At 46.5% G+C, this 72,089-nt stretch overlaps 1 protein-coding gene and 1 long non-coding RNA gene across 4 annotated transcripts; both read left to right on the forward strand.

The window, feature by feature from the left end:
• Positions 1 to 9,758: 9,758 nt before the first annotated feature.
• Positions 9,759 to 12,041, forward strand: LOC123130291 (uncharacterized). The gene is made up of 3 exons (XM_044550222.1): positions 9,759 to 10,342; positions 10,431 to 10,695; positions 11,318 to 12,041. Exons 1-2 carry the CDS (start codon positions 9,953 to 9,955, stop codon positions 10,674 to 10,676), a joined length of 636 nt encoding a protein of 211 aa, XP_044406157.1. The 5' UTR covers positions 9,759 to 9,952; the 3' UTR covers positions 10,677 to 10,695; positions 11,318 to 12,041.
• A 6,970-nt stretch (positions 12,042 to 19,011) lies between these two features.
• On the forward strand, positions 19,012 to 34,609 carry LOC123132043 (uncharacterized). 3 transcript variants are annotated; one of them, XR_006464464.1, is made up of 5 exons: positions 19,012 to 20,182; positions 20,263 to 20,359; positions 32,491 to 32,570; positions 33,329 to 33,412; positions 34,279 to 34,609. It is a non-coding gene; the product is annotated as an uncharacterized lncRNA (long non-coding RNA). The 3 variants fall into 3 exon arrangements; XR_006464462.1 differs by having other exon boundaries at positions 34,291 to 34,609; XR_006464463.1 differs by having other exon boundaries at positions 32,491 to 33,412.
• Positions 34,610 to 72,089: the final 37,480 nt, after the last annotated feature.

A 72,089-nucleotide genomic window follows, 5' to 3' on the forward strand; every position in this document is an offset into this window, starting at 1 on the left:
CGAATTCAAACATAAATTGAGTTTATTTGTCCGAAAACATACGTACATTCACTGTGCACTATATTTCCTTTTATATAAATATTTAAATTTAGAATTATTCGAATTCAAACAAATTTTTTGTTGATTTGTCCAAAAGAATTTACGTATATTCATTCTACATTTTATTTCCTTTATCCAGATTTTATAATTTTAAAAAATCAAATTCAACCAAAATTTTCGTTGGTTTGTCCAAAAGAATTTGCATTCATTCATTCTGCACTATTTTTTGCGGGAATATATATTTAAAGTTAGGTACTATGTGCAGAAAAAGATCTATCTTTGCGTAAAAAAATTAAACATAGCTCACTGCCATTGGAATACATAAATTTTATACTATACAATACATAACACTTTTATCATTTTTATCTCTATTTATCACTGATAAACTAAAATCAAATCTATCTTACATAGAAAAAACAATATACAAGATAAAATTTGTTTGTGTTACTAAGTGTCGGTGTGGCCTGATGGTTGGCACTTGTACACGATGCCATAGTATCAAACTGGGGCTTTCCCTTTTCAGCAAACCCTTTTGTTGTTTTAATTTCTATTTTTTTATGCAGTACATGTTAAATAGCTTTAACTGTGCATTTTAGCGTCAACTGTTAGATTTTCTTTTTTGAGGAAGCGTCAACTGTTAGTTGGTCTAGTGGCTCTCTACGCTAGGCGGATCGTGCTAGCTCATCGGTTTGAATCCCATCATGCGCTGCAGCTTCTTTCATTTTATTTGAGGATTGTTTGTGTAAAAATAAATAGAATGTATGGGTCATTTCTTAAAAAAAAAACAGCCTCAGCCACTGATGGTGGCCCTGCCGAGTTAGATGACCAGAAACACGTATTTTACAAGTTTATGCACTAAACTGAATATTGCGTGCAAGTTCTGTGACTTCTAGTGTATTTACCTCCACTATTTACAGGAGTATGATGCACCGTAAAAAGTCTCTATAGCAACCAAATCAACCAATTTTCATTTGATGCTCCTCTCACCTATCAGTCAGTCCGGAGTAAAGATGGACCGTACGTTCAAAGGAGAGACACCAGCCAACCACTGGTCTCTTTCGCCTCGCTACTGCCAGTTATTGACGTTTCGCAATTCAGGAAACGGGCACACATGCATGCTTCTATGTGCCGATGTGCTCGCTCTTTCATGCAGCAAGGTTCCTTTTTCTTCATCTTCTTTTACTTTATTGGCTTTTCGTTCCGCCTGGTGAACTTTAGCTAGACATATAGTACATTTATCATGCAAACTACACCCTCTCTTAGGGATAGCAAGACACGCGGGTCCCTACACTGACAATTTGATAAACACAATACAAGTTATTTATCAGAGAAATATAAAATTAGAATTAAAAAAACTAGCAAGATAACCCAAAGCATTTGCAAAGCACGGTTTTGCTTTTACATTTACTATAACGTTTACTTGATTTTTTTTTACAGAAAACAGTATTAAATTACCCGCAAAAAAACCAATATTAAATTATTCAGAAAACAACACGATTTTATATTTGTGAAATAATTGAAAAGGTTATTTATCTTTCTGGGAGACATGGTCTTCGTTATTTATGTCTAATTTAAGACATGGTCTGCCTTGACGTACTTTCTGATGAAGAGCTTCCATTGTACTTGTATGTAATCACTTAGGATTTCACTACCTTGCTTGCTTAATTAATCGGGTGGGTTAATTGCTGGACGTGGAATCTCTCTAGGCCGGGTCGCAGCTGGGATGGAGCAGCGCTATAGCTATAGCTAGGACGTGCGAGGAAAGATAGATAGCTACGTGATGCGTGCGCGTGCTGGAGGGTGAGATTCTTTCACGCTTCCGGAAATGGGGCTGGAGCGCTCCACATGGAAGAAAAGGCAGAAGAAAAGCTACGTGATGCGTGTGCGTCCCAGCCCATCAGCGTGGAACTGCCATGCGTCCCCGCAATCTTTACCATGTTTCACGACTCAGAAAACGGGCACATGCATGGCTCCCTGTGCCGCTGTGTTCGCCCGTGCAGCATACGCATATCTTTTTTTTTTTGCGAAGTACAGCAGCATACACATATCATCCCAAGCTTTTTTGTGTTTACCTTCTTACTTTGCACCGACTGTACAGCCTTGTATATAATGAGTGTTGTTGCAATTTTGCAAATCACTAGGCACGGACGGGTCCAGTCAGTAATTTTTTGACAGTGGTGATTTGACAGGCCCGTCGGTTATTTTTGTGTGGCTTTGTGGACGAGACACACAGAGCGCTAGCGACTTTGGCCGGCCCAGTTAGCCGTGTGTCCGCTCTGGGTGCTGTACCGTTTTATGGTTTAAAGATTTTTTTTGGTTTGGTTTTCAGTTGATTTTTACCCTCTTTTTTATTTTACATTTTATTTTCAACTGATTCTAATCTTAATATGGAAAACACAAATATATATTTATTTTAAAAAGTGTATATTCTTATAAATTGAGAATATTCTTATTAAAAATATTAGGAATTTTTTAAACTTTTTTGAATATTTTTTAGAAAATTATATTAATAATGTCTATATAAATTATGTTGATTCTCAAAAAAAGTGTGAAAATACTTTTTAGAAAATATTAAACTTTTTCTATAGCAATAACATTTAGTATATTTGTAGCAACATTTTAGAAAATTTTGAACATTTCAAAAATAATAATAGTAAACCTAAAAAGGAAAAAAGGAAAGAAAAAAAAGGAAAAAAGTACATCAGCCAACACGCTTGTGTGGCATTTTTGTCAAGTGAACTCTTATGCCCTGGTCCCACATGTTAAAAATGTCATTAAGAGGGGCAAAGCCACTGACCAGTGGTATTTGCTAGGTTATTACCCATAAACATGGTATGTTTTTTGGCAAAAATATATCAGAAACCGGTGTTTCCTGCCAACCTAAGCAATGTGGTGGTTCTGCACAATTAACTTTATTGCGCCTTGCTACCTCTATTAACCTAGCCAATCACTTGCACTTCGTTTACATGGTGTCTCTGGCTATAGTCGTCTCCTATTATGGAAGATGAGACTTGTGCATAGCAACAATTAATGTCATGCATATAACATGCCATTAAAACGCAATGCGCCATGTTAATTACATGTGACATAGGTGAATTTACGAATAGGGTGGTGCAACAATATATCAAATCTATCATTGCAATCATTTTGTTCTATTTGAAATATGAGAAATTTTTAGTTGAAGATTCTGAATGTTCTCACTCAAACCGTTTTTTCTTGAAGGAGTTAGGAAAAGACATTATTGAATATATAAACCTAATTATCACTTCTTTGAGTATTCATGATCTTATATATATAGTGTTAATATTCATCACTCAGGATGCGGAATAAGTTATTCTTCACCCGAGGTAATCTTACGATCATTTCATAATTAAATTACGTTTCGAATTCAAATAGTTACATTCCTATTGATTCACTACGTAAAATTTGACATAAGAAAACGTGAGATACTACCGATTATGCTAACGTGAGATACTACCGATTATGCTATTATAATCGAATACCCTACCAATTATGCTATAATAACCAGTGACGCCCTCGATTCAATCGTACACTAATCATACATGCAAGTGTGTACGATCAAGATCAAGGACTCACGAGAAGATATCACAACACAATTCTAGACACAATTTAAAATAATACAAGCTTTATATTACAAGCCATGGGCCTTGAGGGCTTGAATACATAAGCTCGAATACACAAGAGTCAGCGGAAACAACAATATCTGAGTACAGACATGAGTTAGGCAAGTTTGCCTTAAGAAGGCTAGCACAAAAGCATCTACGATTGAAAAGGCAAGGCCTCCTGCCTGGGAGCCTCCTAACTACTCCTAGTCGTCGGTGGTCTTCACGTAGTAGTAGGCATCCTCCGGGTAGTAGTAGACATCAGTGGCGTCGTCTGGCTCCTGGGCTCCGTCATCTGGTGGCAACAATCGGGTATGGGGAAAAAGAAGTAGCAAAGCAACCGTGAGTACTCATCCAAAGTACTCGCAAGACTTACATCAGATCTAAACTAAGTATGCATCTGTATCAAAGGAATGGGTGGTATCTATGGACTAAACTGCAGAATGCTAGAAGGGAAGGGGAAAGCCTAGCCTATCGAAGACTAGCATCTTCTGGAAACCACCATCTTGCAGCAACAGGAGGGAGTAGAGAAGCATAAAGTAAGGCAGTAGAAGTGTTATCAACCTCGGCCAGAGATCCTTTCTCGACTCCCTGCGAGAAAGCAATCCCAGAGCCATACTATCCAGTTATCATCACAATCCAATTCTCATCACCAACCAGTTCTCATCACAAGTATCTAGTTCTAGTTGTATCGATCGGGATACAACTCCAAGTGTCCATTACCATAGGACAGGCTATCGATAGATGTTTTCTTCCCTGCAGGGGTGCACCAACTTACCCACCACGCGCGATTAACTCCGGCCGGACACACTTTCCTGGGTCATGCCCGGCCTCGGAAGATCAACACGTCGCAGCCCTACCTAGGCACAACAGAGAGGTCAGCACGCCGGTCTAAATCCTATGGCGCAGGGGTCTGGGCCCATCGCCCTTTGCACACCTGCATGTTGCAAACGCGGCCGGAAGCAGAACTAGCCCCCTTAATACAAGAGCAGGCTTACGGTCCAATCCGGCGCACGCCGCTCAGTCGCTGACGTCACGAAGGCTTCGGCTGATACCACGACGTCGAGTGCCCATAACTGTCCCCGCGTAGATGGTTAGTGCGTATAGGATAGAGGCCCCTCAGATCAAATATCCAAATCATAGTGGATTAGGAACGCGCGGTAACGAGCAGAGACTCACGATCGATGTGACCCCGTCGCCCTGTCTCGAGTACTTGCGCAAGGGCTAAGAATGCCCGGCCACGCCTCGTAAGTATCTCGCGGGCACCTTCCAGGTCAACCCGACTCCACATAACTCACAATTAAGCTCGCGCGGGTACCACTCAGGGTCAACCCGTCTTTAGTCACATGGTTCAGTGCAAAGTCATAGTAACCATAGTAACTGTGTGTCTAACACCAACGGGAAAACCCGAGGAATCACCCCCGGTGAATTCCACTCGATGTTGTCATCAAGGTGAATGTAAGAGGATCCACCCTCGAGGTTCACGTTTGATGGGTTGCACGACAGAGCCATAACGGAAGTGGTTTAGGAGGAAATCACCCTCGATGACCTCGACCATAAAGCTACACTACGGAGATCTCATCAGGAGTGATGTAAGAGGTTCCACCCTCGACACTCGATGGTAACTCTGCAGAGTCGTACAACTAAGGGGGGGGGGTGATGTGCGGTGTCGGGCCCTGGGCATCGATCACGTTGATCGAGTCATCGAACATAAAGCGGGGCAACTGAGACAAGGTGGGGGTCACTGATGAATCACTAACCAACCTATACTAAGCAGTTTATGATAAGCAGGTAAGGTATGAAAGCAGGTAACTACAACAGGCTATGCATCAGAGTAGGATCATACAGAAAATAGTAGCAGTTCTAATGCAAGCATGAGAGGGAAAGAAATGGGCGATATCAGAATGCTCAAGGGGGTTTGCTTGCCTGGTTGCTCAGACAAGAAGAAAGGATCGTCGTCGATGTAGTTGAACACAACGGCTTCAGCGGCAGTCTCGGGGTCTACCGGAGAGAAGAGGGGGGGGGGGAGAAATAGTAAATACATAGCAAGCAAGAGCATAACAGGACAACAGGCAGAGCTAGACGTGTTCTAACGCGGTGCTACACGTTACCGGCGAAGGGGGATAACATCCGGGAATGTTTCCCCAGGTTTAGCATTTTCGGACAGATGAAACAGAGGGGAAAAGTTGCATGTCCAGGTAGTTAGGGGCATGTGGTAGACAAACAGATTGCATATTCGGATTCGTCTCGTCATTCTGAGCAATTTTCATGTAGAAAACATTTTCATCCGAGTTACGGTTTATTTTCTATTGATTTTCAAAGTTTTAAACAATATTCTGAAATTAATTCTAATTCAAAAACAATGCTTAATTACTAGATGCACCCAACACAGTGTACACGAAGTGTACACAGTGACTGATAGGTGGGTCCAGGGGTTCCCTGTTGACCAGTCAACGTTTGACTGGTCAATAGGGGGTGGGGCCCCCTGTCATAGGCTCAATTAACTAATTGCAGATTAAATAATTAGTTAATTAAGTTAATTAACTTTTTAAATTAATTAATTAATTAACTATTTAATTTATTAATTATTTTACTTTTTCTTTTTACAGGAAAGGGGCGTGGGGCCCGCTGTCAAGGGCCCATAGGCCATAGTGGGCACAAGCGCTCGGGCGCTCGCCCAGCAGGGTTGTCGAGGCCATGGCCTCGGCCGATGGCGGCCCGCGGGGCGAGGTCGTCGGCGATGGGGGAAGTCGCCGGACGGAGCCACCGGGGGGAAGGGGAGCGGCGACGGCGGCAGCGTAGGGCGGCGTGCGGTGGGGAACGGGGTGAGCGGCCGCGTGCAGAGCCACGGGCGCGGGGCAGCAGTGGCGGGGGCAGTCGACACGGCGGCGGCGTCAGTGGGGCGGAGGCGAGGCCAGCGGCGGGCGCAACCGCAGCGGCGAGCAGGGCGAGCGGGCTGCTACGACGCGGGCGGCAGCAGCAAGCGGAGCAGGCAGGGCGCGAGCTGGGGGGCAGCCAGGAGCAGCAACAACAGCAGTACGCGGGCGTGCGCGGACGTTGAGCTCCATCGGTCATGGTGGACGGAGCTCACGGGGCGACCAATACGGGCATGGATCGAAGGGAGAAAGAAGGGGAATCGGAGGAGGGGCTCACATCGAGCCTGCAGGTGAGCAAAGCGGGCTTGGGGAGGCTCCGGTGAGGCCGAATCGAAGACGGTGAGCGGCGGGGCGGAAGTTGAAGATGACCTCGATCCGATAGATGTAGGGGCTCCCGGCTTGATCTGGTGGCTGTGGTCGAGGCAGTGGTCGACGATGGAGCGGATGGACGCGCTCAACGGGCGAGGGGACGACGATGGCCGCGAGCTTCACGGCGACGCAGCCATCGGCTTTTTGGGCAACCGCTAAACCAAGGAGAGGGGCAAGATGAGGAGGACGAATGAGAGGGCTAGGGTTTTCCAGGGTGTCGAGGGGTACTTGTAGGACGCCGGGGATGCGGTGGATGGCTGGCACATCGGCAGGGGAGCAGCCATGGCCGCGGGATGGCCTCCACGCCCTCCCCTGTCACCTGTAGTGCAAGCAGGGAGAGGAGATGAAGTGGGTTGGGCCACTTCTACCACTAAATGGGCCAAGTGCACAAAAGCACATCTGCCTCTTCCCTTGTTTATTTTTTATACAACCTTTTTTTTTGTGTTTTGCAATTTATATTGCTGCTAAATGAATTGTGTTCATCCTGAAACTTGGCATGTAAATCCAGTGCATTAGCATAGGTCCACACACAAAGTTTCATATGGTTTGGGAAAATGTAAGACTAATAATGGTAATTTAAAATACCAAATTAAATGTTGCTGGCCCGCTAAAATATTGCTAGGGCCAAAATTAAAATCCAATTTTGAGTTGATTCCTACATGAAAAAAATACTTGAGGATTAATTGCAACATCTCGAACAGTTTTGTTTGCAAGACAGAAGAAGTAAATATTTGACTTGTATTTCAAATGGAATTTGGCTTTGATTTTCATCAAGTGGCAATTTAGTTAGAAAAACATGACGACGTGGCATTATTAAAGAGGAGATCACTGTAACATGATTTTCCGGTCGTCACATAACCAGACCTTCTTCTCTACGCTCGTGCAAACATGTTATGCACGTAACGTAATGGGAATGAGGCAGTATAACTCCATGGCGTCGCGGTGCACGACTATCGCTAATGAAAACGTGACGACGGAGAAGAATCGACGTGTGCCGTCAAAGTTTGCACGACCATACACAGAAGATTCTCAAAAAACTAGAAAGCGATTAAGTGCACAGAGGAAACCCCCCATTTCACACAAAAAAATACCCATCTCAACTCCTTTCCAGCAAAAAAAACATTTTTGATCTTTCTCATTCTAAGTCAGCTTCCTCCTGCAGCGGGCCAGCCCATGGCCCATACTAATGGCGTTGTGGCGAGCGCAGCTGCTGGATGAAATATGGGATGTGGGCTGCAATAGCTCCACGGTAGCAGCTGAATGGCAAAAATACCAACCCGTTAGTAAAAAAAAAAGCGCCCACGAACTAATAAAGGTTCGAACCTCTCCCAAACAGTTCTCCATCTACCGTGAAGGAACCTTTTGCTTCTGGAGCCGGTGGTCCTGTCCTGTGGACTGCCACAATGACAGCCTAGTGCCTGCATGGTCCCTCCTATTGCATGTGGTATGGTCCAACCCTTGGCTATAAGAGGAAAAGAACATAAAATGAATAAAATCAGTAAAAAGCAAATGGGGTAAGAGCAGGGACCAGATCCCAACACCAACGAACGCACGTAATTGCATCTATCCCAGAGAAGCTTCATAGGTTTGCTTTTCTATATATATATATATATATATATATATATATATATATATATATATATATATATATATATATATATATATAGTGTTACTATTCATCACCCAGGTTGCAGAATAAGTTATTCTTCACCCGAGGTAATCTTACGATCATTTCATAATTAAATCACGTTTCGAATTCAAATAGTTACATTCCTATTAATTAATTACGTAAAATTTGACATAAAAATTAAAAATATAGGTCATAAGACAAGAAAATTTGCAGTTTATGTGTATTTTAGACTATGTTTTTATGTTTGTAATTTTACATAACATAAAATATTTTTTACGGTGATTATATATATATATATATATATATATATATATATATATATATATATATATATATATATATATATATATAGGTTTCCCCCCTTTCTCATCTCCTCTCCCTCACCGCTCTACCTTGAGAGTCTCTTGTGGGATTGGCCCGGCCCAATCCCCTTTCTTAGCCGGCAGAGATGGTTGTCGGAGTAGAGGTGGGAGAAGCGCAGTATATAGTACGAGTAGCTTGTGTCTTGCCGATTAGGCGACTTGTGTGGTGTGGAGTGAACTTCACACGGCCGCTTATGAGAAGCTTCCAATGGATAGATTCCACCCCCAAGCTTGTCTATCATGGTGGAAGCCGACATCCGACGACGGATCTAGTAACAAACCCTTTAATAAGCTTCGAGGACATCAAATCTCGGCCGCCAAGGTGGAGAAGGAGGAGATGACGGTGAGTTCCTTCTTTTTTTCGTTTGGTTGCCGCGTTGGAGACTACCCCTCCATAAACTAATATAAAAGCATTTAGATCACTATTTTAGTTATCTAAACGCTCTTATATTAGTTTACAGAGGGAGTAGTTTCTAGTTCTTGATCTGGAGCACTTGGTGCTCATCTTTAGTGGCTTCTTACAACGGCTTAGGCTGCTCCGCTGCCGATTGTTCTGACCGAAGGGCGGCCCTTTTCCTCCCTTCAATGGTGTCGAAAGGGAGGCAGGTCTGGTTTCGTCCCAACGTTCGTTTCTTCTCCTTCCCGTCAACAACAAAGCAACAACGAGATCCCCTTACAAGTTGTTTGTCCCCGGTGAGGGGTGGTGTTTGCATGCTGATGAAGCTTGAAGATGGTGGATAGTGGTTCATTGCAATCTTCATCTTGCGTCAAGGGTCTTTTCTTTAAAGGTTTTGGACTGAGTTGTAATTTTGCATTCCATTGGGGTCCTTTCTCAGCTTTTCGGCAATGCAAATCTTAACGAAGCTGTTCGAGGTCCTTCTGGACCGTTTAAAAAAACAGTATTCAGCATTTTTCACACGCACGGTTGCCAGAGCGAGAGCTCCACAGCCTGGAGTTCACCATAAAACGCTCCCCCGAGGCCACAGACCGAAGCACAACCCAGCTACAAGTCACAGCGAGTCACCGACAACTCCACTCCACTCCACATCCAAAATGTCCGCCATGACTTTCTATATCTTTGCTTCCTTGATGGGCCTGTGGACAGGGACGGCCATGGCTCTCGAAGGAGACATCTTCAAGTTAGCCGGCGAAGTAGCGGCCATTTTGCCGGCGCCGGTGAGGAAGACCGTGGGGGCACTGGCGCGAAGCAGCCCTGCCCGTACCGCCTCCGATGCCCTGGTAGGTCTCTTTCTGGGCATGGTCTGCGTGATGTACACGGCCACGTTCTTGTACGTCGTCGCGGTCCGAGCCTGCGGCGGGAACTGCTCCTTGGCCTGCGTCCTGTGTGAGATCTCGGACCGTTCCGAGACGCTCTCCCTGCTTCTCTTAGCGCCGGCGGTTGCGCTCTTCTTCCTTCGCGCCGCCGGCTGCAGGAGCCTCGAGGTACGTGACATCAATGCTGGTAGCCTCCTATGCCTCTACTCTCCTTGGTTTTGCTTCTCATGCAGTTGATGATTGTTAAATCTGATAGGTCGCGGATTTCAATCAGCGGCCTTCAGTCCTTGAACGCCTTCAGTCCACGTCGCCGCTAATCTTGGTTGCAGCGTTTTTGCTTGCAATCATCTCTTTGAATCTTCAGTCTCCGCAGATCTCTGAGATTCTAGGCGTTGCGGCTATGTTCTTCGCGCACCTATTTTTCATCCGCTTCTACATCCGTGCTGCACAGGCGCTGTGGAGGATGAATCGCAGGTCGGCAATTGACATGGTGGCAGAGTAGCGCAGCATCGCTCGCTCAGGTAATTAACCTGCGTTTATGCCACACATCAACATACCCCCTTCCCCTTCCTCAAAGTATCGTATCTGAACTTTTTATGACTTTTGTAACAACAAATTGGTAGAAGATTGTGCAACTAATGTTCAAGTCCAAACTAATTTTCAGTTGGTTCTGCTTGTTTGCTAGTATGAACCGAAAATTTAGTTGTTCTCACCACTAATCATCAATGTTATTCTTCAACTAGATTATCAGTTGATGCACCCTGTTGCAATTTTTCATCTGTTTTTTGTATGGATAAAGCGGTGTTTCCACCGATGGTAGAGGCCGATAGAATAGCCATGTTTTCTTCTTCTTATTAGTCCTCTAGTTCTTGCTTTAGTTTTTTCTGTCTCAACTTGAAATGTCATCTAGCTAGACATGAAAAAGGATTCACAGCAACAAAGAACAAACATTGCAAGAATATATAGAATCACCTCAAAGGACGGATAAAAGTAGATGATATATTTTCATGTTTGTAAACCTAATTTGTCATCTTGGAACAGCCGTTTGAATAATCATGACGTGTGATTTATTTCTACCGTTTAATTGTCGCCACAATCTGCTCACCATTTGGTCTTGATACAATTTCGTCATGTATTGGCCAGGTGCGCAGAGGCAGGGTTTCTAGCCGGCTGCAGCAAGATCGAAGATGATGGAGGGTACTATACTACTAGTGCAGGAGTGCTTCTGTTTCCTATCTACTACGTACCTATGTTGCTGTTGTGAAAAATAAGAGATGAACATGTCGTGTGATGAGTAGTTATCTATCTGCTAGTAGTATAACTAGCACTAGTAAGCTTTGAATCAACACTGGACCATGTATTCAACAATTGTTAAACTTGTATTTGAAAAATATTAATCTGGGATTTGAAAAATGTTAAATTTGTACAGAAAAATTGTTGAGCATGGGTTAAAAATGTTAAACTTGCATTTGGAAAGTGTTAATCTAGCGTTTGAAAAATGTTAAAAATGTGTACAGAAAAATATCGACCATGTATTAAAAAATTAATATTGTATTTGAGAACTGTTAATCAAGCATTTAAAAATATTAGATGTGTATAGAAAAATGTTGACTATTTATTCAATATAAAATGATCTTTTATTTGAAAATGTTATACTTGTATTAGAAAAACATATTAGATACATACCGAAAAGGTGTATAGAAAAACAATGAAAACTGAATGAGAACAAAAAAATTCAGATGAAAAACAAGCAAGAAACAAATAAAACTGAAGAAGCTAAAGAAAGCAACAAAAGAAACACCTCAAAAACTAAGAAAAACGAAAACCCAAAGAAATCATGAAAAATGGAAAAGAAAACAAGAAAAACCAGTGCAAAATGAAAAGGAAACAATGAAACAAGAAAAACCGACGGAAAATGATAAAGAAACAAAAAGTGAAGAAAATATAAAACCCTAGTGAAAACCAAGAAACAAATGAAGGAAAGCATTGAAAAAAAAAACAAGAAAACCATGAAGAAGCAAAGAAAACCATCACAGGCCAGCAATTGACTTGGTTGTCGAATAGCGCAGCATCGCCTACTCAGGTAATTTACCGGCATTATGCCACACAACAATATCCCCCTTCCTCAAAGCACTATGCCACAGATCGGTAGAAGATTGCACAATTTACTAATGTTTAGGTCCAAACTATATTTTCAGTTGGTTATGCTTGTTTGCTATGAACTGAAAGTGTAGTTGTTTTGTTCTCATCACCAACCATCAATCCTATTCTGCTGTCAGCACCATATTGCATTGTTTTCATCTGTATTTTTATGGATAAAGCGACGTTTCCATCCATGGTAGAGGTCGGTAGACTAGTAATAACTTTCCTTCTTATTAATCCTCTAATTTTTGCACTATAATTTTCCTTGTATCACTTGAAACGTCATCTACACATGAAAAACTATTCACAGCCACAAAAAAAGGTGCAAGATTAGAATCACTTCAAAGGACACATAAATGTAAATGTGTGTTCATAAATGATATATTTTAATGTCTGTGTTGAGATATCTAGAGCAGAATATTACTGTAAACCTAATTTGTCATCCTGGAACAGCTAGCTGTACGTTTGAATCATGCTGTGTGGTTTATTTCTACCGTTTAGTTGTCACCACCACAATCTGCTCACCATTGGTCTTGACATAGTTTCATCATTTTACTGGCCAGGTGGGCATGCAGAATTTCGAGCCGGCAGCAGCAAGATGATGGAGATCGAGTACTACTATACCACTAGTGCAGGAGTGCTTCTGTTTCCTAGCTACTACCTATGTTGCTCTTGTGAAGAAATAAGAGACGGACATGTCGTGTGATGTGTAGTTATCTATCTGTAGTACTCCTAGTAAGCTTGATTCGATGCTACGTCAGAGCTGTCACTATGGTTGTTTATTTGTTTATATGAAGTCCGAACCGGACCTCTAGTTAGCATGGGTTATTTACCTTACCTGTGGGCCTGTGGCTGTGGGTATACTATATGATTTGACGTACGCTCTGATGAGGGTTTCCATAACATGTAATCATATGTCATTTCACTGCTGATTTGTATGGAAAGTGTGCACATATGTGACGAAGGAAAATTCAAGCATAAATTCCATCTATAAATCTATCTATAAATAGTTAAATACACTATGCTCCCTAATTTTTTATGCGTCACATTCAATTGAGATCTCCAATTTGAAATTGGCTCACCCGATTTTGACCAGGTCAACAATTTCTCTTGGAGCTCTCTCATTAAATGCTTTTGATTTACTATGCTCCCTAATTTTGAAGCTTTCCCATTCGATTGAGGTATTCAATTTTGGATTTGTTTCACAATTTAACCGGTTCAATGGTTTTTCAAATTAATTGGCAGCAACCGGCCTATAAAAATATATCAATCCCGTGCACTCTCCCGTCACCTAGAAAGAAGCGCAAACATATGCTATAGTAGCATCAATATAGTACATGCAGGCACCGATGAAGAAAATGTCCCCACATAAGTATGAGTTGACTAGCAGATGACATGCTTGGTTCCGCTTGGTGAAGGCTAGCTAGACATAACTTTTATCATGCAAACTACCCCCTCTCTTAGGGTTTGCAAGACACGTGGGTAGCCCTATACTGACAATTTCACAAACGGAATACAAGTTATTTATCTTAAAATTATACAATTCAAATAAAAAAAACTAGCAAGATAACCCAAGCATTTGCACATCACGGTTTTTGTTTTTGTATTTATTGTTGTGTTTACTCGAATTTATTTAAAAAAAACCACATGAAATTTGTATATTCAGATAACACCACCATTTAGTATTTTTGAAATAATTGAAAAGATCACTTATCTTTCTGGGAGACTCACGCTTCGTTGTTTATGTCTAATTTTATCTTGTATTACATAAAAAATTGATAATCACGTGATGACTTCATGCACCCTCTTGAGAGCAAAACTATGTTGATCTGCCTTGTGTATGGGCCGTTTTGGCTCTCATAACACGTGAGGAAGATCGTGGATCAATGACTTATGTTTCCGTTTTGTTGACACATTTACAAGGTCGTAGGAAGGGGGCCGACCATGATCAAAATGAAACTATGCCCCCCGCGCGGTCTTAAAAAATAGATTTGTCACACCTCCATCCCCACATGTGCAGTGTTATCATGATTGTCAACCTAGAGCGCTTATTCCATGTATTCCCTCCGTGCTCAAAAAGGAAGAAAAATACATTTTCTATGAAGTCAAATTTGGAAAGTTTGACAAAATTTGTAGGGAAATTACGAAGAGCTAAAATATAAAATCGGTGTAATCGAATACAGATAAAATGTATTTTGAAAACATATATTTATTATTGTAGTTTGTTGATAATTTTTCCTACAAACTTTCTCAAACTATGAACCATTTGACTCCATACAAAATTTATATGCCTTCTTTTCGAGCAGGATGGGACTATTCTCCTTAAAAGGTTGGTAGACTCATTATGAAACCTAGAGGGAATTGCAAGTAAACTTTTTTGCAACAACATTTTGAATACACTGCAAAAGTTGATTCATAGAACTACCATTTGCTTGCCATACAAAATTATAGAGTTTAACAATAAATTTAGACTCCTTTCTATCGATCCTCATTCATTAGAGTATTTATAGCTTTTCATATTTTAATTATCCACCAAGAATTAAACATAAATCATGTGTTCCGTTCTTTCACTCGCCTATCTGAATCTAATTGTTGCAATTGTGTTTTTCATAGTTGTGCAATGCCATGCCTACCCTACTACAAGTATTTGTGTTTCTTGCCATCTTGATCAATTAATATGGTATGATTATCAATGTTCATAAAAATGCAGAAATATTCTTTATAACTCTTGTCATGAAGTACACAACATAACATTTTTTTGTTGGTGGACATAAAAGAATGGTTATGTTTGGCATAACACTCATAACACTCTGGTTAATTTTCTTTTATCATATCTACATCCCAACTTATACATATAGCACATTCAACAATCGTATGGCAATTCTGCTTGCCAACGTCATACTTCTTATCATAAGGTTATAATCAATCAATCAACCACGCCTCTGTTGATTCCCACAACAGCAAACTTCGCTAGTGGCCTGATTTATGCATGTGCCCACTCATCTCTCTTATTGTCACTTTGGCTTGGGTTGCTACCGTTACACCCATACATGTTAATTTATACACCCAAGGGATGGATGCATATTGAAATCCATTAGACATGCTATGTTGACATTGACTACATATTATATTAACTTGAATTGTCATTTATTCCACTTTTCAGTTTTAGGACCTATTTCGTATACGCATTGATAACTATTTCCACTGGTAAACTGTATTTGCAAAGCATCAAATATGTAACATTAAAATAAATACATGAAAAGTCAATGAAACAATGCCAACATATACTCACATTTATTGATCAAAGCGACACGGTAAATGTTCTTGGTACAAACTTAGAAATAAGATTCAGTATGAAACAAAAACACTAGTAATTCATTATATTTTGGAAAGGGGGATGTAAGTGGGAAGTCATATTTTTCTGTATCAACCCTTTTAAATCAGAATAAACATATTTTTTCCTTGTATTACATGATTTATGGTTGTACTTCATTGAAACTTGAATATTCTATTTGTGCATTCTCAACACTTTATTTCCTTCCCTGTGAATCATATTGGGCCAAGCCCAACTCTACACTAACTCGGTCCTCACCCCTTTAGAATCTAGATTATTCTCTGTCTCTTTTTTTATTGGGGAATCATGGATAATCACTGGCATGGGAAAACATGCTTTGAGAGCACTAAGATGGGAGAGTGGGAGTTAAATTAGAAGGCACCATGCCATAATCCTATGAGATGAAAGTTATCCAGAGACTAACAATGCTAAAATTTGCCACTCTGAACTGTTTGATGCAGCATATCCGACTGCTAATATTGTCGCACTATATAATGATGAAGTTATAAAACTTATCCAAAATTTTAGCCTAGATTTGGAATTCATATAGAGTTGGTACATTGTTAATTTCCTTTTATTTTTACTAAAAACTTATGAACTGGATTTATTGAATGGAAATCGAAGTGATAGCTTACCGATGCATTCTATCAGAGTATGTGTATTTTCAATTTTACTTTTTACGAGTATCTCTAGCCCTTCCCCCATCCTTTAATCCCTTAACACCCCCCCCCCCCCATATTCTGTAATCCCTAAATCTTGAGGGATTAAAACTTTCTTGCACCTATCCTTTTCCCTCAAACCCAGCTCCTCAAACGAGGCCAACCCCATATGGAAATCTCTCTCCACCTTCTTATTTCTTCATTCTTCATTCTCCCTTATTTCTTCTTTCTTCCATGCGCCATGTCGACTTGTGGATGGTAGATGATGTCCAGATTAGTAAAAGTAATTTGATAGAGGCTCACAAAAGTGAGGAGTTGAGAAAGTTGCAAAATTCATCCTCCACAGGCCACGGTCTAGGCACTTCCTCGTCTAAATGGGTCCTTCCCATCTTCTCCTAGTGGGATGATGATGTGGTGCAGGACAGAACAGTTCATAAGAATTGGAGATGGCAGCCACGTTTCTTTCCCTTTGTGCGTGATTTTAGGTGATGTACCTACTTTACGTTTGTTTTGCATGTGAGATCGTGGCCGGGGACGGCAGGAAGAAGCGTCGCTGTGGTCGAGACACCGTGGAGGTGTGCCACATGGCAGAAGATGATGGGAAAGATGAAAACAAGCTCGACGGAATTTCGCTGGAGGTAGTGGGTGGGTGGGGGGATGCAGGGTTGTGGAGGAGGTGGGGTTGGAGGGTGGCCTGCAATGAGGTGGGCGGAGTCGGATTTACCCAACAGATCGAGAGGGAATCCCGAGAGGAGAGAGAAAATGTTAAGAGGGTGTTTTTCAAAAAAGAAAATAGGCCAATGGGGTATGTTTTGAGCAATGAAGAGCTAAATTTTTTAGTCAGTAAAAGTTATAGAGAAATGGCTAGTTAGGGCTCAATTCCCTAAACGACTTTTATAGAGAATTAAAGGGTTTTACCGGAAGGGCTAGAGATGCTCTAACATACCATAGTTTGGTTTATTTTTATCTATTAGTGTAGTTCATAAGATTTTCATCCTTGGTTTTCACATATTTGAGGTGTTGAGATGGTCTATAGACATGAGAATTGCCCAACTAGTAAGTAATCAAACATAGCTACTGTGAGCGGTGTTGGTAAGCCTACTCTCTTACAACAACTATAGTTGAGTGACCACATCCGCAGTGTCCTTATTGCGTGTAAAACATGGTTCATAATATTTTGGAGGCGATGCACGAGTTACCATAATGCGGCTATCTCTTACTTTTCTTTCTTTTATGCTTGCAACAATTCAACACTCATACACTCATTTAGAGGGATTATACGCTTAAATTGACATAACAAAGTTCTTACATAGGAGAAGAAATGTCAATTAGTGTCTTCTTCATACATAATTAGTAGAGAAGTTGTTCAAAATTTATCCTTTTATATATGTAGCAACTTTATATCCTGCATCTTGATCCTGAGTCAATGGTGAAAGTTATGCATGAGTTCATGCATATTTGACGAGTCAGCTCGACGACTAGCTGCGACATTATGACGGTCTGGCATGGTTGATGTCAGAGTGGGACTTGTAGGGGACACGAGTGGATGATAGGCGCTGCCATGGTCGCTAGCACAACGAAATTGGGCAATCTCACCTTTGCCCCATGCCTCCTTAACAATGTGGTCCAAGATGGTGCACTCGGTTTCCGCCGCTACCGCATGTACCGCATCGAACTCACACTAGAAGGCACAATACTAATGAATACAGTATGTACCTCTAAGGATCATTTATTTCTTTTAAATTTACATGTAATGCCGAAAACTTCTTTCGCCTCACTTTATATATAAAGCAACCATCACAAGGCGAGTCCAACAAAGTAGCAATACAGAATACGACGCACACCACACACAAACACATAAGGTAGCACAAGAAGGGGTTCCGCTGAGGGCACCAACTCAACGAGCCCAAAAACAAAAATAACAAGAGGATACATATAATTCAAAGTTACATGTACTGGTGCACCGCTGCATCATGCTATTGCCAAAAATAAAACCTACCAAATTTTCTACTTGGGCTATCCCAAAATGGCACATATAAGACGAGATGATATCTATGCGAGGATGGGTTTTGTCTTTTTGGTTCATCACAATCAGTCGCTCCACAATGCGAGAGCAATGATTCATAGGTACACTTCATCCTTGGTGCAAGGCGCTAAACACCCAACATCAACCAGAAGAGATCATGAGCACCATGGAGCGATGGCATACCGACCAGGACAACGAACGCTAGTCCAGAGAAAAGAAATGTGCCATTTTGGTTCGTGAGGACCGTTCACGGGTGAGTAGACACTATCAAGATAGTACCCCTAGCACCAGAAGCGGAGGAACAGCTTGCGCAATGATCAAATTATTGTATACCACTTCTGCGCGTTGTTGCCTATAAGAGGAACTCGAGGTCTTATCACCTCACTGCTAGATTACTAGTGGTGCAATAAGAGAACCCTACATCATTACTTCATTGTCTATTTTCTCTACTTCTAATGGAGCAGTTGGTAGTCTCCGCCGGTTATTTTTCGTTTCACCTTTTCTGTTTTTTTTTCATCCTCCACCCGGTCCGATCTGCGGTAAAAAAAAACCGATCAACGATGACTAGCGATCCCCTTCGCACAAACAACAAATCGGACGACGCCCTAGCCTCCCTCGAACGAAAAAAACCCTCCTCTCGATCCACCCCTCGTGCGACCGCTCTCTTCCCCTCTCCTCCCGATGTGGCGCTGCCCCCATCTCTTGCTCCGCCGCCGCCGCCCCTGCCTCCCTCCCGCTCAGCCACCTCCACCGCTCCCACCCTTCTCCCCATTGTCGGATCCACTTGCATATCGTCAAGGTTAGGCGGCGAAGCTCCACGTCCGCGACGCGCACATGCTCGTCAAGGAAGAGGCTCCCGGATCTGAGGTCGCGCGGCCGTGACGGAAGGGCTCGAGGTGGCCGCCGAAGACCAAGTCCCCACAATGTCTAGAATCGCTTCCTCCCCCGTGTTCCACTGAGGAAGGAGCCATCGCCGCCGATCGTCTTCCCCGATGGTCGCCGTCTTTCCTTCCGGTCCCCACGGATCCTCCGATCACTGTCTTGTGGTCGGCGAACTCAACAGCTGTGCTCTGACGCACGGGATCCGGCCGGGGTACATCAGTACAACCGCCTTGCCCCTCTCTCTTGCTATAGCAGATGAGAGTCGGTAAGAGGGGAGGCAGAGAGGATCTCAAGAGGTGAAGAACAGAGGGCGAGGGATGGAATTGGAAGGAGGAGGAGGAGATCCCCGCGGCATGCAGTGTCAAATCTCGTGCTCGCCATCCCCATCGCTGCGTCCTCTGCTCCCATCAGTGGCTCGCCATTGTTGACCGCACCTGCAGTTGGCTCTCTGTCCCGGCCATGGTCTCATCGCCTCCCCTCCATACCTCAGCACTGCAACACCCTCAACGCTGCCAGGCGATGAGTGCAGAGACGAATCTCACATATCCATCAAAGCTTTCAGGTTGTCCCCTTCCTTTCCCCTTCCCCACTTTTTTGTTTTACCAGTGCATGAACTTACCCACCCACGCCATCTGTTTGCTAAAATGCTTCATAGAGCTATATAAAATTTTAACCTCATTGACATTTGCTTGTTACAATGCTTTATGGGAATAAAATTGTCAGACATCATATTGGTTCTGGTTTTACCACAGATGTATGCTTTATGAGCAGGAGGACTTTATGACTCGACAAGTTCCTCTGCATCATACGGGTGTGGCAACTCCCCACTTGGTGAGGATCTTATTGCTGAGTAGTCAACGACATCACCTGCATCAACCCCTCCCTGGTTGCCATCCATGTGCGACCAACCGTCCAACTTATTTTCACGTGGGAGTACATTCTATCGACGCCCTTTTAATTTACAAGTAAGTTTCAGATTCATGTTCGTCTACACTCTTGTCACTATATATTCATGCAACAAGTTACAACTTGCTAACAATTGTAGGGAATGGCTGAGAAGCACGGATTTATTTTCATGGGCACAAAAATAATAATCAAGACCTTAGTAGACTGGCTGTACCTTGATGAGAGTGTGCTTTCAGGTCATATTCTCACTTTTAGCAACCTTCACCCATCACTGTCTCTCACAATTTGCTCCAGATTGTTCATGCGCATTTCACCGATTGATAGCACCAGCAAAACAGAGCACGGCTATTGCTACTTGTCTCTGTATATCCTAGATACAGGGTTATAGGTCACATTTAAAATAGCAAGCACCCTGGTAACAGGCATAATCAACCAGAAAGACCGTCTAGGATATTTGCTTCCTGTCTCGGTGATCCACGTACTCCACCTTCGAGGAAAGAGAGGAGGAAGATGCATTGGACTTAAAATCACATTTCAGATAAAAGAATATAGCACATGGCAACAATGTTGCGCAGCAGTGTAGCTTTACTGTGTGGCTACCTCTACTACTGGAATCAGCAACTTTGCCATCTGCCAGCTCTTTGCCGTCAGCTAGCGGACGGCAAAGAAGCTCTTTGCCAGCAGCTACCCAAAAGCAGACGGCAAAGAAGCTCTTTGCCGTCTGCTGGCAGACGGCAAAGAATCTTTGCCGTCCGCTGGCAGACGGCAAAGAATCTTTGCCGTCCGCTGGCAGACGGCAAAGAGAGAGGTGGCCCCCACCCACCGCCCGTTTGGAAAAAACTTAACGGCCCACCTCTTTGCCGTCTGCCAGCAGACGACAAAGAGGCAAAAGGGCGGACGGCAAAGATAGGCGGACGGCAAAGAGGACACTACCTAACGGCCCGTACCCCTCCCGCCCGTTACTCTCTGTTCTCTCCTCGCCGACGCGCCCCGCCACCACTTCCCACCCCACCGCCGCCGCCGCCGCCCGCCGCCGCCCCCACCACTCGCCGCCGCCCGGTCGCCCCACCACCCGCCGCCCCACCGGCCCCCCGCCCCGTCGCCACTGCCGCCCGGCGCCGTCGCCCCACCACCCGTCGCCCACCCGCCCCGTCGCCCCCGCCGCCCCGTTGCCCCACCGCCCCGGCCCCCCGCCGCCCACCGCCCCGTCGCCCCCCCGCCCCGGCCCCCCGCCGCCCCGGCGCCCCGGCCCCGTCCCCCCCGCGCCCCGGCCCCCACCGCCCCGGGCCCGCCCCCCCGCCGCCCCAGGCCGCCCCCGCGCCCCAGCCAGCTCCTCCACCGGGGGCCTCCTCCATCGCCCCGCCCCCTCCTCCACCGGCCCTGCCCCAGGTGAGCCCCCCTCCTTTTTTTTCTGTTTTTTTTCTATTTTTTCCTTTTTAGTTTTAGTTTAGATTTAGTTTTAGTTTTAGGTTTAGATTTAGTTTTTCCTTTTTTTCTGTTTTATTAGTTTTAGGTTTATGTTTAGTTTAGATTTAGTTTTAGTTTTAGGTTTAGTTTAGTTTGAGGAAAGAAGTAGAAGAAGAGAAAAAGAGGAGAGGAGGAGAAGAAGAAGAGGAAAAAGGAAAGGAAGAAGAAGAAGAGGAGGAGGAGAAGAAAAAAGAAGAAGAGGAAGAAGAAGAAGAAAAAAGAGGAGAGGAGGAGAAGAAGAAGAGGAAAAAGGAAAGGAGGAAGAAGAAGAAGAAGAAGAAGGAAAAAAAGGAAGAAAAGGAAGAAAAGGAAGAAGAAGAAAAGGAAAAAAGAGGAAAAAATCCCGACCCGACACGGCACCCCGACCCCAACCCGGCACCCCGACACGACACCCCGAGCCCTAGACCCCGACCCCGACACCCCGACCCCGACCCCGACACCCCGACCCCGACCCCGACCCCGACACCCCGACCCCGAGCCTGACCCGACACCCCGACCCCGACACCGACACGGCACCCCGACCCCGACCCGGCACCCCGACCCGACACCCCGACCCCGAGACCCCGACCCCGACACCGACACGACACCCCGACACCGACACCCTGACACCACACCCACCCTTACCCCGACACCGACACGGCACCCCGACCCCGACCCGGCACCCCGACCAGACACCCCGACCCCGAGACCCCAACCCGAGACCCCGACCCCGACCCGGCACCCAACCCGACACCCCGACCCTGAAACCCCGACCCGGGCCTGAACCGACACCCCGACCCCGACACCGACACGGCACCCCGACCCCGACCCGGCACCCCGACCCCGAGACCCCGACCCCGACCCCGACCCCGACCCCGACACCCCGACCCCGGGCCTGACCCGACACCCCGACCCCGACCCCGACACCCCGACCCCGACCCCGACACCCCGACCCCCCGAGCCTGACCCGACACCCCGACCCCGAGCCTGACCCGACACCCTGACCCCGACACCACACCCCGACCCCGAAACAACACCCCGACACCGACACGGCACTACCCCGACATCGACACGACACCCCGACCCCCGACCCCGAAACAGCACCCCGACCCCGACACGGCACCCCGACACCGACAGGACACCCCGACCACCGACACCTCCCGAAAAGGTGTTCTTTGGCCTTCCAGAGGCCGACGGGGTCATATATTTGTGAATTATTAGTTAGGTCATATATTTTTCGATTTTGTTATGAAAAACATCATATATAATTGTGTTGATCGTGTAGTTTTAAATGTGCAGTTGTTTCATCGCTGCGAGGTTTGGTGTTCGACGACCTCGCCGTGCGTTTGACGAGCTCTGCCCCTTCGTTCGTGGGTGAGCACAAATGACAAGTCCTCCTCCCCCATTAATTATTTGATCTATTCCGATGAAACTTGATAGCTAGCTATATATGTGTCTTGAATCATCAGTATGCGTAACCAATATGTGTCTCCCGTTCGAAAGCGTCATAGTTATAAATATGCATGCATTTGCATATTTATAACCTTGATTCTTTCGAATTGTCCAACGCTATCCATGGACAGCCCGAGTATGTGTAGATTGGGTTCGTTTTCCCATATGCTTTGCTCCGGATCCGACGCATATATTTCGTCAGTGCCTCCCCTGTTGTTCTCCGGGTACACATCCTCTCTGTTTATTGCAGAGACGTGTATCAGGAGAACAGCGGGGAGGTGCTGCCGAAATTTTGCGTCGGATCCGGAGCATAGCATGGGAAAATGAACCCAATCTACACATACACGGGTGGGATTAGGACCTATCATTACCTATTAGAGTGTAGGTTGCATGGACGTAATAAAATTGACAAAGTAGATCAACTAATGAATATATACATGGTGAATTACATATATAATTGTTGTGTGTCCAGTAGCTCTGAAAGTCAAGATGAGTGACCGTGCTTGGATGTATACCGGTCACACTGGTCAGAACAAATGGAGCGCTGAATGGTTCACAAAAACTAAGGGGTTTGTGCAAGCCGCATTTGCAAATGGCCAAAAGAAAACCTGGTGCCCCTGTTTCCGGTGCGGCAATTGGGAAAAGAAGACAGAGGCTGAAATGGGCAAACACCTGCAGAAGAGTGGTTTTACGCCCGATTATACGGTGTGGACATTTCATGGTGAGTCTGCCCAACGTGACCGAGCTGAGGTGGATCGTCGTCGCACCGACGAGCATGGTACCGGGATGGAAAACATGGTGCAAGGCTATGATGATGCTCGGGATTCGGACGAGGAGATGGAGGAATCTGCAAAGGCCTTCAATGAAATGTTGGAGTCTTCGAAACGTCCGCTCCACGAGCACACTGAGCTTTGTCAGTTGGATGCCATCTCACAAGTAATGGCTCTGAAGGCTCAGTTCAACTTGGGCAGAGAATGCTATGACGCAATTATGACAGTATTTGGACGCTTTCTACCCAAAGGCCATGTAATGCCTGCAAACCTGTACCAGTCGGACAAAATCCTCCGTGCACTGAAGATGCCCTATGAGAAGATACATGCCTGTGAGAAAGGATGTGCCTTATTTAGGCTTGACTATGCGGACTTGAACTATTGTCCCATTTGCAAGTCTTCCAGGTATATTGTGGTAGACAACGGTATGGGTGAGAAGACACAGACCAAAATCCCCGTTAGTGTTCTTCGGTATATGCCAATCGTACCAAGACTTCAACGTCTTTTCATGGTCGAAGAGACGGCCAGACAGATGACATGGCACAAAACAGGCAAAAGAACCGAACTAGATGCAGATGGGAATCTGATGATGGTACACACATCGGATGGTGTTGCGTGGAAAAAGTTTGATGAATTACATGCTGACAAAGCGGCAGATCCGAGGCATCCTCGAGTCGGCATCAGCACGGATGGGTTCAGTGTGTTTGGTATGACGGCAGCCCAATACAGTTGTTGGCCCGTATTTGTCTTTCCACTCAATCTCCCCCCCGGACAGATTATGCAAAGAAAGAACATTTTCCTGACGTTGATAATTCCAGGACCCAACTATCCGGGCAAAAATATGAATGTGTACATGCAGCCGCTTAAGGACGAATTGCAAGAAGCCTGGGATAATGGGTTCAAGACATACGACGCCTTTAGCAAACGGAACTTCATAATGCGTGTCTGGTACATGTACTCGACGCATGACTTGCCGGCGTATGCGCTATTCGTTGGCTGGTGTGTGCATGGAAGGTTCCCGTGCCCCACATGCAAGGGAGCTCTTGAGTTTCGTTGGCTTCAGGCCGGTCGCAAGTTTTCTTGCTTCGACATGCATAGACAGTTCCTGGATCCTCGCCATAAGTTCAGGAAAGACAAGAAGAACTTCATCAGGGGTAGAGTTGTCAAAAACTCTGCACCACCTGCATTGACAGGCCAACAGACCCTGGATCAGTTAAACGCTCTCGAGCCAGATCCACAACGTCCAGGGTACTTCAAGGGGTATAATACTAAGCACGCGTGGACTCACAAAACATGCTTATGGGATCTGCCTTACTTCAAAGACCTCCTTTGCCCACACAACATCGACGTGATGCACACTGAGAAGAATATCGCCGAGGCACTTTTTGGTACATTGTTCGGCATAGATGGGAAGTCAAAGGATAATACTAAGGCTAGAGTCGATCTGGAGGCGCTATGTGATAGGCCGTTACAAAACATGAAAGAACCGAAAGGAAAGCAGAACTGGACGAAGCCAAAGGCATGGTTCAATCTTGGAAGGCCAGCTATGAGGGAAATTCTCTTGTGGGTGCAACAGCAGTTGATGTTCCCCGATGGGTATGCAGCGAATCTAAAGAGGGGAGCGAATCTTGATAAACTGAAGATATTTGGTCTCAAGAGTCATGATTGGCACATATGGATTGAGCGGGTAATGCCGGTGATGTTGCGTGGCTTCATCCCTGAGGATGAATGGCTAGTACTGGCAGAACTCAGCTATTTCTTCCGTGTTCTTTGTGCGAAAGAACTATCGCCTGGCGTGCTAGAAGAAATGGAAGAGTTGGCGCCGGAGTTGATCTGCAAGTTAGAGAAGATCTTTCCACCGGGCTTCTTTAATCCAATGCAGCATTTGATTTTGCATCTCCCGACCGAGGCAAGATTGGGGGGGCCCGTGCAAAATCGTTGGTGCTACCCAACTGAGAGGATGCAGAAGACGCTTCGAGAAAAATGTAAAAATAAACGTAGAATTGAAGCATCGATGGCTGAGGCATTCATCACAGAGGAGGCGGCAAACTTCGTAACAGCGCACTACGAAGCCAAAAATCGTCATTTGCATAATCCGAAGCCTCGGTACAATGCTGACGAGCCTAAAAAGGGTGGATCCAACCTCAGCCTATTCAAAGGGAATCTCGCACCAGCTAGTGTTTCACATCCAGTATCTTTGGATAACGAAGAATGGCGGACCATTTCGTTGTATATCTTCAACAACCTGATAGAAGTGCGGCCGTACATCGAGTAAGTTCTCGGTACATTGTTTCGCAACTTCTATTTCCTTTGAACTACTCTTATTCCTGGATATGTCATACAGTCGATACGTCGCCATATTCTCGTATGGAGCGGAGATCCAAAAGGATTCCGTCGAAGAGTATGAGCTTCTCGCAAAGCAAGGAGGTGGCTATCCCGGTTTCATCTCTTGGTTCAAACAAACGGTAATTTCTATTAGACAATTTCATTTCATTCGCTAATTTGTGCATAATGCAACAATCCTTTCATATTAAACTTGTAGGCTAATTCAGAGTCTATGGACGCCGAATTGAGACAAGTCGCTAATGGTTTTGACTATAAGGTCCGTTCATTTGACAAGTACGACATCAACGGGTATCGCTTTCGTACCTATGGCAAAGAGCTATCTATGGCCGACCGAAAGTCTACAAATTGTTGTGTATCTGCTATCGGCGAAGGAGGTACCGAGTATTATGGGAGAGTTGAAGCAATTTATGAACTTCTGTTCTATGGTGAAAACCCACCGAATGTCGTAGTCTTCAAATGTTATTGGTTTCAGCCGAAGGAGACTAGAAGGACTCATGAACATATAGGGCTAGTTGAAATCAACCAAAGCACTCATTTAGATGTTCCTGATGTCTATATTATGGCTCAACAGGCGACCCAAGTATTCTATCTACCGTGGGCCTGCCAAACTAATCCAAATCTGAAAGGTTGGGATGTCGTTTATGAAGTGCCGCCACGTGCTAGACTTTCTCCCCCAAAGGAAGAGGATTATGAACCTCACATTAACCCAGACACATATGAAGGAGAATTCTTCCAAGAGACACGTCTTTCCAAAAAGCGTTTCAAGAACCGCTATACTTCACCCCAAAACATTGAAGTAGACAGCGACAATGAATCCGACATCACCCCAGAGGAGGAACAAGAAGAGCCGGAACAAGAAGAGGTTACTGCTGCGGATGACCTGTCAATGCTTGACCGATTACGTCAAGGTGGCCTTGCACATGTTGATGCCAATGAACCCTATGAGCCCATCATTGATTATAGTGATGATGATGATTATGCATTTATTGATGATACTGATCGAGATTATTAGTAGTGTCAGGTATTCAATTTTTTTATGTTGTACTTGATGATGATACACTTAAGTGATATACATATTATTATTCATGTCGGTACTTTTTTTATGTTGTACTAATTTCGTTTATTCTTTGTCATGGCAGGTGTTGAAAGATGGTGGGCGCTGGTCGGGAGCGCGCCGAGGCCCCTTCTTCGTCGGCGCGTGGTGCGAGGTCTTCCATTCCACACGCACCTCTCCGCCGAGCGTTGCTGGACAGTATGGCGACACCGCCGGGCCCTTCTTCGTCGACCGCGGTGCCCAGCAGGGGACGAGGTAAGAAGAAGAGAGGAGTTGGAGCACGTGGTCGTGGGAGAGGAGGTAGGGTGACTCGTACGGCGCCTTCCTCGCCACCGCCCCCAGCTGTTTCACCCGAGCACGTGACTGCTAGGGTGGACTCGTCTGAGGAGGAGGCTGCACGGACTCCGGTCCACGAGCCTCCGGTCCACGAGTCTTCGGCCCACGAGCCTCGGGTCGACGGGCCTTCGGCCCACGAGACTTGGGCCCACGAGACCCCGGAGGAGCACACGTCTGGATGGGGTACCTGGTCGGGTCAGCCTGAGCATGGCGGGGAGCCGAGTGGCCATGCTGATGATGGCGGGGAGCCGACTGATGAGGAGGGGGAGGAGGGGGGCAACGTCTACCAGCGTGGTGCTACACGGCTCCCGTCCGTGCCGGTGACCCGCGAGCAGAGGTGGTTGATTTTCCCTGATGGGGAGAGGTACGTAAGTGCATTTAATATTTTTGTACCTTCTGCATTCACGTTTCTTCAAATAACTAATGCGTTGGCCTTGTCATGCTGCAGGGGTTGGGACCACCATCATAGTGTCCGCCGGCCCAACTCCGTCCTTGGAGTTCTTTGCCGGCAAAACTTCCCGGGGTTTGTCACGTTGCCTGGTGAGGGTCGGCTTCCAGAGCTTGGATTGAGCTGGGAGCACTACGTGGCTGCCCCGGCCCCGCCGGATGAGATTATCGACGGTGTCGTGTGCGACACGAGGGCAGACATGGTGATCAGAAAGTTCTGGGTAATTTCTCCTTTACACATTTAAAAATCTTCAACTAGCTAGTTATTAATTGTACTAATCAATATTGTCTCATTTGATTGCAGACATTCTACAGGTGTGAGGAGGGATACGAGGAGGACGCGGCACATGTTATCGAGAACGTCTGCAAGCGCCTACTCCAGAACTTACGGCACGAGGCTCGGGTGCAGGCTGTTCGAGACTACTACGCCTTGCGTGGTATCAAGAAGACCAAGCCGGCGTGCCGCGATAAGTTCCTGAGTAAGGAGCAGTACATGAAGGTAATTCTTAAGGCCTTCTCTACTTAAGTTCCTTCATTTAGTAATTCTTAGCCGTAGCGCTCAAGTTTCTATTTGCTAACTTAGGCGCCTCCGAGATGGTGTGCGGATCGGATGGATTGTTGGGAGGTGTTGGTCGATGAGTGGTGCTCAAAACAATGGCTAGCCCTCCACAACGAGGCCAAGGACAAACGTGCCCAAATGGAAGGTGTGCCACACCATCAAGGCAGCTCCAACTTATATCAGTTCGGGCGCAACTGGGTATGTGGTTTGCTTCATGATTCATGCAATTCATTCATCATGCTAGCTTGAGCCCTTTAATTACTAATTTTCATTGTTTCTCTCTTTCAGGCACGCTACAATAAGGCGGATAAGGTGCCAGAGGTGTACGACCTGTATGCCATGGCCCACACTGCCTCTTTCAAGAAAGTCAAGGCTTTCTCTCAGTCTGACCTCGATGATGCAAACAACTTCACCAACATCTCCTCCCACAACAAGCTCGTGAGATATAGAGATGAGGGGAAGGCGAGGAAAGGGGAGGACTTTAACCCGAGCCAGGGTCCCATTGATCCAGAGCTGGTGATGATATCTGGTGGCGGGAGGTCCCATGGCTCCATAGCCATTGGAGATGGACTTATCCGTTGTCCTAGCACTCTCCCGGAGATCAAGGCGCGCCAGTCGAGCTCCGCTCCTGAGATAAGGCCTCGTGAACGGCCAGTGCAACTCGCCATCAAGGTTAGTGATACGTACTCAGTTATCTTTCTCCATTACATTGTGTGCGCTTCCATCAATGATTACAAATGGTCATGTGAGTGGTGTTGCAGGCTGCTATACAGAGTGAGAGAGATAGAACGGAGAAACTTCTGGCGGAGGCGGCGGAGAGGCAGCGGGAGTTGGAGGAGAGGACGACAAAGATGATGGAGGAGGAGAGGGCACGGAATGACATGCAGGCAAGGGCCATGTACGAGCTCCTTGTGGTAAGTTTCTTCTGCAGATTAGCCAAAACATTCATGTAGTGTTTGTCTCATTACTAACTAGTATGACTGAGTCGTCAAAACCAAATGTGCAGTCTGTGTGCGAGAAGACAGGTCAGACCGCTCCGCCGATGCCAGTGATTGCTCCTGGGACCACGGTGAGTTTTATTTGAATGGACATTACTTGCTAGTCTTAACATTTGAGTGTCATCATGCTAACAAGACATTGGAAATGATCTTTGGTGCAGCGTAACTCCAGACAAGCATCGCACGATCCTTCTCCAGCTACCGACACGAGCCACCCCGCTCCTACACCTCCTGGATCTTGGTAAGTTTATCTAGTGTTTTGCTTAACACATGCATAAAGACCTAGACTTAGCTTTATTTCCTCCAATGCTTACCATAATGACCTAGACTTAGCTTCTTCTCCTCCAAAATGACTTAATAAGCTTACTGACCTCCAAAACCATCCATTTTACCTAAGTTAGCTCTAAAACGATCTGTACTTAGCTTACTTATGTCAAAAATTGCATAATTAGCTTAGTTAGCTCATAGACGATCCATTTTACCTAAGTTAGCTCTAAAATGACCCATTTTACCTAGGTTAGCTTATAAATGATCCAGTTCATCCAAGTTAGCTCAAAAATGACCCATTTTACCTAGATTAGCTCCTAAATGATCCATTTTACCTACGTTAGCTTTAAAATGACCCATTTCACCTAGGTTAACTCCAAAATGACCCATCTTACCTAGGTTATCTCATAAACGATCCATTTCAACTAATTTAGCTCATAAACGATCCATTTCACCAAGTTAGCTAAAAAACGATCCATTTCACCTAAATTAGCTCTTAAATGATCCATTTCACCTAAGTTAGCTCAAAAAGATCCATTTCAACTAAATTAGCTCATAAATGATCCATTTCACCTAAGTTAGCTCAAAAACGATCCATTTCAACTAAGTTAGCTCATAAATGATCCATTTCACCTAAGTTAGCTAAAAAACGATCCATTTCACCTTAGTTACCTCAAAAACGATCCATTTGACCTTAGTTAGCTCATAAACGACCCATTTCAACTAAGTTAGCTCATAAATGATCCATTTCACCTTAGCTAGCTCATAAACGACCCATTTCAACTTAGTTAGCTCATATATGATCCATTTCACGTAAGTTAGCTCATAAAGGACATACTCTTCTTGTTCTAGTCTTCTTCTTGTTCTACTCTTCTTGTTCTAGTCTTCTTCTTGTTCTACTCTTCTTCTTGTTCTACTCTTCTTGTTCTAACTTTCTTATTTTTCATTTTGCAGATTTCATTCACTTGACGAAAGCTTGCATAGATGGAGTGCTCCTTATCCCTTTCTCTGTTTCTTTTGTATCGTTGAACTATGCATGTATCGTTGGATGAAACTATTGTAATATATATGGTTGGATGCCTCTATGTTGAACTTGTTATGTATGATGGAACTATGCATGTAATATATATGGTTGGATGATGAAGTTATGTGTTGGATATCTTATATGTTTGCTCTGTAATGGCCTTTTGAAATATATCTATATATGTCATATATATTTGTGATGAAAATTGTTGGATTTAATAAAAAACAGATAAAAGAGCCAATATGCAGGCTCTTTGCCGTCTGCCACCGACGACAACGGGCTCTTTGCCGTCTGCCGCGGACGGCAAAGAAGACACGTGGCATCCAGCTGTGCTTCCTGGGAGCTGACCCATTTGGTCAGTTTGCCTACAGTGGCAGACGGCAAAGACTTTGCCATCAGTGGCAGACGGCAAAGAACCTGCACTTTGCCATCAGTGGCAGACGGCAAAGAACCTGCCATGTAGTGACGTGTAGATGACATCATACGGCGGACGGCAAAGACACTAGAAATTTTGCCGTCAGCGGCGGACGGCAAAGGCCTGCCGTTAGCCACTTAACGGACTGACAGCGCAATTATTGCCGTCTGCTCTCTTTGCCGTCCGCCGCAGACGGCAAAGGGCCTTTGCCGTCAGCCACCAGGAAGCAGACGGCAAAGTAGCTGTTTACCGTAGCCTACTTTGCCAGAGCCTTTTGCCGTCCGCGGCTGACGACAAAGGCCTTTGCCGTCTGCCGTTCATGCATTTGCCGTCTGCCATGGCAGACGGCAAAATAGCTGATTCCTGTAGTGCTCTCCACTCTCACACATGCATTAGTTTGACGAAAGTGTTGGGCAAAGTCTAAGTCTTGGATAAACAGTAGTCTTAGTAAAACTGGGCTAGTGTTATGCATACAGAAAGAATGCCGTGTGATTACTCTCAGGATGAGGGTGATGATGCAGAGTGTTGTTCCACTGCTGCAATGCAAAGAGATCGAACACAGGACACTGAGTGTGTGTCTGAATAAAGACTGAAAATGTTTGTCAAAACAGGACAGCAGAAATTATGGCCAGCATTCCGCCAAGCTGCAAGCAGACATGCGCGGACTGAAATGTCCAGTCTAATCTCTTGGCAGCAGAGAACAGACAACGACAGAGCGTGATGTGTGAGGCAATGTGGTAGAAGATTTACCTCTACATTTTCTAGCCTAGCTAGGTGCTTAAGAGTTAAGACAGAAACGGTCAGAAAATTCAGTCAACCGAATCGTTGTACGTCTGATTTCCTACCCAGGAGAGCCGCTTCCTTGCCGTTGCCGTCACCAGCATTGTATCCTATGGGGCCTTCCATTAATTTGAAGTAAAAAAATGGAGGTAATATCTATGCTTATGTTGCGTTGTACAGGAACAACCAAGGTTGTTGTAGTAATAAAATGAGCCCGACATTGTCTACTGATCATTGTATATTGGATGGGCAAGTAGGAGGTTTTTCTCATCTTAGTCCTATAACTTCGTTTGTCTACTCTATTGTCATTTACACACTAACTTTTATGCCACATTAGGGAATATTCCTTTTATGCCATAGTTTTTTGTTGGAAGACTTCTATTTCTCACATTCCAGGGATGCTAGGCTATGTAAGCAGCGACACTGTAATTTTTATTGATCTGAATCTTCGGGCTCTGTTTTCAAATTTTCAGCTACCAACGCTTGATCGGGACCACGACCAAGACAACGGGTCCGATGTTTGGAAAGGATCGCGAAAGTGACATGTGTCATGGTGAGGCTAGTTTCCATTCCGCATGTTGCCTTATTTTCTTCTATATCCGCAATTTGAGAGGTAATTTTAAATCATTTTGTATGCTCATCGATGTTGATCTATGGCAAGAGTCTGGTTCATCACAACATCGGTGTTGTTTGGTTCTTCTTTTCTCCGAGCATGGTTCTGGCTCGGCAGTGCACCATAACTAGAGTTTTCACACCTGACAGTCACGCCCACCTAAAATGGGCATCCTTTGTCACTGTTGCATTCCTCTCACGTATTCTTAATCATGAAGCTTCTCGTAGGAACAAAAAATTAAACAAACAAGTATGAAGGGATAGAGAAAGTTTGTTGTCTGTCAAGTACCTCGGCAGTCAGGTAGGAGTACTTACACAGGAGTGACCGTTTCGATCAAACGGGTGGCGGAAGATACTGACCCTTCTTGTGGTCTGTGTCTCAATCACGCAAGGAGCAAAGGTTAGCTCTTGTGGATCATCACTCGACCTGAGCAGGAGTAGGATGTTCACACTCCACTCCACGGTCGCATGAAGAAATCTTATGCCAATTCCAGTTTGCCTTGCCTTGCCCATGTGACCAACTATTGGTCTCGTGTCGATCGACCACACTCCACAGTCGCATTTCGATCAAAGTTTCTCCTTTTAGCATTGTGGCTATGGAGATAAAGAACAATGGGAACGAATGGTGTGACATCGGTGATGATGTCGCTGAAGGAGAGGGTAAACAGACATGATGTGTTTCTGACTAATGGGCTGCAGGGTTGGCACAAGGAAACTATTGTTATGCCTTGTGAGGTCCGACGACGGTGACCGGATGACTGAGCAAAGCTGTGAAAAAATCGGGTATGTTTTCCACCAAACTCAAGTTGTTATGCCCAAATGCATGGCTTTCTGAATAAATGCAGACTATTTGTTTACTCATTGTCAAAATCTTTGTACCTCTATGCCTGCAACCTATAACCTGAGCCACTCGGCGACCAATCTGCAAGTAGATGTTACAAATATAGATGCAAATATGTTAATTCTAACGTGGCATCAAATTCCTAATAATTCGTACCTGAATAAAATTGTGATTTTTTCGCTATCTTACTATCCTATCTGCGTCAAGCACAACTGAATGCATCTATTTCCGATGAGGCCAACTATCCAGAATCCTCCCACCATCTTAAATCCATTTATGATTTTTTGTTAAAGGCTTTGTTCTATGTAGATACTGAAATTAGCACTGCCAAACTTAACTTTTGGACTCTCCTTTCCGTATAGAACTTGGCTGGCCTTAACTTTCCGTTTTTGTCATAATTATGGACTTTCTTGTGTTTGTTTGTGCATGGTTGCTTCTGGTGATCCGTAATCCCATTGGTGTTGCTGCTTGTAATTTAACTTGTACTGATCCATGCCAACTGCATAATTATTTACTAGCTTGGTTTGTTAAAGACCATTAGTTTTTTAAATGCCATTAATTAGCTAGCTTGGTTTTGATTTTGGACTTGTATCCTGTAGCTAGCTCGCATTTCCTAGACATCATATTTGGCACCTCTCTCATCATTTAGACAAGCGAGAGAATAATGACATGCATACATGAAGGCTATCTCCCATATTGTTAGATCCGGAGTTTATTCTACAAATGGTTTACTCCCTTATTATTCTGTTGGATTTGCCAGTACATTTACTTATGCAATTGGGAAGCGAAAACTAAAGTTCAATTCCAGTTTTTTTTTCAGAAACATAAAACAGCGGCCTACAATATAATGCATCAGCGGAAGAGGAGGAGGCCGACATATGAAGCTGAGAGAGGTGACGGGGAGCACGAGAAACTGCTCCCACTGCAAGAGAGGGAGCCATGCCAATAGTCAGTTGTGGGCTTGTGGCGCTGGTCGCGACCGCCGCATCACCAACCATGATCGTCCAGGCTGTGGCATGGGGGTCGTGCTTGCTGCTTGCGCGACGATCCCCCCATCGTGATGATAAGGCGACTCCCCAACCCTGATGATAAGGCTTCATCCATTCAATTTTGACTCTGTAGACAACTAGCTTCTGGGAAGCGCATCATGCTCAGGTTTACTTTGTAGCTATTTTCGTGTTCTGCATTTTAGTGGTACAAGATTGTGTCGCTCAATCTTGGCCTAGAGGTGCTCCCATTTTAGGTCAAACACAGTTTATTCTGAAACCGTTGCATATTTTGCTGAAATGCTTCAAGGTAGTTTTACTATGACACTATGGCCATGCTTGTAATGCCAGCTTGGCTTGAGAGGTCGGCTAATTCAGTAGGCTTATTCAATGGTGAATAGGTCCATGTATTAGATAGGATCAACAAGAGTTGGCTGGCAGCTGCTATGTATATGTTATGGATCAGAGGCAATTAATCTGTCTTTGCCCCCCTTTTTTTAATTCAAGCCCTTAAGATTATGCTCTTAAATGCATACACATGACTTACTTCAAGATTTAACAAGACTGCATCCTACAATGAGCTATATAGCTGATGTTGATCATAATTAGTATGTGCACAGAGCAGTTTTAAGATTTCCTGTTTTCTTCATATTGAATACCAATTGCGCAGTATGTGTATTTGTAGCATATTGCAGACTTGCAGTGAAGTAGTGCCTGCTATACATGAGATGTACCTTTTTTAGATAACTTTTCTTAAAATTAAAAATACTAAAATGTACATGTTTCTATCAATTTATTGGTACTCGATGACTTCCTTATCCAGGTTGTGATTTGCTATACAATTTCTTACATGTTAGAAGGTACATATGAAATATAGTAAAGTTGATTATATATGGGATATAGACTAGAAAATTATAAGGCGTCATATGCAAGTTGTCTAAAAAATCTTAGGAATGCATTGACTTTGGCCGAACACAGGGCTAGACATGAACGTGATGCCTGATAGTTATCATTGCTGCACCTTTGCATCTGCTTCTATTTTGTTGCAATATCCTGCATTGAATGAGAGCTGTTACCATGCACATGTTTGCGATGCAGGTTCCAACACTACCACAAAGCTTGGTTAAGCCATGGGTCACTTATTGATAAATGTAGTTGAAGTCTATTATTTTGCAAAATGAAATATATATGCTTGGTTTAATGATTTAGTACATATTGTTTCAAAACTGCTTACATTGATTTTTGTGCTAAGGTTGAGATAACTAGGTAATTATCTAGCCATGTCAGTAACATATATGCCTTGAATATTCAAACATGGTAATACAAATTTCGCAACTTGAATTCTTGCAAGGAATATTGTTGTTTGCCCGATTAACGAGATACTTGAGTCACTTCACAAAATGTTACGTCTTTGGAGGCGTTCACAGGGAAGGCTATTGGTGTTGGCATCGCTGTTGCCAGTTATAAACTAAATGATCTTTAGCGTGATGGAATGTTATCAACTCTTGTGGTGAACACTAATGACCTTTAGCATTGCATACTCAGTATGAGATTGGGCCTCCCGTCTTTGGTAGCCGTCTAAGTTGTACAGGGAGCATATATTGCTTATTATTGGCATTAATTACATTGTCCTTCCGTTCTTTGGTGGAAATTCACTTTATGTCCATTGCCTAATTTGTACAAAAAACATAGAATGCTATTGGCATAATTACTTTTCCTCGAGAGCAGAGTTTCTGAAGTGTATGGAGACCAGAAAGGTATGTGCTACCATATCCTGATCGTCAAGAGTAAATGTGTGTGTGTGGTTTTCATGCAAGTCACTGTTCTGAAGTATCTTTGCAACTTCAGATTGTGATTTTAGTGTTGCTATTTCTTACATGTTAGAGGGCACACATTATTTTTCACATTCCATCTTTGCAGAGTAGTTGTGATCTATAATCAGATAGTGTAAGAAATCAAAGATTTTTTTGTCTTAGCATCAAAATGTTAAATATTAAAATATGCATGACGTCATATTCAATACACATATCCGAATTATGCCAAATTTGTTTGATCAGTGCAAAATTGCATATGCTATTCTTTTTTGTTATTCCGTGCCACCACATGTGTATTTATCTAGGCAGATATAGGCGGTGTGCTATTTAATGCATTGCTATTTAGTTGGCCGGTAATAAGTTCTAAAAAGCATCCTCCTTCAAGAGCCAAATTTGTGTAAAATTTAGAGTGAATAAATCTTTGTTCTATGTACATGTAATGCTTGTCAGCAACTTTTAGTTTCTTTTACCGGGAGTATTAGTTTCTTTTACAATTTACAATTTGTTGTTTGTTTATTTCTTCTCATTAGATCGGAGTTCATTGGTTTGTTTGTTCCTTTTTATCAGTCATCTACCATGGAATGTTCTATATAAGTTTTTTGTTTTTTTGTCCAAAGAGATATTTTCTCTCATGTGCTTTAATATGCACACATGGTTGCGCGTGCAGTATTAAAACCAGTCAATCATTCCTTTTTTATGATGAATTTAAGAGTTTTTATCTTGAAAGTAGTCTTACAACATCTATTTTATTTTTAGACTAAAATTTTGAATTGTAGGGTCTATGCCAGTGATGTGATGGGCAATCAACTCATCTGTTGATTGGATTGGGGGTGGCATGAACAAAATAAATGTGAAGAAAGCAAGCTTGGATGCTAGGTGGTGGCACCAACAGGGGAAGTGTCAGGCGTGAACCAAACATCTATGGCTTGTTGCTTAGAATCTTGCCGGTCTAGGCAAGGTTAGCTCTTGTCACGATGCAATGATTAACCTCTAAGAAATTCTTGCGTACATGTCTTTTAGTACTATTTTCCCATGGTCCATCTGTGTATGTCATTTCCATGATGCGGTGATTTTGATAATTTTTCTTAAAATCTACTTATTAGTTGTGGATATCTTCTCGAGAAATAACAAAAGTATAATATAGGCAAGAATAAATATCAGAACTAACGCCATGGTGCTCATGTAAGTCTAGCCGTGGATTAAAAAGTTTACAATGTGAAGTTATTTTTTCTTGTTGTACAGATTATAATCATTAATTTGTGTGATCCAGAATTTCAAAAAGTTATCTTAGCCTGTATAAAAATTAAAATTTCAATTTAATGTTTAAGCTTCTAGGATGTTTACCGTAGCTGCCGAATGTTAACACTGAGCAAAATTGAGCTGAGCCAAAAATTAAGTTTTGAGTCGAGGGAAAGGGGTTTGTGTGTGTGAGAGAAAAGAGAGACAGGGTGAGACTGAGAGGTGGGAGAGAGAATGGGAGAGAGAGATGGAGGGTGGTAGACACATAGAAATATGCATTATATTCATATATGTGCAATTGAAAAAAAAAACTTGAAAGGCCCGTGGCAACGCACGGGCGTCCTACTAGTGCTCGTAGGGTCACTAGAAAGAGAAGAAAAGAAAGGGAATAACATTGTAGTCATTTTGAAATATGAGAAATTTTACTTGAAGATTCACAGTGTACAAACTCAAGCAGTTTTAATTATTCTCGGAGGAGTTTTTGGTAGAAACTTTTGTGCTGTAAATTGTAAACCGGTCACGGGCGCTGTAAAACAATGCTGAATGTATAGCTCTAATGACCATTTCTTTCCTTTAAATGTCAATATAATTCAAACTCTCTGAGAGTCCATTTCCTAAAATTTTCCTCTGTTATTCACGATGCATGGGCACCTTTTACTACTCTGCTTTTTCACAAGCACGCTTGCCCCCCCCCCCCCCCCCCCCCCCCCCCCACACACAGAGTTTTTTGAGAGAAAGAGAGAGAGAGAGTTCAGCATAAAAGGACCCCCAGAGGCCGCTGGCCGTAACACAAGCCAGCCACAAAGTCACACTCACACCGAGTCACCGACCACTCCACTCCACATCCAAAATGGCCGCCGTGACGTTCGAAGAGGAGGTCTCCAGGCTGGCTGCCGGCGCAGCGGCCGTCTCGCCGGCGCTGGTGAGGACGGCCGTGGGGGCACTGGCACGCAGCAGCGCCGCCCGCCCGCTGCCGATGCCCTGTTCCATCTCTTCGCCGGCACCATAAGCGTCGTCTTCGTCGCAACATTCCTCTACCTCGTCGTGTTCCGGGCCTGCGTCGGGAACTGCGCCGTGGCCTCGGTAGTTTGGGAGATCTTGGTTTATTCTGGTTTGCTCTCCCTGCTACTCATGGTGCCAGCGATGGTGCTCTTCTTCCTGCGCGCCGCCGGCAGCGGCACCGAGGTACTCCTCACTCACTCGATCGTTGCCCCTCCCGCCCCGCGAAGCCAATTTCGCTTATGATGTGATTGTCAAATGTTGTAGGTAAGGATGATGTGGATGGTCGCGTCCGTCGGTGGCCGCTAATCTGGGACGCGGCTGTGGCGTTCTTCCACCTGGCGGCCTTTGTGGGACTCATTGGTCTCGTTCTTCTAATCTGTGGCAGGTTTCAAGAGGTTTCTTACCTTCTCCGCACTGCGGCTGTGCTGTGCAAGCTCCTACTCACCGTGCTCTTCTCCATCCGTGCTGCTGTGGCGCTGTGGAGGATGAATCCTCAGCAGCCGGCTGCAGTTGCTGTTGCGGTAGTGTGATGAGTGTACGGAGAGTAGTAATCTATCTAGTAACTAGTGCGTACTGATGCAGTCACTCACTATGCTTCTTTGGTTACTCTGAACTCTCTGAAGTACCGAACCTATCCCTAAGTAACACAGGTCCATTGTTTACCTATGCCCATATGCGTGTCAGCGATCAAGTGCCTCCTGGCGAACCGGTGAAGCGGGAAGCAGCAGTCCAAGTTCCAGCCAGGCCTCGTCGCAAGCCTCAGCGGCCCGCTAGGCTTGCTGGGCCTGAGTGGGTCTAGTCCTCTGTAACGGGTACATATACTGGTGTGTGTGCGTGAGTAGGGGGAGGCTGGCAGAACGGCTAGAAGCCGGGGCACGACAAGCGTGTGTGGCTCAGGAACTCGATCCCCTCCTCCTTCATTCCCCAATTTGTAATTCGAATGCTTGAATTCTGCCATGATTGATGATTAGAGAGAGTAGTGTTGACAATCTGGTATCAGAGCCCTTCGATCCATCGACCCTTCCGACTCACCACCGGCACACGCGGCTCGCCGAGCGGCTGCGAGCGGCGGCGATGGAGCGCATCCCGCCGGAGACGAAGGCGATCTACGACCTCCTGCGTGCCGACTTCGACAAGGTCAGCCGCGAGCGCGACGACACCACCGCGAAGGCTATCGCCTGCACCAGCCGCGGATCCGCACGGCGCACCTGCAACTCCTTCTCGAGCGTCGGGCCAAAATTTTTCCAGTTCTGAAGCGCTTCGCTCTGGGGCTGAAAATCGGGACCCCGCTCATCGGGCGTATGTTCCGCCTCCAATCAGAGGTACGCATCTCGAACAGGCGCTGCAGCGCGTTCCGTTTGCATCCTTGGATTCGAGACAGAATTCTGCTGATGTGTGTGGTGTTGGTCCTCGGATTGAGATGCCCCGTTTCGACGGATCCAACCCGAAGCTCTGGCAGGCCCGTTGCGAGGATTATTTCAGGTTTTGGGGCACACCGCAGAACCAATGGATTTCCCTGGCCACTTCACTGTTTGAAGCATATGCCGCTAGGTGGTTGGAATTGGTTCGTCGACGAGCTCCTCACGCCACATGGGATGAGTTTTGCAAACTGCTCCAAAACAGGTTCGGCCGCAACTTGCATCAGACTGTCTTGCGGAATTTTTTTCACATTTCTCAGACTGGAACTGTGGAGGATTATGTTGAACGATTTTCTGAGCTGTTTGATCAGTTGTCTGCCTATGAGAGTTCTCCCAATACTGTGCATTTTGTTACCCGTTTCATGGAAGGACTGAAACCTGCTGTTAGATTGGCTATTGGCATTCAGCAACCAGCAGACTTGGACACAGCTTATCAGTTGGCTATCTTACATGAGGAGTTGGGAACAAGCTCGGTTGGCCCGTCCATGGCTAGTGCTAACCGTAGAGCTTCTGCGTTGCCATTGCCTCCCCCTCCACAGTCCTCGTCGTCTAGTACAGTTGCTGTTCGTGCGGTTGATGATAAGAAGGCTACAGAGATTTTCAAAAAACCTGCTCCTGACGATAAGTGGAGTGCTCTGCGTGCTTATAGGAGAGCTAAGGGGTTGTGCTTTGTGTGTGGAGAGCGCTGGGGTAAGGATCACGTTTGTAAGCAAGAAGTCCAACTGCATGTTGTGCAGGAAATGCTGGATTATGTGCAGAATCTTCCACATGAGTTGGCAACTTACACTGAGACAGATACAGTTTCTGAAGCCAACGCTATGTCATTATCTGCTGCAGCTCTGGGTGATACATCTGCAACTCCTACTATGACAATGAAGATGAAAATTCAGTTGCAAGGCCGTACATTAACGTTTCTGGTTGATTCAGGTAGCTCTCATACATTTTTGAACTGTGCAGTAGCTGAGTTGCTGTCAGAAGTATCAGACAGGCCTGTTTCCATGGTCAGAATTGTCAATGGCAAGTTAATTCCTTGTTCTAAACAACTATTGCAAGGCAGGTGGACTTGTGGTGGTCATAAGTTTGTCAATAATTTTAGGGTTTTTCCCTTGGGCTCCTATGATGGAATTTTGGGCATTGATTGGCTAGCTGCACACAGCCCTATACAGGTGGATTGGTCTGCTCATTGGCTTGCCTTCCAGCATAAGGGTGCTCTCATAACCTTGCTTGGAGAAAATGCTGCTCAGCCTATTTGCACACTGTTCAGTCTCTATGCTCTCACTTCTGCAACAAATACTGCTCTGTCTGAAATACCACCTGAAGTGCAACTGCTGTTGGATAAATATGCCTCTGTGTTTGAAGCTCCCTCTGGCCTGTCTCCTAGAAGACAGTATGACCATACTATTCCCCTAGTTCCAGGTGCTACTCCAGTGTCCCTTCGACCTTACAGAATTGCCCCTGCTCTGAAAAATGAGATGGAAAGGCAGGTGCAAGAGATGCTAGACAGTGGCATTATTAGACATAGTAACAGCCCATTTTCCTCCCCTATGATAATGGTAGAAAAGAAGGATGCAACCTGGAGACCAGTGGTTGACTATAGACACTTAAATAATATTACTGTCAAAAGCAAGTACCCTATACCAGTTATAGATGAGTTACTGGATGAACTGGATGGATCTCATTGGTTTTCTAAGTTGGACCTTAGGGCTGGATTCCACCAAATCAGAATGGCACCTGGGGAAGAGTACAAAACTGCATTCCAGACACATATGGGCCACTATGAATTCCTGGTCATGTCCTTTGGTCTCACTGGTGGCCCCAACACATTTCAGTTTGCCATGAATAGTGATTTGAAACCAGTCATGAGACGCCATGAGGGAAAGAAATTTGTTCTTGTTTTCTTTGATGATATATTGGTCTTCAGTATCACATATTCTCAGCACTTGCTGCATTTGGAAGAGGTGTTGCAGCTCCTTCAAAAACAACAGTGGCAAGTTAAGCTATCTAAGTGCACCTTTGCTCAGCAACAGGTTGAATATTTAGGGCATGTTATCAATGGGCAGGGAGTTGCTACAGACCCAACTAAAATTGAAACTATTCAGAACTGGCCTGTTCTTGTTACGGTCAAGGAAGTCAGAGGATTTCTTGGTCTGGCTGGATATTACAGAAAGTTCATCAGGCTTTTTGGAGTAATCAGCAGGCCCCTCACCAATCTTCTCAAGAAGGGGGTGTTCTTCCACTGGACAGACATTGAGCAACGGTCCTTTGAGGCCCTCAAACAAGCTCTTGTTTCAGCACCTGTTCTGGCCCTCCCAGACTTCTAAAAAAGTTTGTGATTGAAACAGATGCATGTGATGTGGGAATTGGAGCAGTCCTCATGCAAGATGGGCATCCGCTGGCATATGTTAGCAAGGCCTTGGGCCCTAGAAACCAGACCTTATCTGTGTATGAAAAAGAATACTTGGCTATATTGCTTGCTGTAGACCACTGGCGTCAGTACTTATAGTTGTCTGAGTTTGTCATCAGAACAGATCAACGCAGCCTGTCTAGCCTGTCTGAACAAAGATTGCATACGGTGTGGCAACGAAAGGCACTTACCAAGCTTTTGGGGCTCAGTTACACTATTTGCTACAAGAAAGGCACCGAAAATGGTGCAACTAACTCGTTGTCGCGCAGGCCACACTCTGTTTCTGAAACTCTTCCTGAAGTATTGGCTGTGTCGTCAGTTCAGCCAGTTTGGCTCACAGAAATATTGGACAGTTACTCGGATGATCCTTTCTGTGTTGGATTGCTGCAACGCCTAGCTGCTGATGTTGAAGCTGACAAGAAGTTCTCCTTAAAAGCTGGATTGCTTCGTGTGGATTGAAGCATTTGGATTGGCAATGCACCTTCCTTGCATCAGAAGGTCGTCAGTGCTTTCCATGATAGCCCGGTAGGCGGCCATTCTGGTTTCCCTGTCACATACAAACGAGTTCGTCAGCTTTTTCGGTGGGCAGGTATGTGAGGGTTTATCAAGCAGTTTGTGCGCTAGTGCCTGACTTGTCAACAAGCTAAACCTGAACGTACTCCCTACCCTGGGCTTCTCCAGCCACTGTCCGTCCCCAATATGCCCTGGGAAATGGTCACCATGGACTTTGTGAAAGGATTGCCAACTTCTGGAAGATATAACTATCTTATGGTTATCATTGACAAGCTGTCAAAATATGGTCACTTTGTTCCCTTGCACCACCCTTTTACTGCCCAAACTGTTGCCGAGGCTTTCTTGAATTCAGTTTATAAACTGCATGGGATGCCATTGTCCATTGTGTCCGATCGTGACCGTATCTTTACCAGTCTCTTTTGGAAAGAACTCTTTACCAAGTCTGGAATCTTGCTGCGAATGAGCTCTGCTCGCCATCCTCAATCTGACGGCCAAACAGAGCGTGTGAATCAGCAGGTCGAGTGTTTTCTTCGCTGTTTTGTCAGTGCTCATCCAGCTCGTTGGGCTCAGTGGATACCATTGTGTGAATTTTGGTATAACACCAATTGGCACTCCGCTACGGGCTCTACACCATTTGAAATCATTTATGGACACCCGCCGCGCCACTTTGGACTGACGACTGATGATGCAGTTCAGTCAGAAGATCTTCAACAGTGGTTGACGCAGCGCCAAGTGATCATCGACTTAGTCCGTCAGCACCTGCTGCGTGCTCAACAACGCATGAAGGCTCAGGCCGACAAACACCGAACTGAACGCTCTTTTGCTATTGGCGACTCTGTCTTTTTGAAGCTGCAGCCTTACCTTCAGTCATCAGTCGCCCCTCGGGCCAATCACAAGCTAGCTTTTAAGTACTATGGCCCCTTCAAGATCATTTCTCGGGTGGGAGAAGTCGCCTATCATTTGGATTTGCCTGTTACCAGTCGTGTGCACCCAGTGTTTCACGTTTCACTGCTGAAGAGAGTTTTGGCGCCGGACTGTCAGGTTCGTTCTCAGCTGCCGCCCCCTGACGCACATTTGCAAGTTCCTGAACAGGTGTTGCAGCAGTGGGTGGTCCGTCGCGGCAATGACTCAGTCGTCCAAGTCTTGATCCGATGGAGCGATTCTACTGAAGACATGGCCACCTGGGAGGACAAAGAAACCCTCAAGCAGCTGTTTCCTCGTGCGCCCGCTTGGGGACAAGCCGTTTCTAAGGGAGGAGGAGTTGTCAGCGATCAAGTGCCTCCTGGCGAACCGGTGACGCGGGAAGCAGCAGTCCAAGTTCCAGCCAGGCCTCGTCGCAAGCCTCAGCGGCCCGCTAGGCTTGCTCGGCCTGAATGGGTCTAGTCCTCTGTAATGGGTACATATACTGGTGTGTGTGCGTGAGTAGGAGGAGGCTGGCAGAACGGCTAGAAGCCGGGGCACGGCAAGCGTGTGTGGCTCAGGAACTCGATCCCCTCCTCCTCTATTCCCCAATTTGTAATCCGAATGCTTGAATTCCGCCATGATTGATGATTAGAGAGAGTAGTGCTGACAATGCGCTGTGATGAACAACTTCCGTTCTATGTAATCATGTACTCGTAATCATAGTGAATACCATTATATGTAATCAGGTCCCTTGTTTCACTGCCTATATGACTTTTTCTTTTGCGGTGACTGCCTATATGACTTGACGAGACGTACGCTCTGATGAAGTGATGAAGAACTTCCATTCTATGTAATCATTTTGCATTTCACTCTACTTGTGTTAAGTTGGTGGATTTGTTTTGGCTGGGTTAATTGCTGGACGTGGAATCTGTCTAGGCCGGGCGCCGAGGGACTGATCGAGCAGCTAGGGGAAAGCAGCCGATCAACGTTGGGATCCTTTCACGCTTCAGGAAATGGGGTAGGAGCGTTGCACATGGCCTGCCGAGAAGATAGATAGCTAGTAGCTAGTGCTGATGCTTGTGCGTCCCAGCCAATCAGCGTTGTTCAGACCAAGGGAAATTCAAGAATCGATTCCATGTACACTATAGTTCTAGCTAGCCAAGTTCAACAACCAATCAAACCAGATACAGGAAGAGCTACTTAACTTCCTAATCAGCTCCTCCCTCACCTAATATTCAGGCACACGCGTGCTCTCGGTCACTCCGGCGTAAAGATGAATTGTAGGTTCAAAGGAGAGACGCCAACAAACCCAACCACCCCACCAGTCCACTTCACTCCACAGTCCACACCCCTGTCCTTGCTCACAAAAATTCCATTCTCGGTCGAGAGGGCACTTCACTCCACACTCCAGTCCCTATCCATTGCAATATATCAAATCTCCCATCGTCGTAGGCACTTTGTTCTTTTGGAATATGAGCTATCATTTGATTCCGTTGGTTAGGATTAACTTGAAAATTTGCTATGTACTTGGTCAAAATGGTTCATTCCCTTCTCTAAAAAAGGTTTATTTGTGGAAGTGTTAGGAAAAGCTTTGGTGTTGCAAAATTTAAACCGATCATGGTCATTACTTTAGGGATCTAAACGGTCTTATATTTCTTTACGGAGGGAGTAGTACTGAATATAACACCAATGACTACATGTTTCCTTTAAATGTCCATATAATTCAAAGTTAGAGTTTAACTATCCTACTTTCTTCTTTACATGCACTTTTTTTAGGGGAATTCTTTACATGCACTTGTGCACCATTGCAACAGTTATTATCGAAAAATGAAAGTTACCAAAAGTCTCTACCGGGCTCTCCCAAAATGGCACAGATAAGATAAGAGGGTATATATGTCAAGGATGGGTTTTGTCCTTTCCACTCATCACGGTCCATCACTACGTACACAACGCTCGTAGGTACAGTTCATCCTTGGTGTAACGGGTTAAGCACCAAACAACAACCACAAGAAATCATAAACAATCAACGCTAGTCCAGAGAAAAGAAATACGTGTGCACGCGCGCGAGCGCGGGCGGTGAGCACGGTTCACACGGGTGCGTAGTCAATTATTACTGAAAAGATGGTACCCATAGCACCAGAAGGGGAGGAACAGCTCCCGGAATGATCAAATCATTGTATATTCATTTCTAGGGCTTGTTGCCTATAACAGAAACTCAAGGTCGTATCACATCACACACTACTTCTAGATCACTACTCCCTCCGTCCGCCAAAGAGTGTGCATCTGGCACTTTGGAGACAAATTAAGCATTTTTGCATAAAACCCTTTACTCTCCTCATTTAAGTAGCTGGCAGCGGCTGTGTTGCTTCGATTATAGTGTGCAGTTAATGCAAACAAGCAAAAAGGAATCCAAATACTAGAAATGGCTTCCCGCCAACAAGTGTACTCCAACTTTCACTGTTCCCTCCAACGGCTGTAGTACTAGTAAAACAACAAAGGTACTTGGCGCCACAAAAATTAGAAGGGAGACCAATGGTCTAATCCTGTAACACCCCAAAAATTTAACTAGGTTTTAGTTATTAAAATTTTGCCAAGAGTTTAAATTTTTTGCATGCAAGTATATCTCTGTTGATTTCAAAACTTTTCTTTTAATATTAAGAAATTTTTCCCAAGTGGATCCTTCCAAAATATATTGGACTTATTTTCCCTCTCATTAAAAAAAACATCTCTCAATCAGGAGATTTATTTATAAAATTATTTCACCCTGAGCTTTATTCATTAAATGACTTGTTTTAAAATTTGGAGCTCTTTTTGAACTACAACCATTTGATATATTTAACTAAAATTTTCACCAAAATTTGGAGATGTCATGTGATGTTATTCAATAACATTTGTGCAAAAATATCTTTTATTTATGTAATAATTTGAGCTCTGCATCAATTTTTCCTTCTCTGTCCAGTGTGCAATTTGCACTACAATCCTTTTAAACAATTCTTTCTAGTCTCCATCAAAATTATGGGATATTGGTAGTAGCATATGATTCAACATTATGCAAAAACCTAGTGCTGTTCTTTGAAAATTTTGAGTGAATCAACCTCTTTTTCATTCTGGTCCAGCCTTGTGATTTCTACTGCAACCCTATTTAATTTTGCTCCAAAGTTCTTGTGTTTTCTCCTACTTGTAGACAGCCCTACCAAACCCCTAAATCCAGGAGCATGCACCCATTGGATTAATTTTGGTTCATGAAATAATGTCATTTATTTCCTGTCCAGAATTGTAGTTTTGCAAAACTTGCACTAACAAGTTTGTGCTTTTCACAAACTAACCTCACCACTCTCTCTTGCATCTAAGGAGACCCTGATCTGGAAATTTTGGCCACTCCAAGACTTGCCTAAGTGCCTGTGGCATTTTGTCAAACACCTGGAGTGCATGGTCAGATTTGGCATGGATTTTAGTTAGCAGTGTGAACCTGATCCTCTGACCCCTTAAGCTTGTCCATTGATCTCCTTGCAAGCCATAGCCTAGACCTGCTAACTCCCAGCTCCAACCAAGCGCTCTGGAGTGCCATGGCATTTCGCCGAGCATCTGGTGTGCGTGCGCTGGGCGCGCCCAGAGCGCGCAAATTGCAGCCGCGCACACGAGCCGCCGCGTCGCGCCCCTGTCTTGGCCCACACTGCAGAACCTCGCCACGCACTCCCCGCCTCGCCACAACATGACAGCCCGCCCTGGCGCCCTACAGCGCCACCGCCAGAGCACTTTTGGCGGCACGCCGGCGTCGGCCGACAGCCCTGCGCCATTCAGCGCCGCCCAAGCCACCCCGGCTCGCCACCTGGCCCCTTGAACAGCTCAAGCTCATCCACAAGGGTGTCGCCTAGCTCTCGTCGCCGCCACGTTCCCCTGCAGCTACAGAACAGCGGTTCGCCGGCCGCCTTATCCACCGCCGCGGAACCGACCTCGTCGCGCTATAAAAGGGACCCCGAGCCCCTCTGAGCACGCACGCAACCTCAAGCTACCCCCATGGAACCCCCATAGCCCGCAATCGTCAGGGAAACGCCGCCTTCTTCATCTCCGGCAACTCCTGTCGCCGCCACTGTCCCGTTCACTCCGGCACCACCAGGGCTTCCCCTCCCCGTTCTCTTCACCAAGAACCCCTCCTTCCATCCAGGAACCCAACCCCCTACTTGATTTTGATCGGGAGCCATCGCCGCCACAAAACCACATTCGCCCCAAAACCACTCTGCCACCGAAGCCTCCTCCACCACGAAGCTCGCCGCCGGCAACTCCCTCCGTCCCCACCTGCCTGGCGACCACCGAGAGGACCGTCCTGGAGTGGCGGATCCATCCCCGCCCTTGGGGCCCCGCGAGGAGCCGCCAGTCGCCGGCGACGATCGCCGGAGCTCCGCCTCCGCTCGGGACAGAGGAAGAGGAGGGAGAAGACTAGTCAAACCTGACCAGTGGGCCCCCTGGACCCACTGTCAGTGACCCCCGCACCGGTCCACGTGTTTTAAGTGGAGGCGTAAAACCTCAAGTACACCTCCTATGACCGAAAGCGTATTTCTATCTGAAACGTTTTTCTTTTTCTGTTTTATGTAAAATCAGATTTGACCAAATCTTTGACTGGCTCTATCTTTTTAAATATAAGTCCAAATGAACTGATTCTTTTTCCTACCTCTCTCAAATTTCACCTAGTTTATTTTAAGATTTATTTGAAAAAATTTCAGAACAACTTTTGGTGCTGTTTTTATTTTGTGTGTTAATTCTTTTATATTGCTAAAATAGGATTTTTGAAGAGAGGAGAAATGTTTCAAGTTTTGGAGTGCACCCTGCCTTTCCACACATTGAAGGCAAGCATTCTGAATCCCGGCATAATATTTTTGGTGTGATCGTTGATACATTTATAACACCACCGCATTTCGAAGGACTTGTTATTTCATGTAGTATGATCATATGCATGAGTGCATATTAGTGATTTCCATGCTGTTGGAAATGAACACACTTGTGATGATAATCACCCTCATGTGCCTTGCATGCATACCGGCAGGAACCCGGGAAAACCTCTGCCTTGGGTAGGCATGAGTTTGTCGCCGGTCTCCGTCGGGACGGTTATGTCTGGTATGGCATGGTAAGGTGATATGAGCGGTGACTCTGTTGGATGAAATATATTCGTTATACTAATCATGCAGGGAATACTTAAACCTCCTGAGTCGACCGTAGATCGAGTCTTGTGCCAGTAACCCCCATACTTGTTTCGTACTACCACTCGTCTCTACAGCAAGTAGAGTACGGTTCAGTAAGTTGTCAACCTCTTTCTAGCACACACCGTACAGAGAGGCCAGGGTGGAAGATACCGGTTGTAGCTGGTAGGCAGGCCACCTGGTCCGGGGGCATGGGTGTTTCCGGTTGGGACCGAGAGGGGAGGCCACCCCTTAGAGCGCGCGATATAAATTTGATCCCATGCTACGCGAGGTTGTAGCCTCCCCACTTAGAGTTTGCTTAACAGGTGTCGTGGGTGATTCCAGACACGTGTGAGATAAGCTGGTGTGTGCAAGTTAGGTGTGTTTTCAACAAAAAGACCGTAGACGGAATTAGTCCCGATGGACTAAAGAAATCCGTTACTCGTGGGTAAAGAGTACACCCTCTGCAGAGAATAAACCTATTCGAATAGCCGTGTCCATGGTTAAGGATTACAGTCTGGGATGGGTCAAGTGTCGGTCTTAGTGTCGGTCTTCGGAGGTGAAACTGTTAACCAGAACTGGAACTACTACCTATGACTTGTAATAATTATGATTATTATTATTGTTGACTAACCCGTGATATTATTGTTATTATTGAGTATCTCTGGGATGGTTCTACCTCCGGGATATTCACTATGATTGTTTATTTTAAAGCCCTTTGTGTGGTGTCGCTCAGACGCCCGACTGTGGCATTTCTTTTAAAGCCCTTTATGTGGTGTCGCTCAGACGCCCGACTGTGGCATTTCTTTTAAAGCCCTTTATGTGGTGTCGCTCAGATGCCCGACTGTGGCATTTCTTTTAAAGCCCTTTATGTGGTGTCGCTCAGACGCCCGACTGTGGCATTTCTTTTAAAGCCCTTTATGTGGTGTCGCTCAGACGCCCGACTGTGGCATTTCTTTTAAAGCCCTTTATGTGGTGTCGCTCAGACGCCCGACTGTGGCATTTCTTTTAAAGCCCTTTATGTGGTGTCGCTCAGACGCCCGACTGTGGCATTTCTTTTAAAGCCCTTTATGTGGTGTCGCTCAGACGCCCGACTGTGGCATTTCTTTTAAAGCCCTTTATGTGGTGTCGCTCAGACGCCCGACTGTGGCATTTCTTTTAAAGCCCTTTATGTGGTGTCGCTCAGACGCCCGACTGTGGCATTTCTTTTAAAGCCCTTTATGTGGTGTCGCTAAGACGCCCGACGGTGGCATTGCTTGTTATTTATTTCATAAATTTTAATACTACTATGTTATTGCAATTTTATAAATAACTTGTTTGCACGCATCAGAGATTTATTTATCTTTTGTGACTGACGTCATGAGCATAAAATATTTTCAGCACATCATTGTTATATTATACCTGTGTTCATAATGTTTGCGAGTACATTCAAAGTACTCACTGGCTTGTCCCTGGCTATTGTCTTGGCCAGATTTTCTTGCACGAAGAGGAGCGACGCGATGACAGCCTCGAGACCTAAGTAATGGAGATAGCAGCCTCGCGAAGATAGGAGTTAACCTGGTCAGCTGTTCCCGTGGGAAATGGAGTCCCATAGACACTGATGTTTCACAACCCGCTTCCGCCATCAACCACTAAACCCAATTGTTGTACCCACAGGCCAGAATGGCCTTGTACTACATATTTTGTTTTCTGCTTGGAATTTCTGTATCAAGTTGGAGCCTCATCAGCTAACAGTAATCCTGGGGCTGATGAGCACGACGGTCTTTTCTGGAAATTTATTACCCGGAAAACCGGTCATGACAGACTTGGTATCAGAGCCAGGCTGACCATTGGCTAATCCTATCTTAGCCAGGTCGAAAAACTTAGGCAAATCAACCCACTAGACCTTAGCCAAACCCCAGCCAAGCTTCTCGTGCAAGATAGCCACACAGTAATCCCGACACTTTTGGCAGTCGGTGCCCAACCTATCAGCCTAGCCTGTCGATCACACACCAGTGACCGATGGCAAAAATGTCTCATTCGCAAGCGTGTGAAGGAAGACTCCGTCCCCTTTTTCCTATAAAAAGGGCACGCTAGCCTCAACCCAGCACAGCACAGTCTCTTCCCCAACCTAGCCACAATGCCTGGCCCCATAGTGCACAATGAGACCACAGCAACCAACCTTGGAGGTTTTGTGACCATCCTCGCAAACCTCACCCGTCGTGCCTATGCGTTAGAGGAGCCACCAGAATATGTTGTGTACCAAGGACCCATGAGCGGTGAGGACCACCAATTCTGGGCCACTGTGCACATCTACGGTAGGGGTCTAGCACCCGAGGGCCCCTACAGGTTCACCGGAAGAACAACTTCCTTTGAGCCACAAGCCATACAACTAGCTGCTCGAGAGGCTATAGTTCATCTCAGGCACTTGTCGCCCAGAGTTAACTGTCGCTCGTTCCACTACTACCCCAGACGCGAAGGGTATGGAAGACCACCCCAAGTTGCCAACGGAGATCACGAGACGGATCCCGCATTGTTGCACCTAGTGCGCTATGTAAGTGCACTCGAGGCACTGTTCGACCAGATCACCGTTGATCTGATCGCAGCTCGAGGAGAGCTGGTTCGTCGAGCCCCAGCAAGAAGAGAAGACGAGCCCGACGCCGACAACCCAGTCGTGCTGTTTGGACAACTGATCGAGACCCCGAGATCAGCTCCAGCCATCAGCCGAGATGCTTTGATGACCCCAGAAGTGCTTCATCACCTTTTGGGAGCACACTCCAACGGGGTTGTGGCCAACAATCCCCGCGATGGTCATCATCACTACCCCGACCCTGCAGTTCCTCCGCCATCTCCGACTAATCCCGGCAGTGAGACACGTGGAGAAGCCTCGACATCCACCAGGCACGCCCGTTTAGACATTAACAAGGTAGACTAAGCCGTATGAGTAGCACCGAGTTTCAGTGTATCCTCGCGTTGTAATCGTGCGACCATGTATATTAACGCAGCCTGTCGTTGTGCCTCTGCTTTAATGGTAGCCTTGCGTATTTTCTTTGTCAGCGCATAGTTGCACATTTTCCGGGCACAACTACCAAAAACCAACCCGACGACAACCATAGTAACACGTCTCTTTATGAGATATGTGTATCTCTGACACTGACCCGACCTTTGGAGCTAAGCTGGCAAATTTATTACCTTTCACCAAGGTAAAACGAATCCGGCTCCATTGCTATATAAAGGCCACCTTGTGACCTTACCCAGCAACCCTCACCTTGTGCACCACACTCACAACTTTTTCCTGTCATGCCGAGCCCCAGCATTCATCTGAGAACCCCAGATGCAACCCCAGGTAGCTTTGTCAAGATATTGTGGGATTTTACCCACAGTACCATGGGTTCTACCCAGCCACCCCAGTACGAGCTGTTCAAATCAAGGATCACCCCATCCACCTCGGAATATTGGGCAGCAGTGCACATTCCTCCTGTAGACCCCAACCAAGATCCAACGGAAGTTTCCTTCATGGGGAAATCTATGCCAACCCCACACTTGGCCATAGAAGCTGCTGCGAAAGAAGCGATTGCTCGTCTTCGATCCGCAGTACCCTATGCCCACGAACGAGGATATTATTACTTTCCGAGTCGTGCAACACCCGGAGAAGTAACGTCTTTTCCCGGTGGGCGTATTGAGAGAGACCCAGTTCTGGCCAACCTTATCCAGTACATCATTGCTCAAGAGCATTTGAACCAACGAGTGATGGATTATCTCCAGAATCTCACTGATCTGAATCCTCAGATTGCCATCGGCAGACCACTGAGGCCCGACCCGGAGAGATGCATACATCGACTGGTCAATCCACTTCCTCCGATAGAAGAGGAGTGTATCCCTTTACCAGAGACATTTTATCAGGACCCCACCCAGTTACCGTTTTCATTTTAGACGTCACTACTGTATTTGTTTTTGCAACATTTATATTTGCGTGTATCTTATGCATGGTACCCCAAATTTGTGCGACGAGTCGAGTATTTAGTTTCTACTGGTATGAGTAATTTTTCTTCGTGATTAACTTGAGTAACCGCGAAAGATCCTAGTATGAGTTTTCTTTTTACTGAATTGCTGCATCATTTATCCCCTCACTACGTGGATTATTATTATTTTTATTCACGCAGCACCACGGCAGCAGTCTCACAACCGCTCGAACGCATATGGAACTTTTGTTTTTCACAACGGCTCTTAGCAAATCTCGAGGACGAGATTTTTCTTAAGGGGGGTAGTATGGTAACACCCCAAAAATTTAACCAGGTTTTAGTTATTAAAATTTTGCCAAGAGTTTAAAATTTTTGCATGCAAGTATATCTCTGTTGATTTCAAAACTTTTCTATTAATATTAAGAAAATTTTCCCAAGTGGATCCTTCCAAAATATATTGGACTTATTTTCCCTCTCATTTAAAAAAAACATCTCTCAATCAGGAGATTTATTTATAAAATTATTTCACCCTGAGCTTTATTCATTAAATGACTTGTTTTAAAATTTGGAGCTCTTTTTGAACTACAACCATTTGATATATTTAACTAAAAATTTCACCAAAATTTGAAGATGTCATGTGATGTTATTCAATAACATTTGTGCAAAAATATCTTTTATTTATGTAATAATTTGAGCTCTGCATCAATTTTTCCTTCTCTGTCCAGAGTGCAATTTGCACTACAATCCTTTTAAATAATTCTTTCTAGTCTCCATCAAAATTATGGGATATTGGTAGTAGCATATGATTCAACATTATGCAAAAACCTAGTGCTGTTCTTTGAAAATTTTGAGTGAATCAACCTCTTTTTCATTCTGGTCCAGCCTTGTGATTTCTACTGCAACCCTATTTAATTTTGCTCCAAAGATCTTGTGTTTTCTCCTACTTGTAGACAGCCCTACCAAACCCCTAAATCCAGGAGCATGCACCCATTGGATTAATTTTGGTTCATGAAATGATGTCATTTATTTCCTGTCCAGAATTGTAGTTTTGCAAAACTTGCACTAACAAGTTTGTGCTTTTCACAAATTAACCTCACCACTCTCTCTTGCCTCTAAGGAGACCCTGATCTGGAAATTTTGGCCACTCCAAGACTTGCCTAAGTGCGTGTGGCATTTTGTCAAACACCTGGAGTGCATGGTCAGATTTGGCATGGATTTTAGTTAGCAGTGTGAACCTGATCCTCTGACCCCTTAAGCTTGTCCATTGATCTCCTTGCAAGCCATAGCCTAGACCTGCTAACTCCCAGCTCCAACCAAGCGCTCTGGAGTGCCATGGCATTTCGCCGAGCATCTGGTGTGCATGCGCTGGGCGCGCCCAGAGCGCGCAAATTGCAGCCGCGCACACGAGCCGCCGCGTCGCGCCCCTGTCTTGGCCCACACTGCAGAACCTCGCCACGCACTCCCCGCCTCGCCACAACACGACAGCCCGCCCTGGCGCCCTACAGCGCCACCGCCAGAGCACTTTTGGGGGCACGCCGGCGTCGGCCGACAACCCTGCGCCGTTCAGCGCCGCCCAAGCCACCCCGGCTCGCCACCTGGCCCCTTGAACAGCTCAAGCTCATCCACAAGGGTGTCGCCTAGCTCTCGTCGCCGCCACGTTCCCCTGCAGCTACAGAACGGCGGTTCGCCGGCCGCCTTATCCACCGCCGCGGAACCGATCCTCATCGCGCTATAAAAGGGACCCCGAGCCCCTCTGAGCACGCACGCAACCTCAAGCTACCCCCATGGAACCCCCATAGCCCGCAATCGTCAGGGAAACGCCGCCTTCTTCATCTCCGGCAACTCCTGCCGCCGCCACTGTCTCGTTCACTCCGGCGCCACCAGGGCTTCCCCCTCCCCGTTCTCTTCACCAAGAACCCCTCCTTCCATCCAGGAACCCAACCCCCTACTTGATTTTGATCGGGAGCCATCGCCGCCACAAAACCACATTCGCCCCAAAACCACTCTGCCACCGAAGCCTCCTCCGCCGCGAAGCTCGCCGCCGGCAACTCCCTCCGTCCCCACCTGCCTGGCGACCACCGAGAGGACCGCCCTGGAGTGGCGGATCCATCCCCGCCCTTGGGGCCCCGCGAGGAGCCGCCAGTCGCCGGCGACGATCGCCAGAGCTCCGCCTCCGCTCGGGACAAAGGAAGAGGAGGGAGAAGACTAGTCAAACCTGACCAGTGGGCCCCCTGGACCCACTGTCAGTGACCCCCGCACCGGTCCACGTGTTTTAAGTGGAGGCGTAAAACCTCAAGTACGCCTCCTATGACCGAAAGCGTATTTCTATCTGAAACGTTTTTCTTTTTCTGTTTTATTTAAAATCAGATTTGACCAAATCTTTGACTGGCTCTATCTTTTTAAATATAAGTCCAAATGAACCGATTCTTTTTCCTACCTCTCTCAAATTTCACCTAGTTTATTTTAAGATTTATTTGAAAAAAATTCAGAACAACTTTTGGTGCTGTTTTTATTTTGTGTGTTAATTCTTTTATATTGCTAAAATAGGATTTTTGAAGAGAGGAGAAATGTTTCAAGTTTTGGAGTGCACCCTGCCTTTCCACACATTGAAGGCAAGCATTCTGAATCCCGGCATAATATTTTTGGTGTGATCGTTGATACATTTATAACACCACCGCATTTCGAAGGACTTGTTATTTCATGTAGTATGATCATATGCATGAGTGCATATTAGTGATTTCCATGCTGGTGGAAATGAACACACTTGTGATGATAATCACCCTCATGTGCCTTGCATGCATACCGGCAGGAACCCGGGAAAACCTCTGCCTTGGGTAGGCATGAGTTTGTCGCCGGTCTCCGTCGGGACGATTATGTCTGGTATGGCATGGTAAGGTGATATGAGCGGTGACTCTGTTGGATGAAATATATTCGTTATACTAATCATGCAGGGAATACTTAAACCTCCTGAGTCGACCGTAGATCGAGTCTTGTGCCAGTAACCCCCATACTTGTTTCATACTACCACTCGTCTCTACAGCAAGTAGAGTACGGTTCAGTAAGTTGTCAACCTCTTTCTAGCACACACCGTACAGAGAGGCCATGGTAGAAGATACCGGTTGTAGCTGGTAGGCAGGCCACCTGGTCCGGGGGCATGGGTGTTTCCGGTTGGGACCGAGAGGGGAGGCCACCCCTTAGAGCGCGCGATATAAATTTGATCCCATGCTACGCGAGGTTGTAGCCTCCCCACTTAGAGTTTGCTTAACAGGTGTCATGGGTGATTCCAGACACGTGTGAGATAAGCTGGTGTGTGCAAGTTAGGTGTGTTTTCAATAAAAAGACCGTAGACGGAATTAGTCCCGATGGAATAAAGAAATCCGTTACTCGTGGGTAAAGAGTACACCCTCTGCAGAGAATAAACCTATTCGAATAGCCGTGTCCATGGTTAAGGATTACAGTCTGGGATGGGTCAAGTGTCGGTCTTAGTGTCGGTCTTCGGAGGTGAAACTGTTAACCAGAACTGGAACTACTACCTATGACTTGTAATAATTATGATTATTATTATTGTTGACTAACCCGTGATATTATTGTTATAATTGAGTATCTCTGGGATGGTTCTACCTCCGGGATATTCACTATGATTGTTTATTTTAAAGTCCTTTGTGTGGTGTCGCTCAGACGCCCGACTGCGGCATTTCTTTTAAAGCCCTTTATGTGGTGTCGCTCAGGTGCCCGACTGTGGCATTTCTTTTAAAGCCCTTTATGTGGTCGCTCAGATGCCCGACTGTGGCATTTTTTAAGCCTTATGGGTCGCTCAGAGCCGACTGTGGCATTTCTTTTAAAGCCCTTTATGTGGTGTCGCTCAGACGCCCGACTGTGGCATTTCTTTTAAAGCCCTTTATATGGTGTCGCTCAGACGCCCGACTGTGGCCATTTCTTTTAAAGCCCTTTATGTGGTGTCGCTCAGACGCCCGACTGTGGCATTTCTTTTAAAGCCCTTTATGTGGTGTCGCTCAGACGCCCGACTGTGGCATTTCTTTTAAAGCCCTTTATGTGGTGTCGCTCAGACGCCCGACTGTGGCATTTCTTTTAAATCCCTTTATGTGGTGTCGCTCAGACGCCCGACTGTGGCATTTCTTTTAAAGCCCTTTATGTGGTGTCGCTCAGACGCCCGACTGTGGCATTTCTTTTAAAGCCCTTTATATGGTGACGCTAAGACGCCCGACGGTGGCATTGCTTGTTATTTATTTCATAAATTTTAATACTACTATGTTATTGCAATTTTATAAATAACTTGTTTGCACGCATCAGAGATTTATTTATCTTTTGTGACTGACGTCATGAGCATAAAATATTTTCAGCACATCATTGTTATATTATACCTGTGTTCATAATGTTTGCGAGTACATTCAAAGTACTCACTGGCTTGTCCCTGGCTATTGTCTTGGCCAGATTTTCTTGCACGAAGAGGAGCGACACGATGACAGCCTCGAGACCTAAGTAATGGAGATAGCAGCCTCACGAAGATAGGAGTTAACCTGGTCAGCTGTTCCCATGGGAAATGGAGTCCCATAGACACTGATGTTTCACAACCCGCTTCCGCCATCAACCACTAGAACCCAATTGTTGTACTCACAGGCCAAAATGGCCTTGTACTACATATTTTGTTTTCTACTTGGAATTTCTGTATCAAGTTGGAGCCTCATTAGCTAACAGTAATCCTGGGGCTGATGAGCACGACGGTCTTTTCTGGAAATTTATTACCCGAAAAACCGGTCGTGACAAATCCCAGCTACAAAGCCAGCTTACATGGACCAAACAGTAGACCACACACACACACACACACTAGCCATGGCCATCGACTTGAACTTAGCAGCACCAGATGAGCGAGAGGAAGAAGATGGAAGGTTGTCTGATCTCAATTGGCAACCTGTACAGGAAGAAGATGAAGCTGCCTTGGATAAGCAAGTTGTACAAGAAGAAGATGGAGCTGCCTTGCATGAAGAACTCCAACCCGAACATCACTTCGATCTAAACATGGACCCAGGTACTCCTTGCTAATCTATTCAATTCTTCTTGTTCAATCCTTCTTCTTGTTCACTTCGATCTAAACATATTTCTTAATGTAGAAGATGAACATGAGCCCGATGTTGTCCATGGAGAAGAGGACCTACATGAACTGGATGAATCAGGTTAGTAAAATAAATTTGTGTTGAAACTACATTGACAACGTACAAGCTACAAGACAAACAATTTTCAAAAGTGCCTGTTATAGAAAGCCAAGACCGAGAAAATATTCTCTATTCATAGTTAAATTTGTCAAAAAGAAATCTTGACCTGTGTTATGACTTTTGATTTTCAAAACCGTGGATGAAGAACTCCAGCCCGCACGTCACTTCAATCTAAACACGGGGCAATGTCTTGAGGTAGAAGATGAACATGAGGCTGATGTTGCTCAAGGAGAAGAGGACCTGCATGAATCGGATGAATCGGGTAAGTAAGATAAATTTATGTTTAATTAAAATCTTATTCAACTACTCACATGACCACATCTTGTAGATGACGAACTTGAAGACCAAGGTGGTGCTTTCCAAAGCATGGAAGAGGAAGTGCAAGCAATGGATGAAGCATTACAGAACCTTCAAGTTGACGAGGATGACTATGGTGTGTATGCAGGCGATATAGAGATTCAATTTGAGGAAGAAGAGCTTGACGATTCAGCACCAGAAGAAGACATGGATGTGGATCAAGAGCAACAAGATAATGAGCAAGTTCATGATGAATACAAATACAAGAATTTAACAGATTTGCGAAGGACTGGTATTTGTGAAGAATTGCTAGCAAGAAGTGTCAATCGGAAATTAAAGAAGACCACAACTAGAGAAGTTGCAAACATGTTCCATGTTTCAGTGCACAAGGTCAGACGTGTTTGGAGGAGAGTGAAGGAGTGTCTTCGACAAGGTGTACCCGTTGATGTAAGATCAAGGAAGCCGAAAAACTGTGGGCACAAAAGGATTGTAGTTGACCTCAGTATGGTTGCTGAGATTCCTCGGAGTCAAAGGAGAACTATACGCAGCCTCGCAAGAGCGTTGGGTGTGAAGAAGACCACACTACATAGGATGTTTACGGACGGCTTGCTCGATAGGCATTCAAGCTCACTGAAACCATATTTGAAGGAAGCAAACAAAAAGGCTAGGCTGCAGTTTTGTCTCTCTATGTTTGACCAGCAAAGTTTGCAAAATAGGCCCACGTTCAGGGATATGCGGAATATAATCCATATAGATGAAAAGTGGTTTAACACCACTCAGAAGACCATGAAATTCTACAAGCTGCCATCAGAACAAGACCCGCATAGGACTGTGCAAAATAAGAACTCCATTGGCAAAATCATGTTTTTGGTTGCTATAGCTAGGCCTAGATACAATGCAGAAGGTATTTGCATTTTCGATGGAAAGATAGGCATTTGGCCCTTTATCAAAAAGGTGAGTTTCAACCTTTACTTATTTTATTTATTACGCACATCAGTACTTAATCTAACTTGAGTGGCTTTGTTGTTTGTAGGAGCCAGCGCCAAGGAAAAGTGATTACCGTCCAAGAGGGACACTAATCACGAAAACAATCTCAGTTAATAGAGAAACATCCAGGCACTTCTTGATTCAAAAGGTGCTACCAGCTATTCAAGCAGTTTGGCCTCAAGAGCTCGCAGGTGAGACCATATGGATCCAGCAAGACAATGCGCATGTCCCAAGTAATGATCCAGGTTTTCTTAATGTTGTTGCCCAAGCTAGGCTTGATATTCGCCTCATGCAACAGCCCTCGAACTCACCGGATATGAATATCCTAGACCTTGGCCTATTTTCTTCACTACAGTCAATGTATGATAGGCTGGTGTCTAACAATTTAGATGAGCTAATAAACAATGTGCATCATGAATATGATGCCTATGATGCTGATAAGATAAACAGAATTTTCCTAACACTACAAAGCTGCTTAATTGAGGTCATGAAGAGAGGTGGAGGCAACGACTACAAGATCCCTCACATGTACAAGGATGGCCTAGAACGAGCAGGAAATCTTCCTAATGTTTTAGACTGCGATCGCGAAGTATATGAGAGCATCACGCAGGCCTTAGCCGACTAGGAGTTGTAATATTAGATGTGGTGCAATGCTGTACTTATGCAATGCTGGACTCTGGGTTAAAATTATTTATCCAACTATTTATTTAGTATGCACAAAATTGATCTTTTCATATCCAACATCTAGCATCTATAACTTCAAAGACCAGGACTTATTGTTCGTTCGTCAACATAATACAAATTATGCAACCGAAAATTGTAACGACACTGTCATCTACCAACCATAGTACGAATCGAAGATTGCATCAGCCAACCTACTTGATAAGATTGCAATGATATGCAGCCACACTTAGATTTCATCCAGCCAACTACTTTTCATACTTGACAAGATTAAACTGATTTGCATCTGGCCAGACTAAAGCCGGACTAATTGACAAGATAACCGTTGTATTGCAACGGATCATGCAAGCCTCAACGTTAGAGACCAAGACTTGATTATTCATTCACGGAGTACAGCTTGCATCGCCAAACTTACAGAGCTACTGGTACTCACGGAGTAGTAGAATTGCTTGTCTTCTCCACGGCGTCCTGGTCAGCCCCAAGACCAGCTTGCCCGGCACCTGCCGGTGCGCCGTTTTGCCCAGCACTTGCCGCCGGGCCGTCCTGCCCAACCGCATGAGCCGCTCCACCGCAGGGTACAGTGCCTACGTGCCCGACACCGGCTTCACCGCCAACCCCTGCTCCATCTACCAGCTCTAGGTACCTGGAAATTTTTGCTCCGACGCCGCTCCGCCGAACCCGATTGGTCTTCGAGGGCGGACGAGGACGGAACCTGGCTGCCAGAGCACGGCGAGGGCCTCCAGATCCAGATCCGCCGCGGTCGCGTGTTCCGCCGCCGGCCGTCGCGACGGCCTTGACTTGCTGGCCATCCCCGGCTTCTTCTCCTCCGTCGCCTTCCATGGATGCGGTTTGATGCACACCTTACCGGCAGCTTATATGGACCGGCTGCCATTGATCTCTGCATCACCAGCAATGGCGTTGGATTGGATGATTGACTCTCTGTGATGTGGGATTGGATCGGGAGGGAGAGAGCTTGGGGGAGAGGAGGAAGACCGGCTTCGATTTGGGGGAGGACGAGAGGATTGGGTTGTCGCTCGGTGCGGTGACTGATGGGGTTGTGTACCTAGGGTAGGATCATGGACCTGATCCAAGTAACTTACCCTAGGACATCCTTAGAAGAGGTCGCCTTCCAGTCGACCAACGAGGATTCACTCGACTGGCCTGAAGGACTCGACCACGAAGACTCACTCGACCACCAGGAGGTCAAGAGGCACTCTGCACTGCAACGGCCTGTAATCAAGTAGACTTTATGATAGTAAAGGCACTTTATGTGGGGCGTTACCAGTAACGCCCCAGACTTAACTCACCTTAAACCCTCTCCTGCGTGGGCTGGCTAGGGTCCTGGCGCACTCTATATAAGCCACCCTCCTCCACAGGCAGAGGGGTTCGGCACCTTGTAATTCATACATTCATAATCCACTCGACCGCCTCCGGGCTCCGAGACGTAGGGCTGTTACTTCTTCCGAGAAGGGCCTGAACTCGTACATCCTTTGTGCTTACAACCTCTCCATAGCTAGGACCTTGCCTCTCCATACCTACCCCCCACTCTACTGTCAGGCTTAGAACCACGACAGTTGGCGCCCACCTTGGGGCAGGTGTTTTAGCGATTTTGTGGAGAAGTTGCGATTCTTCCGAGTACTCTCATCATGGTGTCTGCTGGAGTTTTGGTCAAGGGTCAAGAGATCCGTCTCGGCACTCTCACCTTCATCGCCGACGACTCCGCATGGCTCCAGGAGGCTCCACTCGACGTAGACGCGCTCCCCGTCCGCGGTGCGACGCATTTTCGCGCATGTGTCCGCGGCGTTCTGCTGCGGCAACCGTCGACCCAGTATCGGTCGGCTCCTCCATCGTCCACCCTCCCGGTCTCCCGCCAGCGCAAGCGCTCAGGCCGGTCGAGGCTTCAGCGATGGGTGAGTCACGCGGTGGCTCGCCAATCGGCCACTACACAAGTTGCGGCAATCGAGCCCAACGAATCTCTCTACGGCTTGTTCGATCAGTCGACTGGCTCCGGAGAGACTGCATCCGAGTGCGGAAGCAGTGATCCAGCGGCGGAAATCTTGATGGTCGACGGGCCCCACAGCCCTCCTGGCTTCGCCCGTGGCGGTGGAGCAGGTGACGGCGGCGACCCTGCACGAGACTACGAAGAGTACCAGCCCGAGCCACTCGACTCTCTGCAAAGAGAAGAGCTTCGCCGCAAGAATGAGGATCCCCTGCGTATTCCTATCGCAGGAGAAACCCCCGAGGCTCGTGCCTTGGAAGAGGCGCGTCTGGCCAATTTGGCCGAGCGCACTCGACTGGAGAACCTTCAGCGAGCACTCGACGAGCGCGCGCGGCAACGAGTTCCCGACACCAGTCGACGTCAACTCTTCCCGCCGACTCAGGTATATCGAACCCCAATTCAGAATTTAGCAGCTGCGACCCGTATAGCAGAGTCCATTCAGCCTTCGCAGTCGGAAGCTGGCAGAGGTTTGCTGCAGATCAGGGATCTGCTCCGGGCAGCAGGAGATCAGAATTCAGCCGTGTCTCAGTCGCGCAACAGAATTCACAGTCGATCTGTCACTGTGAATACGGTTCAGTCGGCTCACAGCCCCAGATCGCCTCCGCGGCGCGAAGGGCGTGAGAATCGGCGAGATCAATATGGCGACAGACTCGACCGAGATGATAGGCGTCGAGTGCCCTATTCCCCTCCGAGGGGTGGGTCTTACGCTCCTCGGCAGCCAGATGATAGGCGTCAGTACAGTACAGGGCGTAGGGTTCCAGTTGACCCCAGAGAGCCAGGCTTCGACGCGCGATCCATTATCGTGCAAGGGTTGGTCGACCGGAACAGAGCCCATCGAGGCGCACTCGACAGAGATGTACCCACGAGCAGTCGAGTACATGTTTCTGGTCCTGAATGTTTCAGCAGAGCTATCAGAGCCGCAGTTATCCCCCCCAATTTCAGGTTGGCAACAGGAGTCAGCAAGTTCACTGGTGAGTCTAAGCCTGAAACTTTGGCTTGAAGACTACCGAGTGGCAGTTCAGATCGGTGGTGGGAACGACGAGGTGGCCATGAAGCATTTGCCCCTCATGTTGGAAGGTTCTGCCAGGGCATGGTTGACTCAATTACCTCCTAGCAGCATTTACACTTGGGAAGATCTGTCCCGAGTGTTCGTCAGAACGTTTGAAGGGACTTGCAAGCGACCAGCGGGATTGACAGAGTTGCAAGTCTGCGTGCAGAAAACTAATGAGACTCTCAGAGAGTATATTCAGAGGTGGATCACTTTGCACCACACTGTGGAAAATGTCTCTGATCATCAGGCAGTATGCGCCTTCAAAGACGGCGTCAAGAACAGAGAACTGAGTTTGAAATTTGGTCGAACCGGTGACATGACCTTGAGTCGGATGATGGAGATTGCTACCAAGTACGCCAACGGCGAAGAAGAAGACCGACTCCGAAGCGGCAAGCACAAGCCGAGTCAGTCGGAAAAAGGAAACATCAGTCGGAAACGAAGCAGAAGCTGAACAAGCGCGGCAGGACGCAGTCGACCTTTTAGAGGAAGAAAGGGAGATGGCTCTGATCCGATCGACCATCTACCAACAAGCTCTGCGCCGTTTCCACGCCCGAAATGTGAGAGGTCGAGCCTTCCAGGAAGGGGATTTGGTTCTCCGAGTGGATCAGCACAAACCACACAAGCTTGCTCCTTCTTGGGAAGGCCCCTTCATCGTCACCAAGGTTCTCCACAACGGGGTGTACCGTCTTTACAACGTCGAGCATAATATCGACGAGCCCCGAGCTTGGAACGCGGAGCTACTCCGCCCATTTTACACTTAAGTTTTATCACTCGGATGAGTTGCAATAAAGTACTTTTGTAGTTCATGGACCTCAAAATAATAGTGTCATAGTTCCTCCACACTATCTGTCACTTTTTATTTTCCAATAAAATTCCCCTCAGTGGGTGACTTAGTTGCGAATCCGTTTCGCCTAAGTTGGTAAAAATCCTACCGAGTGGTGAGCCAGACTCCCACTCGGAGGCTTAGCTGCGAATCCGTTTCGCCTAAGTTATCAAAATCCTACCGAGTGGTAAGCCAGCCTTCCACTCGGAGGCTTAGCTGCAGCCTTGTGCTCGCCTAAGTTATCAAAATCCTGCCGAGTGAAGAGCAATCCTCTCACTCGGAGGCTTAGCTGCAGCCTGGTGCTCGCCTAAGTTATCAAATCCTACCGAGTGGTAAGCCAGCCTTCCACTCGGAGGCTTAGCTGCAGCCTTGTGCTCGCCTAAGTTATCAAAATCCTGCCGAGTGAAGAGCAATCCTCTCACTCGGAGGCTTAGCTGCAGCCTCGTGCTCGCCTAAGTTATCAAAATCCTACCGAGTGGTAAGCCAGCCTTCCACTCGGAGGCTTAGCTGCAGCCTCGTGCTCGCCTAAGTTATAAAAATCCTACCGAGTGAAGAGCAACCCTCTCACTCGGGGGCTTAGCTGCAGTCCAAGCACTCGCCTAAGTTATGAAAATCCTACCGAGTGAAGAGCAATCCTCTCACTCGGAGGCTTAGCTGCAGCCTCGTGCTCGCCTAAGTTATCAAAATCCTACCGAGTGGTAAGCCAGCCTTCCACTCGGAGGCTTAGCTGCAGCCTCGTGCTCGCCTAAGTTATAAAAATCCTACCGAGTGAAGAGCAACCCTCTCGCTCGGGGCTTAGCTGCAGTCCAAGCACTCGCCTAAGTTGTGAAAATCCTACCGAGTGGTAAGCCAGCCTTCCACTCGGAGGCTTAGCTGCAGCCTCGTGCTCGCCTAAGTTATAAAAATCCTACCGAGTGGTAAGCCAGCCTTCCACTCGGAGGCTTAGCTGCAGCCTCGTGCTCGCCTAAGTTATAAAAATCCTACCGAGTGGTAAGCCAGCCTTCCACTCGGAGGCTTAGCTGCAGCCTCGTGCTCGCCTAAGTTATAAAAATCCTACCGAGTGAAGAGCAACCCTCTCACTCGGGGGCTTAGCTGCAGTCCAAGCACTCGCCTAAGTTGTGAAAATCCTACCGAGTGAAGAGCAACCCTCTCACTCGGGGGCTTAGCTGCAGCCCTGTGCTCGCCTAAGTTACAAAAATCCTACCGAGTGAAGAGCAACCCTCTCACTCGGGGGCTTAGCTGCAGTCCAAGCACTCGCCTAAGTTGTGAAAATCCTACCGAGTGAAGAGCAATCCTCTCACTCGGAGGCTTAGCTGCAGCCTCGTGCTCGCCTAAGTTATCAAAATCCTACCGAGTGGTAAGCCAGCCTTCCACTCGGAGGCTTAGCTGCAGCCTCGTGCTCGCCTAAGTTATCAAAATCCTACCGAGTGGTACCAGCCCTTCCACTCGGAGGCTTAGCTGCAGTCCAGTGCTCGCCTAAGTTATAAAAATCCTACCGAGTAAAGAGCAACCCTCTCACTCGGGGGCTTAGCTGCAGCCCTGTGCTCGCCTAAGTTACAAAAATCCTACCGAGTGAAGAGCAACCCTCTCACTCGGGGGCTTAGCTGCAGTCCAAGCGCTCGCCTAAGGTATAAAAACCCTGCCAAGTGGAGAGCAACCCTCTCATTCGGAGGGCTTAGCTGCAGCCCAGTGCTCGTCTAAGTGGACTAAAGAATAAGTCGATTGCAGCACAGGCACCTTGCTTTGAACCTGCAAAAGACATTCCGAGCCGAAGGCAATCGTATTCAAGCACCAAATCCAAGTTTGAATCGACATCTAAAGGAACCGAAAGTGCTCAGGCGTCAAGCCTGTTAAGGTTTGTCGGTTACAATTTCACTCGGCATACCGAGGCAAATTTAAAGCGTCGAGCCAGAAGAAGTTTTTTACCCCTCCTGTGGAGGGCTGGAAGGTGCAACAAATTCATCAAGGTCAATCCCGTCGGCGATCCGAGTGGCAGCTGCAAGGAAAGTTTCCATAAAGGATCTGAAGTCGTGCTTCTTGGTATTGGCCACCCGAAGGGCCGCCAGCTTCTCTTCTCGCGCATCTTTGCAGTGGACTCGGGCCAGACACAGAGCGACATCTGCACCACACCGAGCCGAGGACTTCTTCCACTCCTGCACTCGACCAGGGATCGTGTTCAAGCGGGCCATCAGCGACTCAAGGTCATTCTGAAGTGTCTCCTCAGGCCAGAGCGTCGAGTCGATGCGAGATGTGGCGGCCTTCAGCCTTGCGAGATAGTCCACGACAGCTGCAACACGAGACTCCAGTCGGAAAACATCCATGGCAACTTCGTCGTTCACCGGAGAATTGACGGGGTCAAGGTTTGGCTCCAGTCGGCTGGTTTCTTCTTCAAAGTTTTGACAAAATTCTGCAAGGGTGATCACTAAGTCAAGGAGATAGTCGAATGGAAAAAGCCACAATTGGAAATATTTGCCAAACATGGAGGTCTACCTTCAAGCATAAGGAACAACTTCTTGGCAAGGCCACTCAGGAAGGCCTCCAGTTCAGTTTTCTTCTCAGTCAATTTGCTGACTTGGTCGGTCAGGGCAGCTTTGTCAGTTTTCAGTCGACTGACCTCCTTGTTGGCAATCCCAAGAGCAGCTTTCAGATTGGTATTGTCTTGTTCGAGCTTGGTGACTGAAGCTAACTTCTCGTCAGCAAGCTTGATCTTCTCAGCTAGCTCAAGGTCTTTCTTCTGCTGGGCCTCCCTTACCTTACCTGCAAGTTACAGCAAGATCAGATGCTGAAACAAGCAAGGGGAAAAGCAGTCGTCAGGGTCTCACCAAACATACCTTCGGTCTCCTCCTTTGCCTTTGTCAGCTTCTCCTGAACCAGCTTCAAGCTCAGCTCGACTTGAGTATGTTTTTGTTCCAGCTCTGAGTAGCGAGCCACAAGATCACAGGAGTTCTGTGAAGAACCAATCGACTAAATGTCAAATATAATTCACTTCCGAGTGAAAAAGGGATAAACACACGTTTCTAAGACTACAGCCAAATACAAGCATTCGACCGTAGTCTCGGGGACTACACCCAGTGGGTGCACTCAGCGTGCCCCCACTAATCCTGTTGAAGACAAAGTCGACCAGTCGACCTCAAAAAAAAAAGAGAGATGCATTCTCTAAGACTGTGATCAACTGCAAGCAGTCGACCACAGTCTCGGGGACTACACCCAGTGGGTGCACTCAGCGTGCCCCCACCGGTTTGTGAAATCCAGTCGACATAGTCGACTGAAAGAAAAATTGACGTCATAAAGCCTAAAGCCGACTGCCAGCAGTCGACCTTAGCCTTGGGGACTACACCCAGTGGGTGCACTCAGCGTGCCCCCACCGGTTTGTGAAGTCCAGTCGACCAGTCGACTGACAGAAAGATTGACATCATAAAGCCTAAGGCCGACTGCCAGCAGTCGACCTTAGCCTTGGGGACTACACCCAGCGGGTGCACTCAGCGTGCCCCCGCTAACACGGAGTTTATTCGACACACCCAGTGGGTGACTAATATAAATTCCGGAAAAGAAAAGTTTTTGGTAGCATATCCAACAGAACAAACAGCGGTCGACTGACCTGGACATTGCTTTGGAGGGCAGAACTGGCGTCATAAGCTGCCTGGCTCGCGTCCCGGATGGTCTTCAGCTGCTCCATCATGAGTCCCGCCTGGCGTATTGCCTCCTTCGCTGCGCCAGCTTGGTCCTCTGGGACGTGGTGCGTCGTAAAGAGGGAGGGCTGCTGAGCACTCGTCAGTGGATTTGCGAAGGACACCGTGTGTCGAGTGGTGTTCCCTTCCTCCACAGTCAGAATCTCAGGCGCCGTCACATCCTGAGGTACCTTACTGGCGGACGCTTTCCGACTCCTCCTGCGTGTCAGTGGTTCTTCATCCTCGTCGTCGTCAGGGAGATTGATAACAGTGTTGGGTGGAGCTGCGGAGAAGGATCAGGATCAGAGATCGCGAGTCAGTCGACTAAGAACGGTGTTAAGAACACAGTACCTGGATTCGAAGTTGCTGCATCCTCCATCTCGTGGTCATCAGCCCGGGCCGAGGTCTCAGAAGTAGCAGCACTGCAACTCCAAAGGATCAGTCGACTAACTTCAGCGTCGACCAGAGATAAAGTTCGCACAGAATAAGAAAATATGAGCAGCACAATTACCCTGATATGGTGGGGATGGACACCTTCATCTTCGGCAGGAGCTTGGTCGGCTTTGGCGGAGCCCCCCTAGGCTGCTTCGGCGCCTTTTCAGTCGGCGCTGGAGAAGTGGTCCTAGGGCGCTTGGTCGACTGCGTCGCAACCCCCTTGCCACGTTCAGTCGAAGGGTCGTGGACGAGCTTCGACCGCCTTTCCGAGCGCGGTGGCACGACCTCCTCCTCTTCCTCCTCGTCTTCGGCGTCATCATCATCGCCGTCGTCATCATCATCGTCGTCGTCGTCCCCTGCAACGTCCGAGTCCCATTCCTCCTCGTCCTGGCTCTCGCCCCCACTCGCCTCACCCTCCTCAGTCGGAGTTTGTGCCCCATTGGGCATCGAGTACAGCTCGGTGAGGGCCTAGCAGATATCAAGACAATGATCAGTCGACCAGTCGGCAGAGTAAACAGAGATGAATGCGACAAGAATGCAGTGGAGAGCAGGGCAAGTGTACCTTATTTGGATCACTGTTGTGGTCGAGTGGAGGAATCCTTCTGGCTCCGCGTGGGTTGTCCTTGTTTCCGGTGACGGCTACCATCCATCTTTCCAGAGTGACATCGTCGACTGCTTCTGGATGGACTCTAGTCTCGTCTTCGGTCCCACAGTACAACCACATGCAGTGGCTCCGGAACTGGAGAGGCTGGATGCGACGCCTAAGGAAAACCTCCAGGAGGTCCATGCCCGTCACTCCCTCCCGAACCAACTGCACCACGCGCTCCATCAACATCTTCACGTCAGCTTTCTCCTCCGGAATCAGCTTCAGAGGGGAAGGCTTGCTCACTCGGTCCATGGTGAACGGAGGGAGTCCACTCGACTGCCCTGGCGTCGACTGGACCTGGCAGTAGAACCAAGTCGACTTCCAGCCTCTGACGGACTCGGGAAAGGTCATGGGCGGGAAGGTGCTCTTATTCCTCACCTGGATCCCCAGGCCCCCACACATTTGGACGACTCGGGTTCTCTCATCACCTGGGCTCGCCTTCTTCACGGTCTGAGAGCGACACGTGAATATATGTTTGAACAAACCCCAGTGCGGTCGACAGCCCAAGAAACCCTCACACATGGACACGAATGCAGCAAGATAGGCAATGGAGTTTGGGGTAAAGTGGTGAAGCTGCGCTCCAAAGAAATTCAAGAAGCCACGGAAGAAAATACTTGGCGGCAAGGAAAACCCACGATCAACATGAGTGGCCAAAAGCACACACTCACCCTCTTCTGGCTGTGGCTGCCACTCCTTCCCCGGCAACCTCGCAGCTCCGTGAGGGATCAAGCCCTCGTTGGCCATGTCGAGGAGGTCCTTCTCTGTGATGGTCGACTGGATCCAGTCTCCTTGGACCCAGCCCTTCGGCAGGCGGGATCTGGACGAGGACCCTCCGCGGCTGGTGGGTCTCCCCTTCGCCTTCTCCGACGCCGACGCCTTCTTGGCGCGCTCCAGCGCCGCCGTCTTCTCCTTGCCCATGGTCGCCGGAGAGATGCGCGAAGGGAAGTGGTGCGGGGGCGAGAGCGAGCACGCTGAGCTGGGAAGAAGGAAGCAGAGAGAGAGGGAGAATGCTGGGGCGCAGCACAGAAATCCTCGCCGGGAGCATTTATAAGGTCCCTTCCGAGTGGCTGACATGTGGGCCCGGTCGATCTAATCATATCTGAGAGCAGTTATGCAGGCTGGATACGTGGCAAAAAAGGCGGCGCGGAGATCGAGGCGTCTATGCCCCGTCCCATCCGAACGCCGCGGTCCGCCCCGCTTCGCGCGCGCCCCCAAATTTCGCATCCCGCGGAATCCGCGAGCAACAAATCAGTCTGTCAGACGCGGTGTTTCCGGCGATCCGTCGCTCGGAGATCGTCGAAGCCCGAAAGATCACTCGACGTAAAAACAGAATGGATCGAGTCGACTGAAGGCAAATTGCTCCCTGTCAACGAAGAGATTCTTTGGTCCAGAACAGCGCACAACTAGAGCGCAAAGGTCAATCGGAAACGACATCAACTCCTTCTTCACTCGAAGCCTCAATCCATTCGGGGGCTAATGATGGGGTTGTGTACCTAGGGTAGGATCATGGACCTGATCCAAGTAACTTACCCTAGGACATCCTTAGAAGAGGTCGCCTTCCAGTCGACCAACGAGGATTCACTCGACTGGCCTGAAGGACTCGACCACGAAGACTCACTCGACCATCAGGAGGTCAAGAGGCACTCTGCACTGCAACGGCCTGTAATCAAGTAGACTTTATGATAGTAAAGGCACTTTATGTGGGGCGTTACCAGTAACGCCCCAGACTTAACTCACCTTAAACCCTCTCCTGCGTGGGCTGGCTAGGGTCCTGGCGCACTCTATATAAGCCACCCTCCTCCACAGGCAGAGGGGTTCGGCACCTTGTAATTCATACATTCATAATCCACTCGACCGCCTCCGGGCTCCGAGACGTAGGGCTGTTACTTCTTCCGAGAAGGGCCTGAACTCGTACATCCTTTGTGCTTACAACCTCTCCATAGCTAGGACCTTGCCTCTCCATACCTACCCCCCACTCTACTGTCAGGCTTAGAACCACGACAGTGACCTCGAGGCGTAGACCAGGGGGTGAATGGAAAATTACCAGCGGGGGAGCCAGATGTACACTTATTTTGGGAAAAAATCAGGAGCCAGACGTACGCTCTTTGGCGGACGGAGGGAGTAGTCGTCAATAATAGAACAAACATCATTAACTCATCGTCTCTTTCGCTTGTAAGGTCACTATATAAAGAGAGAGAAAATAAGGGAACAACCTCTAGGTGCGGTGCAGCAATATATCAAAGCTGCCATGCATTGCAGTCATTTAGAAATATGAGAAATTTTTACTTGAAGATTCACAATGTACTTGGAAATAATAGCAACTTATCGATTAATCTAATTCACGACTAAACAGTAAGCATGGCAATCGCAGTATGCAACTTATATCGATAACTAAGCATGTGAGCACGTAAATTAGATAGAACCAAAACATCTATGAGCGCAACATATATGGCTAGCACATGAACGGATAAATGAGGGATGGACAGATCATATCCTCCGGTTGGCCAAACCAACGCGGCGGTGGCGGCAGCAGCTTCGGCATCATCCATGGCCGTCTTCTTGGCGGCGGCGGTGGCCATGGGGTTGATGCAGAGAAAGTAGTGGAAGCAGAGGAAGGCGGAGACGGTTCAAGACGCTCCAACAATGAACTCACTCAAGCAATTTTAATTATTCTTGGAGGAGTTATTAGAAGAAATGGTTGTAGTAAAACATTACTGAATGGGTCCGTCTAGAAATCAATCGACTAAGACTTGAGACATCACCTCAAGTAGATTAGGCATGTGTCTTGCCTCGGCTTCTGATGGGTTGCATCCGGCTAATGTTTTGGTCTTTTTCGTTTTCCTGTTGTTTGTTTATTTGGGCTGGGCTTATTTTTTCTTTCTTTTCCGCCAGCGGCCACAGACATGCAGCGCCGAGTCCCACTGTGTGCAAGTGGCCACCCGTAGCCATGCCAAAGCGTGCACGTGCATGCAGATGGATGGATATGGGTCCGGTGTGTACTGTACTCCCTCCGTCCTTTATAGGTTGTACTTCCAACTTTGTTGGAGAGTCAAACTATTTTAAAATTTGATCAAGTTTGTGCAAAAATATATCAATATTTGTGAAATTAAATGGGTATATGATGAAAGTATATATTTTATCATAAATCTAATGCTACTAATTTGATGGCATAAATGTTGATGTGTTATTGTATAAACACGGTCAAATATAAAAAAATTTGATTTTCCAAGAAAGTTGGAAGTACACTCTTTAAAGGACGGAGGGAGTACGTGATTAGCATGTCCACAAGTATGTCATCTTGCCTTGTATGTACGTACATGTGCCATTGTGTAATGTCGTTTGACTCGCCTCAGTACATGGAGTAATATAACTATGTACATAGAGACTTTAATCTATTCCACGTACAT

Source organism: Triticum aestivum, chromosome 6A (genome assembly GCF_018294505.1).
Source record: "Triticum aestivum cultivar Chinese Spring chromosome 6A, IWGSC CS RefSeq v2.1, whole genome shotgun sequence".
Taxonomy (NCBI): Eukaryota; Viridiplantae; Streptophyta; class Magnoliopsida; order Poales; family Poaceae; genus Triticum; species Triticum aestivum.

Bases quoted from the DNA above. Each gene is read 5' to 3' on its own strand.
- LOC123130291 (XM_044550222.1), top strand. From the start codon at position 9,953: ATGTCCGCCATGACTTTCTATATCTTTGCTTCCTTGATGGGCCTGTGG. The intron at 10,343-10,430 runs GTACGTGACATC...TAAATCTGATAG, and splicing joins CCGGCTGCAGGAGCCTCGAG to GTCGCGGATTTCAATCAGCG.